Genomic DNA, 72,089 nt, shown 5'->3' with positions numbered 1-72,089 from the left:
CCACAAGCTGAGGTTCTCACACAAGCTGAGATACTCACACAAGCTGAGGTACTCACACAAACTGAGATACTCACACAAGCTGAGATACTCACCCAAGCTGAGGAACTCCCACAAGCTGAGGTTCTCACACAAACTGAGATACTCACACAAGCTGAGGAGCTCCCACAAGCTGAGGTTCTCACACAAGCTGAGGGACTCACACAAGCTGAGATACTCACACAAGCTGAGATACTCACACAAGCTGAGGAACTCACACAAGCTGAGGAACTCACACAAGCTGAGATACTCACACAAGCTGAGATACTCACACAAGCTGAGATACTCACACAAGCTGAGGAACTAACACAAGCCGAGATCCTCACACAAACTGAGGAACTCTACAAGCTGAGGAACTCACACAAGCTGAGATACTCACACAAGATGAGGAACTCACACAAGCTCAGGTACTCACACAAACTGAGGAGCTCACACAAGCTGAGGAACTCACACAAGCTGAGGTACTCACACATACTGAGGAGCTCACACAAGCTGAGATACTCACACAAGCTCAGTTACTCACACAAACTGAGGAGCTCACACAAGCTGAGGAACTCCCACAAGCTGAGGTTCTCACACAAACTGAGATACTCACACAAGCTGAGGAGCTCCCACAAGCTGAGGTTCTCACACAAGCTGAGATACTCACACAAGCTGAGGTACTAACACAAACTGAGATGCTCACACAAGCTGAGGAACTCACACAAGCTGAGATTCTCACACAAACTGAGATACTCACACAAGCTGAGGAGGTCCCACAAGCTGAGGTTCTCACACAAACGGAGGAGCTCACACAAGCTGAGATACTCACACAAGCTGAGATACTCACACAAGCTCAGGTACTCACACAAGCTGAGGTACTCACACAAGCTGAGATACTCCCACAAGCTGAGATACTCACACAAGCTCAGGTACTCACAAAAGCTGAGGTACTCATAGAAGCTGAGGTACTCACAGAAGCTGAGGTACTCACACAAACTGAGGAGCTCACACAAGCTCAGGTACTCACACAAGCTGAGGTACTCACACAAACTGAGATACTCACACAAGCTGAGGAGCTCCCACAAGCTGAGGTTTTCACAAAAGCTGAGGTACTGACAGACGCTGAGGTACTCACAGAAGCTGAGGTACTCACAGAAGCTGAGGTACTCACACAAACTGAGGAGCTCACACAAGCTGAGATACTCACACAAGCTGAGATACTCACAGAAGCTGAGGTACTCACACAAACTGAGGAGCTCACACAAGCTGAGATACTCACACAAGCTGAGATACTCACACAAGCTGCGATACTCAGACAAGCTGAGATACTCACACAAACTGAGATACTCACACAAGCTGAGATACTCACACAAGCTGAGATACTCACACAAATTGAGATACTCACACAAGCTGAGATACTCACACAAACTGAGATACTCACACAAGCTGAGATACTCACCCAAGCTGAGGAGCTCCCACAAGCTGAGGTTCTCACACAAACTGAGATACTCACACAAGCTGAGGAGCTCCCACAAGCTGAGATTCTCACACAAACTGAGATACTCAAACAAGCTGAGGAGCTCCCACAAGCTGAGGTTCTCACACAAGCTGAAATACTCACACAAGCTGAGGTACTCACCCAAGCTGAGGAGCTCCCACAAGCTGAGATTCTCACACAAACTGAGATACTCACACAAGCTGAGGAGCTCCCACAAGCTGAGGTTCTCACACAAGCTGAGATACTCACACAAGCTGAGGTACTCACACAAACTGAGATGCTCACACAAGCTGAGGAACTCACACAAGGTGAGATTCTCACACAAACTGAGATACTCACACAAGCTGAGGAGCTCCCACAAGCTGAGGTTCTCACACAAACTGAGGAGCTCACACAAGCTGAGATACTCACACAAGCTGAGATACTCACACAAGCTCAGGTACTCACACAAGCTGAGGTACTCACACAAGCTGAGATACTCCCACAAGCTGAGATACTCACACAAGCTCAGGTACTCACAAAAGCTGAGGTACTCACAGAAGCTGAGGTACTCACAGAAGCTGAGGTACTCACACAAACTGAGGAGCTCACACAAGCTCAGGTACTCACACAAGCTGAGGTACTCACACAAACTGAGATGCTCACACAAGCTGAGGAGCTCCCACAAGCTGAGGTACTCACAAAAGCTGAGGTACTGACAGAAGCTGAGGTACTCACAGAAGCTGAGGTACTCACAGAAGCTGAGGTACTCACACAAACTGAGGAGCTCACACAAGCTGAGATACTCACACAAGCTGAGGTACTCACAGAAGCTGAGGTACTCACACAAACTGAGGAGCTCACACAAGCTGAGATACTCACACAAGCTGAGATGCTCACAGAAGCTGAGGTACTGACACAAACTGAGGAGCTCACACAAGCTCAGGTACTCAGACAAGCTGAGGTACTCACACAAACTGAGATACTCACACAAGCTGAGGAGGTCCCACAAGCTCAGGTACTCACAAAAGCTGAGGTACTGACAGAAGCTGAGGTACTCACAGAAGCTGAGGTACTCACAGAAGCTGAGGTTCTCACACAAACTGAGGAGCTCACACAAGCTGAGATACTCACACAAGCTGAGATCCTCACAGAAGCTGAGGTACTCACACAAACTGAGGAGCTCACACAAGCTGAGATACTCACACAAGCTGAGGTACTCACAGAAGCTGAGGTACTCACACAAACTGAGGAGCTCACACAAGCTGAGATACTCACACAAGCTGAGATACTCACAGAAGCTGAGGTACTCACACAAACTGAGGAGCTCACACAAGCTGAGGGACTCACACAAGCTGAGATACTCACACAAACTGAGATACTCACACAAGCTGAGGAACTCACACAAGCTGAGGGACTCACACAAGCTGAGATACTCACACAAGCTGAGATAATCACACAAGCTGAGGAACTCACACAAGCTGAGGAACTCACACAAGCTGAGATACTCACACAAGCTGAGATACTCACAAAAGCTGAGGAACTAACACAAGCCGAGATCCTCACACAAACTGAGGAACTCTACAAGCTGAGGAACTCACACAAGCTGAGATACTCACACAAGATGAGGAACTCACACAAGCTCAGGTACTCACACAAACTGAGGAGCTCACACAAGCTGAGGAACTCACACAAGCTGAGGTACTCACACATACTGAGGAGCTCACACAAGCTGAGATACTCACACAAGCTCAGTTACTCACACAAACTGAGGAGCTCACACAAGCTGAGGAACTCACACAAGCTGAGGTACTCACACAAACTGAGGAGCTCACACAAGCTGAGATACTCACACAAGCTCAGTTACTCACACAAACTGAGGAGCTCACACAAGCTGAGGAACTCACACAAACTGAGGTACTCACACAAGCTGAGGAACTCACACAAACTGAGGAGCTCACACATGCTGAGGAACTCACACAAACTGAGGTACTCACACAAGCTGAGGAGCTCACACAAGCTGAGGAACTCACACAAGCTCAGTTACTCACACAAACTGTGGAGCTCACACAAGCTGAGGAACTCACACAAGTTGAGGAACTCACACAAGCTCAGTTACTCACACAAACTGTGGAGCTCACACAAGCTGAGGAACTCACACAATCTGAGGAACTCACACAAAGTGAGGAGCTCACACAAGCTGAGGAACTCACACAATCTGAGATACTCACACAAGCTGCGGAACTCACACAAACTGAGGAGCTCACACAAGCTGAGATACTCACACAAGCTGAGGAACTCACACAAGCTGAGGTACTCACACAAGCTGAGATACTCACACAAACTGAAGAGCTCACACAAGCTGAGGAACTCACACAAACTGAGGTACTCACACAAGCTGAGGTGCTCACACAAGCTGAGGAACTCACACAAGCTGAGGAGCTCACACAAGCTGAGGAACTCACACAAGCTGAGGTACTCACACATACTGAGGAGCTCACACAAACTGAGGAGCTCACACAAACGGAGGAGCTCACACAAGCTGAGGAACTCACACAAGCCTGAGATACTCACACAAACTGAGATACTCACACAAGCTGAAGAGCTCCCACAAGCTGAGGTACTCACAGAAGCTGAGGTACTCACAGAAGCTGAGGTACTCACACAAACTGAGGAGCTCACACAAGCTAAGATACTCACACAAGCTGAGATACTCACAGAAGCTGAGGTACTCACACAAACTGAGGAGTTCACACAAGCTGAGATACTCACACAAGCTGAGGTACTCACACAAGCTGAGATACTCACACAAGCTGAGGAACTCACACAAGCTCAGGTACTCACACAAACTGAGGAGCTCACACAAGCTGAGGAACTCACACAAGCTGAGGTACTCACACAAACTGAGGAGCTCACACAAGCTGAGATACTCACACAAGCTCAGTTACTCACACAAACTGAGGAGCTCACACAAGCTGAGGAACTCACACAAGCTCAGGTACTCACACAACTGAGGAGCTCACACAAGCTGAGGAGCTCACACAAGCTGAGGAACTCACACAAGCTCAGTTACTCACACAAACTGTGGAGCTCACACAAGCTGAGGAACTCACACAAGCTGAGGGACTCACACAAGCTGAGATACTCACACAAACTGAGATACTCACACAAGCTGAGAAACTCACACAAGCTGAGATACTCACACAAACTGAGATACTCACACAAGCTGAGATACTCACACAAACTGAGATACTCACACAAGCTGAGATACTCACCCAAGCTGAGGAACTCCCACAAGCTGAGGTTCTCACACAAACTGAGATACTCACACAAGCTGAGGAGCTCCCACAAGCTGAGGTTCTCACACAAGCTGAGATACTCACACAAGCTGAGGTACTCACACAAACTGAGATACTCACACAAGCTGAGATACTCACCCAAGCTGAGGAACTCCCACAAGCTGAGGTTCTCACACAAACTGAGATACTCACACAAGCTGAGGAGCTCCCACAAGCTGAGGTTCTCACACAAGCTGAGGGACTCACACAAGCTGAGATACTCACACAAGCTGAGATACTCACACAAGCTGAGGAACTCACACAAGCTGAGGAACTCACACAAGCTGAGATACTCACACAAGCTGAGATACTCACACAAGCTGAGATACTCACACAAGCTGAGGAACTAACACAAGCCGAGATCCTCACACAAACTGAGGAACTCTACAAGCTGAGGAACTCACACAAGCTGAGATACTCACACAAGATGAGGAACTCACACAAGCTCAGGTACTCACACAAACTGAGGAGCTCACACAAGCTGAGGAACTCACACAAGCTGAGGTACTCACACATACTGAGGAGCTCACACAAGCTGAGATACTCACACAAGCTCAGTTACTCACACAAACTGAGGAGCTCACACAAGCTGAGGAACTCCCACAAGCTGAGGTTCTCACACAAACTGAGATACTCACACAAGCTGAGGAGCTCCCACAAGCTGAGGTTCTCACACAAGCTGAGATACTCACACAAGCTGAGGTACTAACACAAACTGAGATTCTCACACAAACTGAAGAGCTCACACAAGCTGAGGAACTCACACAAACTGAGGTACTCACACAAGCTGAGGTGCTCACACAAGCTGAGGAACTCACACAAGCTGAGGAGCTCACACAAGCTGAGGAACTCACACAAGCTGAGGTACTCACACATACTGAGGAGCTCACACAAACTGAGGAGCTCACACAAACGGAGGAGCTCACACAAGCTGAGGAACTCACACAAGCCTGAGATACTCACACAAACTGAGATACTCACACAAGCTGAGGAGCTCCCACAAGCTGAGGTACTCACAGAAGCTGAGGTACTCACAGAAGCTGAGGTACTCACACAAACTGAGGAGCTCACACAAGCTAAGATACTCACACAAGCTGAGATACTCACAGAAGCTGAGGTACTCACACAAACTGAGGAGTTCACACAAGCTGAGATACTCACACAAGCTGAGGTACTCACACAAGCTGAGATACTCACACAAGCTGAGGAACTCACACAAGCTCAGGTACTCACACAAACTGAGGAGCTCACACAAGCTGAGGAACTCACACAAGCTGAGGTACTCACACAAACTGAGGAGCTCACACAAGCTGAGATACTCACACAAGCTCAGTTACTCACACAAACTGAGGAGCTCACACAAGCTGAGGAACTCACACAAGCTCAGGTACTCACACAACTGAGGAGCTCACACAAGCTGAGGAGCTCACACAAGCTGAGGAACTCACACAAGCTCAGTTACTCACACAAACTGTGGAGCTCACACAAGCTGAGGAACTCACACAAGCTGAGGGACTCACACAAGCTGAGATACTCACACAAACTGAGATACTCACACAAGCTGAGAAACTCACACAAGCTGAGATACTCACACAAACTGAGATACTCACACAAGCTGAGATACTCACACAAACTGAGATACTCACACAAGCTGAGATACTCACCCAAGCTGAGGAACTCCCACAAGCTGAGGTTCTCACACAAACTGAGATACTCACACAAGCTGAGGAGCTCCCACAAGCTGAGGTTCTCACACAAGCTGAGATACTCACACAAGCTGAGGTACTCACACAAACTGAGATACTCACACAAGCTGAGATACTCACCCAAGCTGAGGAACTCCCACAAGCTGAGGTTCTCACACAAACTGAGATACTCACACAAGCTGAGGAGCTCCCACAAGCTGAGGTTCTCACACAAGCTGAGGGACTCACACAAGCTGAGATACTCACACAAGCTGAGATACTCACACAAGCTGAGGAACTCACACAAGCTGAGGAACTCACACAAGCTGAGATACTCACACAAGCTGAGATACTCACACAAGCTGAGATACTCACACAAGCTGAGGAACTAACACAAGCCGAGATCCTCACACAAACTGAGGAACTCTACAAGCTGAGGAACTCACACAAGCTGAGATACTCACACAAGATGAGGAACTCACACAAGCTCAGGTACTCACACAAACTGAGGAGCTCACACAAGCTGAGGAACTCACACAAGCTGAGGTACTCACACATACTGAGGAGCTCACACAAGCTGAGATACTCACACAAGCTCAGTTACTCACACAAACTGAGGAGCTCACACAAGCTGAGGAACTCCCACAAGCTGAGGTTCTCACACAAACTGAGATACTCACACAAGCTGAGGAGCTCCCACAAGCTGAGGTTCTCACACAAGCTGAGATACTCACACAAGCTGAGGTACTAACACAAACTGAGATTCTCACACAAACTGAAGAGCTCACACAAGCTGAGGAACTCACACAAACTGAGGTACTCACACAAGCTGAGGTGCTCACACAAGCTGAGGAACTCACACAAGCTGAGGAGCTCACACAAGCTGAGGAACTCACACAAGCTGAGGTACTCACACATACTGAGGAGCTCACACAAACTGAGGAGCTCACACAAACGGAGGAGCTCACACAAGCTGAGGAACTCACACAAGCCTGAGATACTCACACAAACTGAGATACTCACACAAGCTGAGGAGCTCCCACAAGCTGAGGTACTCACAGAAGCTGAGGTACTCACAGAAGCTGAGGTACTCACACAAACTGAGGAGCTCACACAAGCTAAGATACTCACACAAGCTGAGATACTCACAGAAGCTGAGGTACTCACACAAACTGAGGAGTTCACACAAGCTGAGATACTCACACAAGCTGAGGTACTCACACAAGCTGAGATACTCACACAAGCTGAGGAACTCACACAAGCTCAGGTACTCACACAAACTGAGGAGCTCACACAAGCTGAGGAACTCACACAAGCTGAGGTACTCACACAAACTGAGGAGCTCACACAAGCTGAGATACTCACACAAGCTCAGTTACTCACACAAACTGAGGAGCTCACACAAGCTGAGGAACTCACACAAGCTCAGGTACTCACACAACTGAGGAGCTCACACAAGCTGAGGAGCTCACACAAGCTGAGGAACTCACACAAGCTCAGTTACTCACACAAACTGTGGAGCTCACACAAGCTGAGGAACTCACACAAGCTGAGGGACTCACACAAGCTGAGATACTCACACAAACTGAGATACTCACACAAGCTGAGAAACTCACACAAGCTGAGATACTCACACAAACTGAGATACTCACACAAGCTGAGATACTCACACAAACTGAGATACTCACACAAGCTGAGATACTCACCCAAGCTGAGGAACTCCCACAAGCTGAGGTTCTCACACAAACTGAGATACTCACACAAGCTGAGGAGCTCCCACAAGCTGAGGTTCTCACACAAGCTGAGATACTCACACAAGCTGAGGTACTCACACAAACTGAGATACTCACACAAGCTGAGATACTCACCCAAGCTGAGGAACTCCCACAAGCTGAGGTTCTCACACAAACTGAGATACTCACACAAGCTGAGGAGCTCCCACAAGCTGAGGTTCTCACACAAGCTGAGGGACTCACACAAGCTGAGATACTCACACAAGCTGAGATACTCACACAAGCTGAGGAACTCACACAAGCTGAGGAACTCACACAAGCTGAGATACTCACACAAGCTGAGATACTCACACAAGCTGAGATACTCACACAAGCTGAGGAACTAACACAAGCCGAGATCCTCACACAAACTGAGGAACTCTACAAGCTGAGGAACTCACACAAGCTGAGATACTCACACAAGATGAGGAACTCACACAAGCTCAGGTACTCACACAAACTGAGGAGCTCACACAAGCTGAGGAACTCACACAAGCTGAGGTACTCACACATACTGAGGAGCTCACACAAGCTGAGATACTCACACAAGCTCAGTTACTCACACAAACTGAGGAGCTCACACAAGCTGAGGAACTCCCACAAGCTGAGGTTCTCACACAAACTGAGATACTCACACAAGCTGAGGAGCTCCCACAAGCTGAGGTTCTCACACAAGCTGAGATACTCACACAAGCTGAGGTACTAACACAAACTGAGATGCTCACACAAGCTGAGGAACTCACACAAGCTGAGATTCTCACACAAACTGAGATACTCACACAAGCTGAGGAGCTCCCACAAGTTAAGGTTCTCACACAAACGGAGGAGCTCACACAAGCTGAGATACTCACACAAGCTGAGATACTCACACAAGCTCAGGTACTCACACAAGCTGAGGTACTCACACAAGCTGAGATACTCCCACAAGCTGAGATACTCACACAAGCTCAGGTACTCACAAAAGCTGAGGTACTCACAGAAGCTGAGGTACTCACAGAAGCTGAGGTACTCACACAAACTGAGGAGCTCACACAAGCTCAGGTACTCACACAAGCTGAGGTACTCACACAAACTGAGATACTCACACAAGCTGAGGAGCTCCCACAAGCTGAGGTTTTCACAAAAGCTGAGGTACTGACAGAAGCTGAGGTACTCACAGAAGCTGAGGTACTCACAGAAGCTGAGGTACTCACACAAACTGAGGAGCTCACACAAGCTGAGATACTCACACAAGCTGAGATACTCACAGAAGCTGAGGTACTCACACAAACTGAGGAGCTCACACAAGCTGAGATACTCACACAAGCTGAGATACTCACACAAGCTGCGATACTCACACAAGCTGAGATACTCACACAAGCTGAGGAACTCACACAAGCCGAGATCCTCACACAAACTGAGGAACTCTACAAGCTGAGGAACTCACACAAGCTGAGATACTCACACAAGCTGAGGAACTCACACAAGCTCAGGTACTCACACAAACTGAGGAGCTCACACAAGCTGAGGAACTCACACAAGCTGAGGTACTCACACATACTGAGGCGCTCACACAAGCTGAGATACTCACACAAGCTCAGTTACTCACACAAACTGAGGAGCTCACACAAGCTGAGGAACTCACACAAGCTGAGGTACTCACACAAACTGAGGAGCTCACACAAGCTGAGATACTCACACAAGCTCAGTTACTCACACAAACTGAGGAGCTCACACAAGCTGAGGAACTCACACAAACTGAGGTACTCACACAAGCTGAGGAACTCACACAAACTGAGGAGCTCACACATGCTGAGGAACTCACACAAACTGAGGTACTCACACAAGCTGAGGAGCTCACACAAGATGAGGAACTCACACAAGCTCAGTTACTCACACAAACTGTGGAGCTCACACAAGCTGAGGAACTCACACAAGCTGAGGAACTCACACAAGCTCAGTTACTCACACAAACTGTGGAGCTCACACAAGCTGAGGAACTCACACAAACTGAGGAACTCACACAAGCTCAGTTACTCACACAAACTGTGGAGCTCACACAAGCTGAGGAACTCACACAATCTGAGGTACTCACACAAGCTGCGGAACTCACACAAACTGAGGAGCTCACACAAACTGAGGAACTCACACAAGCTGAGATACTCACACAAGCTGAGGAACTCACACAAGCTGTGGTACTCACACAAGCTGAGATACTCACACAAACTGAGGAGCTCACACAAGCTGAGGAACTCACACAAGCTGAGGAATTCACACAAGCTGAGGAGCTCACACAAGCTGAGGAACTCACACAAGCTGAGGTACTCACACATAGTGAGGAGCTCACACAAACTGAGGAGCTCACACAAACTGAGGAGCTCACACAATCTGAGGAACTCACACAAGCTCAGTTACTCACACAAACTGTGGAGCTCACACAAGCTGAGGTACTCACACAAGCTGAGATACTCACACAAACTGAGATACTCACACAAGCTGAGGAGCTCCCACAAGCTGAGGTACTCACAAAAGCTGAGATACTGACAGAAGCTGAGGTACTCACAGAAGCTGAGGTACTCACACAAACTGAGGAGCACACACAAGCTGAGATACTCACACAACCTGAGATACTCACAGAAGCTGAGGTACTCACACAAACTGAGGAGCTCACACAAGCTGAGATACTCACACAAGCTGAGATACTCACAGAAGCTGAGGTACTCACACAAACTGAGGAACTCACACAAGCTGAGGAGCTCCCACAAGCTGAGGTTTGCACAAAAGCTGAGGTACTGACAGAAGCTGAGGTACTCACAGAAGCTGAGGTACTCACACAAACTGAGGAGCTCACACAAGCTGAGATACTCACACAAGCTGAGATACTCACAGAAGCTGAGGTACTCACACAAACTGAGGAGCTCACACAAGCTGAGATACTCACACAAGCTGAGATACTCACACAAGCTGCGATACTCACACAAGCTGAGATACTCACACAAGCTGAGGAACTCACACAAGCCGAGATCCTCACACAAACTGAGGAACTCTACAAGCTGAGGAACTCACACAAGCTGAGATACTCACACAAGCTGAGGAACTCACACAAGCTCAGGTACTCACACAAACTGAGGAGCTCACACAAGCTGAGGAACTCACACAAGCTGAGGTACTCACACATACTGAGGCGCTCACACAAGCTGAGATACTCACACAAGCTCAGTTACTCACACAAACTGAGGAGCTCACACAAGCTGAGGAACTCACACAAGCTGAGGTACTCACACAAACTGAGGAGCTCACACAAGCTGAGATACTCACACAAGCTCAGTTACTCACACAAACTGAGGAGCTCACACAAGCTGAGGAACTCACACAAACTGAGGAGCTCACACATGCTGAGGAACTCACACAAACTGAGGTACTCACACAAGCTGAGGAGCTCACACAAGATGAGGAACTCACACAAGCTCAGTTACTCACACAAACTGTGGAGCTCACACAAGCTGAGGAACTCACACAAGCTGAGGAACTCACACAAGCTCAGTTACTCACACAAACTGTGGAGCTCACACAAGCTGAGGAACCCACACAAACTGAGGAACTCACACAAGCTCAGTTACTCACACAAACTGTGGAGCTCACACAAGCTGTGGAACTCACACAATCTGAGGTACTCACACAAGCTGCGGAACTCACACAAACTGAGGAGCTCACACAAACTGAGGAAGTCACACAAGCTGAGATACTCACACAAGCTGAGGAACTCACACAAGCTGTGGTACTCACACAAGCTGAGATACTCACACAAACTGAGGAGCTCACACAAGCTGAGGAACTCACACAAGCTGAGGAATTCACACAAGCTGAGGAGCTCACACAAGCTGAGGAACTCACACAAGCTGAGGTACTCACACATAGTGAGGAGCTCACACAAACTGAGGAGCTCACACAAACTGAGGAGCTCACACAAGCTGAGGAACTCACACAAGCTCAGTTACTCACACAAACTGTGGAGCTCACACAAGCTGAGGTACTCACACAAGCTGAGATACTCACACAAACTGAGATACTCACACAAGCTGAGGAGCTCCCACAAGCTGAGGTACTCACAAAAGCTGAGGTACTGACAGAAGCTGAGGTACTCACAGAAGCTGAGGTACTCACACAAACTGAGGAGCTCACACAAGCTGAGATACTCACACAACCTGAGATACTCACAGAAGCTGAGGTACTCACACAAACTGAGGAGCTCACACAAGCTGAGATACTCACACAAGCTGAGATACTCACACAAGCTGAGGTATTCACACAAACTGAGGAACTCACACAAGCTGAGATACTCACACAAGCTGAGGAACTCACACAAGCTCAGGTACTCACACAAACTGACTAGCTCACACAAGCTGAGGAACTCACACAAGCTGAGGTACTCACACAAACTGAGGAGCTCACACAAGCTGAGATACTCACACAAGCTCAGTTACTCACACAAACTGAGGAGCTCACACAAGCTGAGGAACTCACACAAGCTCAGGTACTCACACAAACTGAGGAGCTCACACAAGCTCAGGTACTCACACAAACTGAGGAACTCACACAAGCTCAGGTACTCACACAAACTGAGGAGCTCACACAAGCTGAGGAACTCACACAAGCTCAGGTACTCACACAAACTGAGGAGCTCACACAAGCTGAGGAACTCACACAAGCTCAGGTATTCACACAAACTGAGGAGCTCACACAAGCTGAGATACTCACACAAGCTCAGTTACTCACACAAACTGAGGAGCTCACACAAGCTGAGGAACTCACACAAACTGAGGTACTCACACAAGCTGAGGAACTCACACAAACTGAGGTACTCACACAAGCTGAGGAGCTCACACAAGCTGGGGAACTCACACAAGCTCAGTTACTCACACAAACTGTAGAGCTCACACAAGCTGAGGAACTCACACAAGCTCAGTTACTCACACAAACTGAGGTACTCACCCAAGCTGAGGAACTCACACAAGCTCAGTTACTCACACAAACTGTGGAGCTCACACAAGCTGAGGAACTCACACAATCTGAGGTACTCACACAAGCTGCGGAACTCACACAAACTGAGGAGCTCACACAAGCTGAGGAACTCACACAATCTGAGATACTCACACAAGCTGCGGAACTCACACAAACTGAGGAGCTCACACAAGCTGAGGAACTCACACAAGCTGAGGTACTCACACAAACTGAGGAGCTCACACAAGCTGAGATACTCACACAAGCTCAGTTACTCACACAAACTGAGGAGCTCACACAAGCTGAGGAACTCACACAAACTGAGGAACTCACACAAACTGAGGAGCTCACACATGCTGAGGAACTCACACAAACTGAGGTACTCACACAAGCTGAGGAGCTCACACAAGCTGAGGAACTGACACAAGCTCAGTTACTCACACAAACTGTGGAGCTCACACAAGCTGAGGAACTCACACAAGCTGAGGAACTCACACAAGCTCAGTTACTGACACAAACTGTGGCGCTCACACAAGCTGAGGAACTCACACAAACTGAGGAACTCACACAAGCTCAGTTACTCACACAAACTGTGGAGCTCACACAAGCTGAGGAACTCACACAATCTGAGGTACTCACACAAGCTGCGGAACTCACACAAACTGAGGAGCTCACACAAGCTGAGGAACTCACACAATCTGAGATACTCACACAAGCTGCGGAACTCACACAAACTGAGGAGCTCACACAAGCTGAGATACTCACACAAGCTGAGGAACTCACACAAGCTGAGGTACTCACACAAGCTGAGATACTCACACAAACTGAGGAGCTCACACAAGCTGAGGAACTCACACAAGCTGAGGAGCTCACACAAGCTGAGGAACTCACACAAGCTGAGGTACTCACACATACTGAGGAGCTCACACAAACTGAGGAGCTCACACAAACTGAGGAGCTCACACAAGCTGAGGAACTCACACAAGCTCAGTTACTCACACAAACTGTGGAGCTCACACAAGCTGAGGTACTCACACAAGCTGAGGAACTCACACAAGCTGAGGTACTCAAACAAGCTGAGATACTCACACAAACTGAGGAGCTCACACAAGCTGAGGAACTCACACAAGCTGAGGAGCTCACACAAGCTGAGGAACTCACACAAGCTGAGGTACTCACACATACTGAGGAGCTCACACAAACTGAGGAGCTCACACAAACTGAGGAGCTCACACAAGCTGAGGAACTCACACAAGCTCAGTTACTCACACAAACTGTGGAGCTCACACAAGCTGAGGTACTCACACAAGCTGAGATACTCACACAAACTGAGATACTCACACAAGCTGAGGAGCTCCCACAAGCTGAGGTACTCACAAAAGCTGAGGTACTGACAGAAGCTGAGGTACTCACAGAAGCTGAGGTACTCACAGAAGCTGAGGTACTCACACAAACTGAGGAGCTCACACAAGCTGAGATACTCACACAAGCTGAGATACTCACAGAAGCTGAGGTACTCACACAAACTGAGGAGCTCACACAAGCTGAGATACTCACACAAGCTGAGATACTCACAGAAGCTGAGGTACTCACACAAACTGAGGAACTCACACAAGCTGAGATACTCACACAAGCTCAGATACTCACACAAGCTGAGGAGCTCACACAAGCTGAGGAACTCACACAAGCTGAGGTACTCACACAAACTGAGGAGCTCACACAAGCTGAGATACTCACACAAGCTCAGTTACTCACACAAACTGTGGAGCTCACACAAGCTGAGGAACTCACACAATCTGAGGTACTCACACAAGCTGCGGAACTCACACAAACTGAGGAGCTCACACAAGCTGAGGAACTCACACAATCTGAGATACTCACACAAGCTGCGGAACTCACACAAACTGAGGAGCTCACACAAGCTGAGGAACTCACACAAGCTGAGGTACTCACACAAACTGAGGAGCTCACACAAGCTGAGGAACTCACACAAGCTCAGTTACTCACACAAACTGTGGAGCTCACACAAGCTGAGGTACTCACACAAGCTGAGATACTCACACAAACTGAGATACTCACACAAGCTGAGGAGCTCCCACAAGCTGAGGTACTCACAAATGCTGAGGTACTGACAGAAGCTGAGGTACTCACAGAAGCTGAGGTACTCACAGAAGCTGAGGTACTCACAAAAACTGAGGAACTCACACAAGCTGAGATACTCACACAAGCTGAGATACTCACAGAAGCTGAGGTACTCAGACAAACTGAGGAGCTCACACAAGCTGAGATACTCACACAAGCTGAGATACTCACAGAAGCTGAGGTACTCACACAAACTGAGGAACTCACACAAGCTGAGATACTCACACAAGCTCAGATACTCACACAAGCTGAGGAGCTCACACAAGCTGAGGAACTCACACAAGCTGAGGTACTCACACAAACTGAGGAACTCACACAAGCTGAGATACTCACACAAGCTCAGTTACTCACACAAACTGTGGAGCTCACACAAGCTGAGGTACTCACACAAGCTGAGATACTCACACAAACTGAGATACTCACACAAGCTGAGGAGCTCCCACAAGCTGAGGTACTCACAAAAGCTGAGGTACTGACAGAAGCTGAGGTACTCACAGAAGCTGAGGTACTCACACAAACTGAGGAGCTCACACAAGCTGAGATACTCACACAAGCTGAGATACTCACAGAAGCTGAGGTACTCACACAAACTGAGGAGCTCACACAAGCTGAGATACTCACACAAGCTGAGATACTCACAGAAGCTGAGGTACTCACACAAACTGAGGAGCTCACACAAGCTGAGATACTCACACAAGCTGAGATACTCACAGAAGCTGAGGTAATCACACAAACTGAGGAACTCACACAAGCTGAGATACTCACACAAGCTGAGGAACTCACACAAGCTCAGGTACTCACACAAACCGAGGAGCTCACACAAGCTGAGGAACTCACACAAGCTGAGGTACTCACACAAACTGAGGAGCTCACACAAGCTGAGATACTCACACAAGCTCAGTTACTCACACAAACTGAGGAGCTCACACAAGCTGAGGAACTCACACAAGCTGAGGTACTCACACAAACTGAGGAGCTCACACAAGCTGAGGAACTCACACAAGCTCAGGTACTCACACAAACTGAGGAGCTCACACAGGCTCAGGTACTCACACAAACTGAGGAACTCACACAAGCTCAGGTACTCACACAAACTGAGGAGCTCACACAAGCTGAGGAACTCACACAAGCTCAGGTACTCACACAAACTGAGGAGCTCACACAAGCTGAGGAACTCACACAAGCTCAGTTACTCACACAAACTGAGGAGCTCACACAAGCTGAGGAACTCACACAAGCTCAGGTATTCACACAAACTGAGGAGCTCACACAAGCTGAGATACTCACACAAGCTCAGTTACTCACACAAACTGAGGAGCTCACACAAGCTGAGGAACTCACACAAACTGAGGTACTCACACAAGCTGAGGAACTCACACAAACTGAGGTACTCACACAAGCTGAGGAGCTCACACAAGCTGAGGAACTCACACAAGCTCAGTTACTCACACAAACTGTAGAGCTCACACAAGCTGAGGAACTCACACAAGCTCAGTTACTCACACAAACTGAGGTACTCACCCAAGCTGAGGAACTCACACAAGCTCAGTTACTCACACAAACTGTGGAGCTCACACAAGCTGAGGAACTCACACAATCTGAGGTACTCACACAAGCTGCGGAACTCACACAAACTGAGGAGCTCACACAAGCTGAGGAACTCACACAATCTGAGATACTCACACAAGCTGCGGAACTCACACAAACTGAGGAGCTCACACAAGCTGAGGAACTCACACAAGCTGAGGTACTCACACAAACTGAGGAGCTCACACAAGCTGAGATACTCACACAAGCTCAGTTACTCACACAAACTGAGGAGCTCACACAAGCTGAGGAACTCACACAAACTGAGGAACTCACACAAACTGAGGAGCTCACACATGCTGAGGAACTCACACAAACTGAGGTACTCACACAAGCTGAGGAGCTCACACAAGCTGAGGAACTCACACAAGCTCAGTTACTCACACAAACTGTGGAGCTCACACAAGCTGAGGAACTCACACAAACTGAGGAACTCACACAAGCTCAGTTACTCACACAAACTGTGGAGCTCACACAAGCTGAGGAACTCACACAAACTGAGGAACTCACACAAGCTCAGTTACTCACACAAACTGTGGAGCTCACACAAGCTGAGGAACTCACACAATCTGAGGTACTCACACAAGCTGCGGAACTCACACAAACTGAGGAGCTCACACAAGCTGAGGAACTCACACAATCTGAGATACTCACACAAGCTGCGGAACTCACACAAACTGAGGAGCTCACACAAGCTGAGATACTCACACAAGCTGAGGAACTCACACAAGCTGAGGTACTCACACAAGCTGAGATACTCACACAAACTGAGGAGCTCACACAAGCTGAGGAACTCACACAAACTGAGGTACTCACACAAGCTGAGGAGCTCACACAAGCTGAGGAACTCACACAAGCTGAGGAGCTCACACAAGCTGAGGAACTCACACAAGCTGAGGTACTCACACATACTGAGGAGCTCACACAAACTGAGGAGCTCACACAAACTGAGGAGCTCACACAAGCTGAGGAACTCACACAAGCTCAGTTACTCACACAAACTGTGGAGCTCACACAAGCTGAGGTACTCACCCAAGCTGAGATACTCACACAAACTGAGATACTCACACAAGCTGAGGAGCTCCCACAAGCTGAGGTACTCACAAAAGCTGAGGTACTGACAGAAGCTGAGGTACTCACAGAAGCTGAGGTACTCACAGAAGCTGAGGTACTCACACAAACTGAGGAGCTCACACAAGCTGAGATACTCACACAAGCTGAGATACTCACAGAAGCTGAGGTACTCACACAAACTGAGGAGCTCACACAAGCTGTGATACTCACACAACCTGAGATACTCACAGAAGCTGAGGTACTCACACAAACTGAGGAACTCACACAAGCTGAGATACTCACACAAGCTCAGATACTCACACAAGCTGAGGAGCTCACACAAGCTGAGGAACTCACACAAGCTGAGGTACTCACACAAACTGAGGAGCTCACACAAGCTGAGATACTCACACAAGCTCAGTTACTCACACAAACTGTGGAGCTCACACAAGCTGAGGAACTCACACAATCTGAGGTACTCACACAAGCTGCGGAACTCACACAAACTGAGGAGCTCACACAAGCTGAGGAACTCACACAATCTGAGATACTCACACAAGCTGCGGAACTCACACAAACTGAGGAGCTCACACAAGCTGAGGAACTCACACAAGCTGAGGTACTCACACAAACTGAGGTACTCACACAAGCTGAGGAGCTCACACAAGCTGAGGAACTCACACAAGCTCAGTTACTCACACAAACTGTAGAGCTCACACAAGCTGAGGAACTCACACAAGCTCAGTTACTCACACAAACTGAGGTACTCACCCAAGCTGAGGAACTCACACAAGCTCAGTTACTCACACAAACTGTGGAGCTCACACAAGCTGAGGAACTCACACAATCTGAGGTACTCACACAAGCTGCGGAACTCACACAAACTGAGGAGCTCACACAAGCTGAGGAACTCACACAATCTGAGATACTCACACAAGCTGCGGAACTCACACAAACTGAGGAGCTCACACAAGCTGAGGAACTCACACAAGCTGAGGTACTCACACAAACTGAGGAGCTCACACAAGCTGAGATACTCACACAAGCTCAGTTACTCACACAAACTGAGGAGCTCACACAAGCTGAGGAACTCACACAAACTGAGGAACTCACACAAACTGAGGAGCTCACACATGCTGAGGAACTCACACAAACTGAGGTACTCACACAAGCTGAGGAGCTCACACAAGCTGAGGAACTCACACAAGCTCATTTACTCACACAAACTGTGGAGCTCACACAAGCTGAGGAACTCACACAAGCTGAGGAACTCACACAAGCTCAGTTACTCACACAAACTGTGGAGCTCACACAAGCTGAGGAACTCACACAAACTGAGGAACTCACACAAGCTCAGTTACTCACACAAACTGTGGAGCTCACACAAGCTGAGGAACTCACACAATCTGAGGTACTCACACAAGCTGCGGAACTCACACAAACTGAGGAGCTCACACAAGCTGAGGAACTCACACAATCTGAGATACTCACACAAGCTGCGGAACTCACACAAACTGAGGAGCTCACACAAGCTGAGATACTCACACAAGCTGAGGAACTCACACAAGCTGAGGTACTCACACAAGCTGAGATACTCACACAAACTGAGGAGCTCACACAAGCTGAGGAACTCACACAAACTGAGGTACTCACACAAGCTGAGGAGCTCACACAAGCTGAGGAACTCACACAAGCTGAGGAGCTCACACAAGCTGAGGAACTCACACAAGCTGAGGTACTCACACATACTGAGGAGCTCACACAAACTGAGGAGCTCACACAAACTGAGGAGCTCACACAAGCTGAGGAACTCACACAAGCTCAGTTACTCACACAAACTGTGGAGCTCACACAAGCTGAGGTACTCACCCAAGCTGAGATACTCACACAAACTGAGATACTCACACAAGCTGAGGAGCTCCCACAAGCTGAGGTACTCACAAAAGCTGAGGTACTGACAGAAGCTGAGGTACTCACAGAAGCTGAGGTACTCACAGAAGCTGAGGTACTCACACAAACTGAGGAGCTCACACAAGCTGAGATACTCACACAAGCTGAGATACTCACAGAAGCTGAGGTACTCACACAAACTGAGGAGCTCACACAAGCTGAGATACTCACACAACCTGAGATACTCACAGAAGCTGAGGTACTCACACAAACTGAGGAACTCACACAAGCTGAGATACTCACACAAGCTCAGATACTCACACAAGCTGAGGAGCTCACACAAGCTGAGGAACTCACACAAGCTGAGGTACTCACACAAACTGAGGAGCTCACACAAGCTGAGATACTCACACAAGCTCAGTTACTCACACAAACTGTGGAGCTCACACAAGCTGAGGAACTCACACAATCTGAGGTACTCACACAAGCTGCGGAACTCACACAAACTGAGGAGCTCACACAAGCTGAGGAACTCACACAATCTGAGATACTCACACAAGCTGCGGAACTCACACAAACTGAGGAGCTCACACAAGCTGAGGAACTCACACAAGCTGAGGTACTCACACAAACTGAGGAGCTCACACAAGCTGAGATACTCACACAAGCTCAGTTACTCACACAAACTGAGGAGCTCACACAAGCTGAGGAACTCACACAAACTGAGGAACTCACACAAACTGAGGAGCTCACACATGCTGAGGAACTCACACAAACTGAGGTACTCACACAAGCTGAGGAGCTCACACAAGCTGAGGAACTCACACAAGCTCAGTTACTCACAAACTGTGGAGCTCACACAAGCTGAGGAACTCACACAAGCTGAGGAACTCACACAAGCTCAGTTACTCACACAAACTGTGGAGCTCACACAAGCTGAGGAACTCACACAAACTGAGGAACTCACACAAGCTCAGTTACTCACACAAACTGTGGAGCTCACACAAGCTGAGGAACTCACACAATCTGAGGTACTCACACAAGCTGCGGAACTCACACAAACTGAGGAGCTCACACAAGCTGAGGAACTCACACAATCTGAGATACTCACACAAGCTGCGGAACTCACACAAACTGAGGAGCTCACACAAGCTGAGATACTCACACAAGCTGAGGAACTCACACAAGCTGAGGTACTCACACAAGCTGAGATACTCACACAAACTGAGGAGCTCACACAAGCTGAGGAACTCACACAAACTGAGGTACTCACACAAGCTGAGGAGCTCACACAAGCTGAGGAACTCACACAAGCTGAGGAGCTCACACAAGCTGAGGAACTCACACAAGCTGAGGTACTCACACATACTGAGGAGCTCACACAAACTGAGGAGCTCACACAAACTGAGGAGCTCACACAAGCTGAGGAACTCACACAAGCTCAGTTACTCACACAAACTGTGGAGCTCACACAAGCTGAGGTACTCACACAAGCTGAGATACTAACACAAACTGAGTTACTCACACAAGCTGAGGAGCTCCCACAAGCTGAGGTACTCACAAAAGCTGAGGTACTGACAGAAGCTGAGGTACTCACAGAAGCTGAGGTACTCACAGAAGCTGAGGTACTCACACAAACTGAGGAGCTCACACAAGCTGAGATACTCACACAAGCTGAGATACTCACAGAAGCTGAGGTACTCACAAAAACTGAGGAGCTCACACAAGCTGAGATACTCACACAAGCTGAGATACTCACAGAAGCTGAGGTACTCACACAAACTGAGGAACTCACACAAGCTGAGATACTCACTCAAGCTGAGATACTCACACAAGCTGAGGAGCTCACACAAGCTGAGGAACTCACACAAGCTGAGGAACTCACACAAACTGAGGAGCTCACACAAGCTGAGGAACTCACACAAGCTCAGGTACTCACACAAACTGAGGAACTCACACAAGCTGAGGAGCTCACACAAGCTGAGGAACTCACACAAGCTGAGGTACTCACACAAACTGAGGAGCTCAGACAAGCTGAGATACTCACACAAGCTCAGTTACTCACACAAACTGAGGAGCTCACACAAGCTCAGGTACTCACACAAACTGAGGAACTCACACAAGCTCAGGTACTCACACAAACTGAGGAGCTCACACAAGCTGAGGAACTCACACAAGCTCAGGTACTCACACAAACTGAGGAGCTCACACAAGCTGAGATACTCACACAAGCTCAGTTACTCACACAAACTGAGGAGCTCACACAAGCTGAGGAACTCACACAAACTGTGGAGCTCACACAAGCTGAGGAACTCACACAAACTGAGGTACTCACACAAGCTGAGGAGCTCACACAAGCTGAGGAACTCACACAAGCTCAGTTACTCACACAAACTGAGGTACTCACACAAACTGAGGAACTCACACAAGCTGAGGAACTCACACAAGCTGAGGAACTCACACAAGCTCAGTTACTCACACAAACTGTGGAGCTCACACAAGCTGAGGAACTCACACAATCTGAGGTACTCACACAAGCTGCGGAACTCACACAAACTGAGGAGCTCACACAAGCTGAGGAACTCACACAATCTGAGATACTCACACAAGCTGCGGAACTCACACAAACTGAGGAGCTCACACAAGCTGAGATACTCACACAAACTGAGGAGCTCACACAAGCTGAGGAGCTCACACAAGCTGAGGAACTCAAACAGCTGAGGTACTCACACAAACTGAGGAGCTCACACAAGCTGAGGAACTCACACAAGCTGAGGTACTCACACAAACTGAGGATCTCACACAAGCTGAGATACTCACACAAGCTGAGGAGCTCACACAAGCTGAGGAACTCACACAAGCTGAGGAGCTCACACAAGCTGAGGAACTCACACAAGCTGAGGTACTCACACAAACTGAGGAGCTCACACAAACTGAGGAGCTCACACAAGCTCAGTTACTCACACAAACTGTGGAGCTCACACAAGCTGAGGAACTCACACAAGCTGAGGAACTCACACAAGCTCAGTTACTCACACAAACTGAGGAACTCACACAAGCTGCGGAACTCACACAAGCTGAGGAACTCACACAAGCTCAGTTACTCACACAAACTGTGGAGCTCACACAAGCTGAGGAACTCACACAAACTGAGGAACTCACACAAGCTCAGTTACTCACACAAACTGTGGAGCTCACACAAGCTGAGGAACTCACACAATCTGAGGTACTCACACAAGCTGCGGAACTCACACAAACTGAGGAGCTCACACAAGCTGAGATACTCACACAAGCTGAGGAACTCACACAAGCTGAGGTACTCACACAAACTGAGGAGCTCACACAAGCTGAGGAACTCACACAAACTGAGGTACTCACACAAGCTGAGGAGCTCACACAAGCTGAGGAACTCACACAAACTGAGGTACTCACACAAGCTGAGGAGCTCACACAAGCTGAGGAACTCACACAAGCTGAGGAGCTCACACAAGCTGAGGAACTCACACAAGCTGAGGTACTCACACAAACTGAGGAGCTCACACAAACTGAGGAGCTCACACAAGCTGAGGAACTCACACAAACTGAGGTACTCACACAAGCTGAGGTACTCACACAAGCTGAGGAACTCACACAAGCTGAGGAGCTCACACAAGCTGAGGAACTCACACAAGCTGAGGAGCTCACACAAGCTGAGGAACTCACACAAGCTGAGGTACTCACACAAACTGAGGAGCTCACACAAACTGAGGAGCTCACACAAGCTGAGGAACTCACACAAGCTGAGGTACTCACACAAGCTGAGGAGCTCACACAAGCTGAGGAACTCACACAAGCTGAGGTACTCACACAAGCTGAGGAGCTCACACAAGCTGAGGTACTCACACAAGCTGAGATCCTCACACAAGATGAGGTACTCACACAAGCTGAGATCCTCACACAAGATGAGGTACTCACACAAGCTGAGGAACACACACAAGCTCAGGTACTCACACAAGCTGAGGAACTCACACAAGCTGAGTTACTCACACAAGCTGAGGACCTCACACAAGCTGAGATCCTCACACAAGATGAGGTACTCATTAGAAGGGTCAAGTGCTTCTCCTGTGAGATGTGGAATGTCCGTGACGTTTCCAGCTCCTCACAGACCGCATAGATCGGTTGGAGCGGCAACTGGATGCACTTAGGAGCATGCAGGTGGCAGCGAGCGTCATAGACAGGAGTTTTAGAGAAGTGGTTACATCCAAGGTGCAGGCAGATAGATGGGTGACTGCTGGAAGGGGAAGGCAGTCAGTGCAGGAATCCCCTGTGGCTATCCCCCTCTCTAACAAGTATACCGTTTTGGATTCTGTTGGGGGGGATGGCCTATCAGGGGAAAACATCAGCAGCCAGAGCAGTGGCACCACGGCTGGCACTGTTGTTCAGCAGGGAGGGACAAAGCACAGAAGAGCAATAGTTATAGGGGGCTCTATAGTCAGGGGCACAGATAGGCGCTTCTGTGGACGTGAAAGAGACTCCAGGATGGTATGTTGCCTCCCTGGTGCCAGGGTCAAGGATGTCTCTGAACGGACAGGGGGCATTCTGAAGGGGGAGGGTGAACAGCCAGAGGTTGTGGTACACATCGGTACCAACGACACAGGCAGGAAGAGTGATGAGGTCCTGCAGGGGGAGTTTAGGGAATTAGGTAGAAAGTTAAAAGACACGACCTCTAGGGTTGTAACCTCTGGATTACTCCACGTGCCAGTGAGGCTAGAAATAGGAAGATAGTGCAGCTGAACACATGGCTGAACAGCTGGTGTAGTGGGGAGGGTTTCAGATATCTGGATCATTGGGATCTCTACAGGGACATATGGGACCTGTACAAGAAGGACGGGTTGCATCTAAACTGGAGGGGCACAAATATCCTGGCTGCGAGGTTTGCTAGTGTCACTCGGGAGGGTTGAAACTAGTGTGGCAGTGGGGTGGGAACCAGAGCAGTAGGACAGCAAGTGAAATAAATGAGGGGGAACTAGTAAATAAGGCCAGTAAGACTAAGAGGAAGAGCAGGCAGGGAGATGTTGCTGAGCACAGCGGGACTGGTGGTCTGAAGTGCATTTGTTTCAATGCAAGAAGGATAACAGGTAAGGCAGATGAACCTAGAGCTTGGATTAGTACTTGGAACTATGATGTTGTTGCTATTACAGAGACTTGGTTGAGGGAAGGACAGGATTGGCAGCTAAATGTTCCAGGATTTAGAAGCTTCAGGCGGGATAGAGGGGGATGTAAAAGGGGTGGGGGAGTTGCATCACTGGTTAAGGAGAATATCACAGCTGTACTGCGGGAGGACACCTCAGAGGGGTCGTGCATCGAGGCAATATGGGTGGAGCTCAGGAATAGGAAGGGTGCAGTCACTATGTTGGGGGTTTACTACAGGCCTCCCAACAGCCAGCGGGAGGTAGAGGAGCAGATATGTAGACAGATTTTGGAAAGATGTAAAGGTAACAGGGTTGTGGTGGTGGGTGATTTTAACTTCCCCAATATTGACTGGGACTCACTTAGTGCTAGGGGCTTGGATGGGGCAGAATTTGTAAGAAACATCCAGGAGGGCTTCTTGAAACAGTATGTAGATAGTCCAACTAGGGATGGGGCCGCACTGGAGCTGGTATTGGGGAATGAGCCCGGCCAGGTGGTCGAAGTTTCAGTAGGGGAGCATTTCTGGAACTGTGACCATAATTCCATAAGTTTTAAGGTTCTTGTGGATAAGGATAAGAATAGTCCTCGGGTGAAGGTGCTAAATTGGGGGAAGGCTAATTATCACAATATTAGGTAGGAACTGAAGAATTTAGATTGGGGGCGGCTGTTTGAGGGTAAGTCAACATCTGACATGTGGGAGTCTTTCAAACGTCAGTTGATTAGAATCCAGGACCAGCATGTTCCTGTGAGGGTGAAGGATAAATTTGGCAAGTTTCGGGAACCTCGGATAACGCGGGATATTGTGAGCCTCGTCAAAAAGAAAAAGGAAGCATTTGTAAGGGCTGGAAGGCTAGGAACAGACGAATCCCTTGAGGAATATAAAGACAGTAGAAAGGAACTTAAGCAAGGAGTCAGGAGGGCTAAAAGGGGTTATGAAAAGTCATTGGCAAACAGGATGAAGGAAAATCACAAGCCTTTTTATACATATATAAAGAGCAAGAGGGTAACCAGGGAAAGGGTTGGCCCGCTCAAGGACAGAGAAGGGAATCTATGTGTGGAGCCAGAGGAAATGGGCGAGGTACTAAATGAGTACTTTGCATCAGTATTCACCAAAGAGAAATACTTGGTGGATGATGAGCCAAGGGAAGGGAGTGTAGATAGTCTCAGTCATCTCATTATCAAAAAGGAGGAGGTGTTGGGTGTCTTGCAAAGCATTAAAGTAGATAAGTCCTCAGGGCCTGATGGGATCTACCCCAGAATGCTAAGGGAGGCAAGGGAAGCAATTGCTGGGGCCTTGACAGAAATCTTTGCATCCTCATTGGCTACAGGTGAGGTCCCAGAGGACTGGAGAATAGCCAATGTTGTTCCTTTGTTTAAGAAGGGTAGCAAGGATAATCCAGGAAATTATAGGCCGGTGAGCCTTACGTCAGTGGTTGGGAAACTATTAGAGAGGATTCTTTGGGACAGGATTTACTCCCATTTGGAAACAAACAAACTTATTAGCGAGAGGCAGCATGGTTTTGTGAAGGGGAGGTCGTGTCTTACTAATTTGATTGAGTTTTTTGAGGAAGTGACGAAGATGATTGATGAAGGAAGGGCAGTGGATGTTGTCTATATGGACTTCAGTAAAGCGTTTGACAAGGTCCCTCATGGCAGACTGGTGCAAAAGGTGAAGTCACACGGGATCAGAAGTGAGTTGGCAAGATGGATACAGAACTGGCTCTTTCATAGAAGACAGAGGGTAGCAGTGGAAGGGTGCTTTTCTGAATGGAGGGATGTGACTAGTGGTGTTCCGCAGGGATCAGTGCTGGGACCTTTGCTCTTTTCAGTATATATAAATGATTTGGAGGAAAATGTAGTTGGTCTGATTCTTAAGTTTGTGGACGACACAAAGGTTGGTGGAGTTGCGGACAGTGATGAGGATTGTCAGAGGATACAGCAGGATATAGATCGGTTGGAGACTTGGGCGGAGAAATGGCAGATGGAGTTTAATCCGGACAAATGTGAGGTAATGCATTTTGGAAGATCTAATGCAGGTGGGAAGTATACAGTAAATGGCAGAACCCTTAGGAGTATTGACAGGCAGAGAGATCTGGACGTACAGGTCCACAGGTCACTGAAAGTAGCAACGCAGGTGGATAAGGTAGTCAAGAAGGCATCCGGCATGCTTGCCTTCATCGGTCGGGACATAGAGTATAAAAATTGGCAAGTCATGCTGCAGCTGTACAGAACCTTAGTTAGGCCACACTTAGAATATTGCGTGCAATTTTGGTCACCACACTCCCAGAAGGACGTGGAGGCTTTGGAGCGGGTACAGAAGAGGTTTACCAGGATGTTGCCTGGTCTGGAGGGCATTAGCTGTGAGGAGAGGTTGGATAAACTCGGATTGTTTTCACTGGAACGACGGAGGTGGAGGGGCGACATGATAGAGGTTTACAAAGTTATGAGCGGCATGGACAGAGTGGATAGTCAGAAGCTTTTTCCCAGGGTGGAAGAGTCAGTTACTAGGGGACATAGGTTTAAGGTGAGAGGGGCAAAGTTTAGAGGGGATGTGCGAGGCAAGTTCTTTACACAGAGGGTGGTGAGTGCCAGGAACTTGCTGCCGGGGGAGGTGGTGGAAGCAGGTACGATAGCGACGTTTAAGAGGCATCTTGACAAATACATGAATAGGATGGGAATAGAGGGATACGGTCCCCGGAAGTGCAGAAGGTTTTAGTTTAGACAGGCATCAGGATCGGCGCAGGCTTGGAGGGCCGAATGGTCTGTTCCTGTGCTGTACTGGTCTTTGTTCTTTGTACTCAACTTCAGGGGACCCAGCTCACAAAGTCAAAGACAAGCACAATCGCAGATGTCACATGCAGACCTCCAGTGATATCTCCAAGCTGAGTTGGCATCCTCATGGTATGGGAAATGGGATATGCTCTGCTGGTATATGCTCTGCTGTGTTATGCTCTGCTGTGTTATACACTGATGGATCAGCTCTGCTGGGATCTGCACTGATGGGACTTGCTCTGCTGGGGTATGCTCTGCTGGGATATTGTAAGATTTGATAAGATAGGAGATAGACACAGTAACTTTCTTTCACTCACATTAAAGTTGACTAAAGGCAACTTAAATTGTCCTGTTCCTCATTCTGATAACTCTCATTTTCCCACTCCAGTTCTCCCTGATCTACATTCGAACCACCGTCCGGGTAGGAGGCTGGGACAGTGTCTCCCACGGTTACTGAAGACACAATTGCCCGTTGTTTCCCCAATCTTCTCTGCAGTTCCAAATCTTCTTTTGACGCATTCATTTTCCTCCTCCTGCTGTCTTAGCTGACTTTTATTTTCCTGAGTGTCAATCACAGCTGTACCAGTGTTCAGGTTAGACACATGTTGTTGCTCTAACAGAGCTTGTGGACCAGCTCTAAATCTCGAACCTGCTGGTTCAGTCATTCAACCTCTTTATCTTTCTGAGTGCTGTAAGCCAGGAGGTTTTTTTTGCCTTCTCTATCTTTAACTTCTTCTGGCCTATCCTATCTTGAATGAATTTCTGGTTGAAGACCCATTTAACATCGTTAGACAACATGACTTTATTATTCTCTTTATATATTCTTGTTTAAGTGCCTTTGGATCACTCCCCAAAAGGGTGTTCCCTCCCAAGATGCGTGTTGGCCGGTCGATCAAACTCGAGATCGCAATGCGCCAAGTCCCATCTGGGGTGCTAGATGTAGGATTTGATAAGATAGGGGTGTTTTATGTCCCCTTCTACAGTGGGAACAGACTTGGCATCACAACAGCTTTTTGTCAATCGATTTTATTGAGGTAAAGGTAAGGACAAGTTTATTAAGTTTCCAGATAAACCATCGTCACCAACTCATGCAGTAATTAATAGTCTAACACAGATACTACCTGAATTAGAGACTGGACAGCAAAGCACAGAACTCTTTCTCTTGCAGCTTTGGGTCCTCAAGCTTTTGGCTCTCTCTCTCTCATAGTTTCTCTTGTTCAAAATTCTCTGCCGTACACTAGCAAGGACAGGACTTGTTTTATCCTGGCAGCTTTCCAGTTAACCCTTCCCTCTCCCAATCAGTGATGAATCTTGTATTAAAGGATGCCTTTCTTAACCAACCAAGGATTGTTTTGTGATGGTTACTAACCTTTCAGATTTATGCAAATAGTACTCAAAGGGGGTCTTTGTGTTTATCACTTTATCTCAATGCTTTTACTTTTTGAAGATGCCTCATCATCTACACAGAAGCTGTTTTCACTGTGCTCGCAAGGTCTGACACTTTTGCTGCAAGTATTTTAAAACTTGACGTAATCTCCCAAAAGCCCTCTGCCTTGACATCTTGTCCATACTGTGCCTATTTCCTACATTTTCCCACTTTACCATACTGCAAAGAAGGCTTCTAATAAATCTAACTGTTAGTTTTTGATAAGTCATTTGTTAGTTTATAATAGCTAGATTTTGATAATTAGTGTGCTGGTTAGTAACTTTTAGCAACCTACTAATCTTACAATATTCTCTGCTAGGATATGCTCTGCGGGATTATGTTCTGCTGGGATATGCTTTGATGGGTTATGCTCTGCTAGGATATGCTCTGATGGATTATGTTCTGCTGGGATATGCTTTGATGTGATATGCTCTGCTGGGATATACACTGATGGGATATGCTCTGATGGGATCATGGTCTGCTGGGATTATGCTCTGCCAGTATATGCTTTTACTTGTGCTCCACTGGGATTTGCTCTGATGGGTGATGCTCTGCTGGGATATGCACCTATGGGTTTTGCACTGATGGGTGATGCTCTGCTGGGATATGCACCTATGGGGTTTGCACTGATGGGATATGCCCTGATGGGTTATGCTGTGCTGGGATATGCACTGTTGGGTTTTGCTGTACTGGGAGATGCTCTGATGGGATTATGCTCTTCTGGGTTTTGCACTGCTGGGATATGCTCTGATAGGTTATGCTGATGGGTTTTGTACTGATGGGATATGCTCTGCTAGGAAATGCTCTGATGGGTTTTGCACTGCTGATATGAATGCTGTTCTGAAGCTGCCATGGCAGAGAAAAGGGAGCTTTACAACATATGCTGTGGGGCCTGCTGGATAAATCACCACTGAGCACCCCCCCACCCCCCCCCAACTAATGCACAGAGTTACCATGGCCCAGATTTTGCGGTCCCAATAGTCGTGAATGCTGAGACATTCACTGCTATTGAGCAATGGAACAGCACCATAACTTCCAGGGATCGCTCATGGGCTCCGGAGCAGAATGCAATGATGGTCAGGCCCGGCTGCTTTGCAATGTGGCAGGGACCTTAATTCATCGGTTTGGGCTGATTGGCCACAGCTAACTCTGGATTTAATACTGCTTTATTTAGAGCTGGTGTCAAGAGCACATTCCCCTCTATAAACACCATTAAAAGGAATACACTGCTTCTGTTTAACTTTTACTTGGTGTCTTGCTTTAATCCTGTCTCCAAGTGAGAATTTTAGTGGTAACAATTCAGTAATATTTGACCTTTTTTTGAAGAAATTATTCTTCTGCTGCAATCACAGCAGTTTTTTTTTATAAAACCATCAATAAATCCCCAGTGCTATAAATCATCAATTTACACATCTTCCTTTACATATCTATAAACCAACATTTTAAAGTTAGAGAAAGGTTAGAAATATGATAGGTTTTCAGCAAGTGAAAGGAGGGAGAATGAGAAAATGAAGAAAAGGGAAAGTCTGTGATTGGATGGAGGGCAGGAGGGATTAAATGACAGTGCTGGAGAAAAAGGTTGTCCCAAAGGGGTCGAGGACAGAATCAATTTGGCTTGAGCTAAGGAACAAAAAAGTTGCAGTTACATTGCTCGGTGTTGTCTAGGGAAGGACTTGGAGGAGCAAATTTGCAAGGAAATTACAAAGAGGTGCAAAAATTATAGTTATAATGGGGGACTTTAATTATCCAAACACAGACTGGGATAATAGTGGTATAAAGGACAGTGAGGGGCAAGAGATCCTAGAGTGTGTTCAGGAAAATTTTCTACAACAGTATGTTGCTAGTCCAATGAGAAAGGAGGACTGCAAGACCTGGTTCTTGGGAATGAGGTGGGCCAAGTGGATCAAGTATCAGTCGGAGAGCATTTCAGGGACAGTGATCATTGCATCATAAGGTTTAGGCTGACTATGGAAAAGGACAAAGAGCAATCCAGGGTAAGAATAATTAACTGAGGAAAGCCAACTTCAATGGGGTAAGAATGGAGCTGGGGCAAATAAATTGGAGTCAAATGTTGGCAGGAAAACCAGTAGCTGAACAATGTGCTACCTTCAAAGAAGAGATAGTTCAAAGAAGAAAAAGAAGAGAAGAAACAAACTTATTAGCGAGAGACAGCATGGTTTTGTGAAGGGGAGGTCGTGTCTCACTAATTTGATTGAGTTTTTTGAGGAAGTGACGAAGATGATTGATGAGGGAAGGGCGGTGGATGTTGTCTATATGGACTTCAGTAAAGCCTTTGAAAACGTCCCTCATGGCAGACTGGTACAAAAGGTGAAGTCACACGGGATCAGAGGTGAGCTGGCAAGATGGATACAGAACTGGCTCGGTCATAGAAGACAGAGGGTAACAGTGGAAGGGTGTTTTTCTGAATGGAGGGATGTGACTAGTGGTGTTCGGCAGGGATCAGTGCTGGGACCTTTGCTGTTTGTAGTATATATAAATGATTGGGAGGAAAATGTAGCTGGTCTGATTAGTAAGTTTGCGGACGACACAAAGGTAGGTGGAGTTGCGGATAATGATGAGGATTGTCAGAGGATACAGCAGGATATAGATCGGTTGGAGACTTGGGCGGAGAAATGGCAGATGGAGTTTAATCCGGACAAATGTGAGGTAATGCATTTTGGAAGGTCTAATGCAGTTGGGAAGCATACAGTAAATGGCAGAACCCTTAGGAGTATTGACAGGCAGAGAGATCTGGGCGTACAGGTCCACAGGTCACTGAAAGTGGCAACGCAGGTGGATAAGGTAGTCAAGAAGGCATACGGCATGCTTGTCTTCATCGGTCGGGGCATAGGGTATAAAAATTGGCAAGTCATGCTGCAGCTGTACAGAACTTCAGTTAGGCCATACTTAGAATATTGCGTGCAATTCTGGTCGACACACTACCAGAAGGACGTGGAGGCTTTGGAGAGGGTACAGAGGAGGTTTACCAGGATGTTGCCTGGTCTGGAGGGCATTAGCTATGAGGAGAGGTTGGATAAACTCGGATTGTTTTCACTGGAACGACAGAGGTGGAGGAGCGACATGATAGAGGTTTACAAAGTTATGAGCGGCATGGACAGAGTGGATAGTCAGAAGCTTTTTCCCAGGGTGGAAGAGTCAGTTACTAGGGGACATAGGTTTAAGGTGAGAGGGGAAAAGTTTAGAGGGGATGTGCGAGGCAAGTTCTTTACACAGAGGGTGGTGAGTGCCTGGAACTTGCTGCCAGGGGAGGTGGTGGAAGCAGGTACGATAGCGACGTTTAAGAGGCATCTTGACAAATACATGAATAGGATGGGAACAGAGGGATATGGGCCCCGGGAGTGCAGAAGGTTTCAGTTTAGGCAGCATCAAGATCGGCGCAGGCTTGGAGGGCCGAATGGCCTGTTCCTGTGCTGTACTGTTCTTTGTAGTTCGGGAAGAGTCAAGGTATGTTCCCTCGAAGGGGAAAGGTAAGGCAAATAAATCCAGAGCTGCCTGGATGACAAAAGAGGTAGAGATTAAGATAAAGAAGAAAAAGTGTGCTTATGACAGATGCCAGGTAGAAAATACTACTGAGAACCAGGCTGAATATAGAAGGTCCAGAGGGGAAGTGAAAAAACAAATAATTGAAGCAAAGAGAGAGCATGAAAAGAGACTGGCAGCTAGCATTAAAGGAAATCCTAAAGTTTTCTATAGACATATAAATAGTAAAAGGGGGTAAGGGACTGATTAGGGACCAGAAAGGGGATTTACATATGGGGGCAGAGGGTGTAGCTGAAGTATTAAATGAATACTTTGCATCTGTCTTTACCAAGGAAGAAGATGCAACCCAGGCAATGTTGAACGAGGAGGTAAGTCAGACACGAGAGGGGTTTAAAATTGATAAAGAGGAAGTATTAGATAGACTGTCTGTACTTAAAGTGAATAAAGCGCCAGGACCGGATGAGATGCATCCAAGGATACTGAGGGAAGTGAGGGTGGAAATTGCGGAGGCACTGGCCATAATTTATCAGTCTTCTTTAGACCCGGGGGTGGTGCCAGAGGACTGCAGAATTACAAAAGTTACACCCTTGTTCAAAAGAGGGTGTAAAGACAAGCCCAGCAACTACAGGCCAGTCAGTTTAACTTCGGCGGTGGGAAAACTTCTAGAAAAACTAATTTGGGGCAAAATTAATAGTCACATGGACAAATGCGAGTTAATTAAGGAAAGCCAGCAGGGATCTCTTAAAGAAAAATCATGTTTGACGAACTTGCTGGAGTTTTTTGAGGAGGTAACAGAGAGGGTTGATGAGGGCAATGCTGTTGATGTGGTGTACATGGATTTTCAAAATGTGTTTGAGACAGTGTCACACAACAGACTTGTGAACAAACTTGTAGCTCATGGAATAAAAGGGACAGTAGCAACATGGATATGAAATTGGCTGAGTGACAGGAAACAAAGAGTAGTGGTTAATGGATGTTTTTCGGGCTGGAGGAAGGTTTGTAGTGGAGTTCCCCAGGATCAGTGTTGGGACTCTTGCTTTTCCTGATATATATTAATGACCTAGACCTTGGTGTACAGGGCACAATTTCAAAGTTTGCAGATGATAGGAAACATGGATGCATTGTGAACTGTGAGGAGGATAGTGTAGAACTTCAAAAGGACATAGACAAGTTGGTGGAATGGGCAGACAAGTGGCAGATGAAGTTCAATGCAGAGAAATCTGAGGTGATTGCTTTTGGTAGGAAGAACATGGAGAGACAATATGAAATAAAGGGTACAATTTTAAAGGGGGAGCAGAGGGATCTGGCTGTATATGTGCATAAGTCATTGAAGGTGGCAGGACAGGTTGAGAGAGCAGTTAATAAAGCATCCTGGGCTTTATTAATGGGGGCATAGAGTACAAGAGCAAGGAAGTTATGTTGAACTTGTAGAAGACACTAGCTCGGCCTCAGCTGGAGTATTGCGTCCAGTTGTGGGCGTCGCACTGTAGGAAAGACGTGAGGGCATTGGAGAGAGTACAGAAAAGATTCATGAGAATGGTTCCAGGGATGAAGAACTTCAGTTATTTGGATAGATTGTAGAAGTTAGGACTGTTTTCCTTGGGGAAGAGAAGACTGAAAGGTGATTTGATAGAGGTATTCAAAATCATGAGGGGTCTGAACAGAGTAGATGGAGAGAAACTGTTCCCATTGTAAAAGGATCGAGAATGAGAGGGCACAGATTTAAAGTATTTGGTAAGAGAAGCAAAAGTGACATGAGGAAAAACTTTTTCACACAGCGAGTGGTTAAGGTCTGGAATGCGCTGCCTGAGAACGTGATGGAGGCAGGTTCAATTGAAGCATTCAGAAGGGAATTAGACAGTTATATGAAAAGGAAGAATGTGCAGGGTTATGGGTAGAAGGCAGGGGAATAGAAATGAGGGAATTGCTCTTTTAGAGAGCTGGTGCAGCCATGATGGGCTGAATGGCCTCCTTCTGCACAAACAATTGTGATTCTGTGACAAAAAGTTTGGTGGTGCAGTGCTAAAGGCAGTGGTAATGGGACAAATAAATAAACAAAAGATGTGTCCAGAGCAGGTGTGAATGGCAGAATGAAGATGTGTCCAGAGCAGGTGTGAATGGCAGAATGAAGATGTGTCCAGAGCAGGTGTGAATGGCAGAATTAAGATGTGTCCAGAGCAGGTGTGAATGGCAGAATGAAGATGTGTCCAGAGCAGGTGTGAATGGCAGAATGAAGAACAATTGCCAACTGAAAGCAAAAACAAGAAAATAAAGAGTAAAACCAAAACTTGCAAAAAGGAAACAAAACAGGGGCAAAGATTACATCTGAAATCGCTGAACTCAATATCGACTCCGGACGGTTGTAAACCGTCAAATCAAAAGAGTAGGTTTTTATTTTCCAAGAGTTTAGCATACTTATTGAGCTGGTGTTCTGATGGTCATTATCTAGGCCCATGGGTGAGATAGTAGAGTTCACTGTACAGACATGCCCCAGCAAGGGGTCAACACCTTCACTGAGTTAGGAGAGACTTGGCAAATAAAAGCAAAGGAGAATCCTATTTATTTTAGCAATGGCCTTCTCTGTCATGTGCCATCCCCTGCTGTAGATTGCTCTCACAGGCACTGGTCATTTCCAATAAAGACAACAGACTTACATTTCCAAAGCACTTTACAACCAATGAAGTAGTTCAGAAGTGTAGTCACAGCTGCTGAGATCCCATAAACAGCAGTTTATATTTTAGTGACGTTGGTTGAGAGATAAATATCTCCAGGATGCTGGAGAGAACTCCCTTGCTTTTCTCTAAAATGATGCTGTGGGATCTTTTATATCCACTTGAGTGCAGCTGGGGCCTCAGTTTAACATCTCATCCAACTGTACTGTACCCAAATGTCTATTCTCATACGAGAGTCAACCATTAAAGAATAAGCTACTTGACCATGAAGGGCATCATCATTCCATTCTCAGCTGATACCCACACAGGTTCACAATGCATTGAGATACCACTGAACACCACTCAGGTGTTTCATTTGGCTGTGGTGGGGAAGAGACGGTTGCCCACCTCCTCCTGGAATGTGTCTTTGCAAAGCAGGTGTGGAAAGAGATGCAGTGGTTTTTGTCGAGGTTCATCCCAAGCAGCTCTGTAACACAGGAGTCTGTGCTCTACGGGCTGTTCCCAGGGACGCACACCGAGACAAACATCAACTGCTGCTGGAGGACTATCAATTCGGTGAAAGACGCCCTTTGGTCTGCCCGAAACCTGCTGGTCTTCCAGCGCAAAGAGTTGTCCACCACCGAATGTTGCAGACTGGCACATTCCAAGGTCCAGGACTACGTGCTGAGGGACGCACTAAAGCTTGGGGCAGCCGCAGCAAAGGCTCAATGGGGAAAGACCACAGTGTAAGGTCCCCCCACCAAGCTGAACTGAGGGGCTGGATCCATGGGAAACCCCTCGAACTGTATCGTTGATATTTTCTTTTGCTGTAAATGTAAAACTATTGGCATGACAATAGTGAAATGGAAGGGTTGTGAAGAAACTCACGATAGTATTGAAGGAAACTGATGTCCCTTGCAATGTTTGTATTTTTTGAAACTGTTTGGCAATGTAATTTTTACAGATTTTTATGAATAAAGTAAATTTTGGGGAAAAAAAAAGAAAAAAAATGTGTGCCCTTCCTTCCCCTCACTGTTATCAGCTAACTCATCACATACCAGTAACTGAACCATTGGCCTTTCTCCTTCATACTGGCTCAATATTTGTGGAGAGAGAGAGAGATACAGACACATTATCCAATGAAGGGCCAAGGAAAAAGGCAATCAGTAAAGAGGAAGGTAATGAATAGAAGTGTACTGTATCTGCAGTACTTCACCGAGGAGTTCATTCCTCATGTGTGAATTGGACAGTATCAGCAGACTATTTGACTGTAGGAGTATCACAGCTGAATCTAGTTCCAAGCCCACCATGTGAGTACAGTGTGCAGTCACAATGTTGGGGGTTTACTACAGGCCTCCCAACAGCCAGCGGGAGATAGAGGAGCAGATATGTAGACAGATTTTGGAAAGATGCAAAGGTTACAGGGTTGTTGTGGTGGGTGATTTTAACTTCCCCAATATTGACTGGGACTCACTTAGTGCTAGGGGCTTGGATGGGGCAGAATTTGTAAGGAGCATCCAGGAGGGCTTCTTGAAACAGTATGTAGATAGTCCAACTAGGGATGGGGCCATACTGGACCTGGTATTGGGGAATGAGCCCGGCCAGGTGGTCAAAGTTTCAGTAGGGGGCATTTTGGGAACAGTGACCATAATTCCATAAGTTTTAAGGTACTTGTGGATAAGGATAAGAGTAGTCCTCGGGTGAAGGTGCTAAATTGGGGGAAGGCTAATTATAACAATATTAGGCAGGAACTGAAGAATTTAGATTGGGGGCGGCTGTTTGAGGGTAAATCAACATCTGATATGTGGGAGTCTTTCAAACGTCAGTTGATTCGAATCCAGGACCGACATGTTCCTGTGAGGGTGAAGGATAAATTTGGCAAGTTTCGGGATCCTTGGATAACGCGGGATATTGTGAGCCTCGTCAAAAAGAAAAAGGAAGCATTCGTAAGGGCTGGAAGGCTAGGAACAGAGGAATCCCTTGGGGAATATAAAGACAGTAGGAAGGAACTTAAGCAAGGAGTCAGGAGGGCTAAAAGGGGTCATGAAAAGTCATTGGCAAACAGGATTAAGGATAATCCCAAGGCTTTTTATACATATATAAAGAGCAAGAGGGTAACCAGGGAAAGGGTTGGCCCACTCAAGGACAGAGGAGGGAATCTATGTGTGGAGCCAGAGGAAATGGGCGAGGTACTAAATGAGTACTTTGAATCAGTATTCACCAAAGAGAAGGACTTGGTGGATGATGAGTCGAGGGAAGGGAGTGTAGATAGTCTCAGTCATCTCATTATCAAAAAGGAGCAGGTGTTGGGCGTCTTGAAAAACATTAAGATAGATAAGTCCCCAGGGCCTGATGGGATCTACCCCAGAATACTGAGGGAGGCAAGGGAGGAAATTGCTGGGGTCTTGACAGAAATCTTTGTATCCTCATTGGCTACAGGTGAGGTCCCAGAGGACTGGAGAATAGCCAATGTTGTTCCTTTGTTTAAGGAGGGTAGCAAGGATAATCCAGGAAATTATAGGCCGGTGGGCCTTACATCAGTGGTTGGGAAACTATTAGAGAGGATTCTTCGGGACAGGATTTACTCCCATGTGGAAACAAATGGACTTATTAGCGAGAGGAGGCATGGTTTTGTGAAGGGGAGGTCGTGTCTCACTAACTTGATTGAGTTTTTTGAGGAAGTGACGAAGATGATTGATGAAGGAAGGGCGGTGGATGTTGTCTATATGGACTTCAGTAAAGCCTTTAACAAGGTCCCTCATGGCAGACTGGTACAAAAGGTGAAGTCACACGGGATCAGGGGTGAGCTGGCAAGATGGATACAGAACTGGCTCGGTCATAGAAGACAGAGGGTAGCAGTGGAAGGGTGCTTTTCTGAATGGAGGGCGGTGACTAGTGGTGTCCCGCAGGGATCAGTGTTGGGACCTTTGCTGTTTGTAGTATATATAAATGATTTGGAGGAAAATGTAGCTGGTCTGATTAGTAAGTTTGCGGATGACACAAAGGTTGGTGGAGTTGCGGACAGTGATGAGGATTGTCAGAGGATACAGCAGGATATAGATCGGTTGGAGACTTGGGCGGAGAAATGGCAGATGGAGTTTAATCCGGACAAATGTGAGGTAATGCATTTTGGAAGGTCTAATGCAGGTGGGAGGTATACAGTAAATGGCAGAACCCTTAGGAGTATTGACAGGCAGAGAGATCTGGGCGTACAGGTCCACAGGTCACTGAAAGTGGCAACGCAGGTGGATAAGGTAGTCAAGAAGGCATATGGCATGCTTGCCTTCATCGGTCAGGGCATAGAGTATAAAAATTGGCAAGTCATGCTGCAGCTGTGCAGAACCTTAGTTAGGCCACACTTGGAATATTGTGTGCAATTCTGGTCGCCTCACTACCAGAAGGACGTGGAGGCTTTGGAGAGGGTACAGAGGAGGTTTACCAGGATGTTGCCTGGTCTGGAGGGCATTAGCAATGAGGAGAGGTTGGAAAAACTCGGATTGTTTTCACTGGAACGACGGAGGTGGAGGGGTGACATGATAGAGGTTTACAAAGTTATGAGCGGCATGGACAGAGTGGATAGTCAGAAGCTTTTTCCCAGAGTGGAAGAGTCAGTTACTAGGGGACATAGGTTTAAGGTGCGAGGGGCAAAGTTTAGAGGGGATGTGCGGGGCAAGTTCTTTACACAGAGGGTGGTGAGTGCCAGGAACTTGCTGCCGGGGGAGGTGGTGGAAGCAGGTACGATAGCGATGTTTAAGAGGCATCTTGACAAATACATGAATAGGATGGGAATAGAGGGATACGGTCCCCGGAAGTGCAGAAGGTTTTAGACTAGACAGGCATCAAGATTTGCACAGGCTTGGAGGGCCGAATGGCCTGTTCCTGTGCTGTACTGTTCTTTGTACACACGCACTATTTGAAGAGGAGGGCTGCATTTGACAGGAGTAAGTTACAGTACAGCTACAACACTGGCATCTACCCTGCAATGTGGAAAATTGCCCAGGTATGTCCTGTACACAAAAAGTAGGACAAGTCCAACCCGGCCAATTACCGCCCCATCAGTCTACTCTCAATCATCAGTAAAGTGATGGAAGGTGTCATCAACAGTGCCATCAAGCGGCACTTGCTGAGCAATAACCTACTCAGTGACTCTCAGTTTGGGTTCCACCAGGGCCACTCAGCTCCTGACCTCATTACAGCCTTGGTTCAAACATGGACAAAAGGGCTGAACTTGAGGTGAGGTGAGAGTGACTGCCCTTGACATCAAGGCAGCATTTGACCGAGTATGGCATCAAGGAGCCCTCGCAAAACTGAGGGCAATGGGAATCGGGGAAAACCCTCCACTGGCTGGAATCATACCTAGCGCAAAGGAAGATGGTTGTGGTTGTTGGAGGTCAATCATCTGAGCTCCAGGACATCACTACAGAAGTTCCTCAGGGTAGTGTCCTAGGCCCAACCATCTTCAACTGCTTCATCAATGACCTTCCTTCAATCATAAGGTCAGAAGTGGGGATGTTCGCTGATGATTGCACAATGTTCAGCGCCATTCGTGACCATCGCTGAATCCCCCACTATCAACATCCTAGGGGGTACCATTGACCAGAAACTGAACTGGAGTAGCCATATAAATACCGTGGCTACAAGAGCAGGTCAGAGGCGAGGAATCCTGAGGCGAGTAACTCACCTCCTGACTCCCCAAAGCCTGTCCATCATCTGCAAGGCACAAGTCAGGAGTGTGATGGAATACTCTCCAGTTGCCTGGATGGCTGCAGCTCCAACAACACTCAAGAAGCTCAACACCATCCAGGACAAAACAGCCCACTTGATTGGCACCCCATCTACAAACATCCACCGACGCACAGTGGCAGCAGTGTGTACCATCTACAAGATGCACTGCAGCAACGCACCAAGGCTCCTTAGACAGCTCCTTCCAAACCAACCACCTCTACCAACTAGAAGGAAAAGGGCAGCAAATACACGGGAACACCACCACCTGCAAGTTCCCCTCCAAGTCACACACCATCCTGACTAGGAACTATATCGCCGTTCTTTCACTGTCGCTGGGTCAAAATCCTGGAACTCCCTTCCGAACAGCATTGTGGGTATACCTACCCCAAATGGACTGCAGCAGTTCAAGAAGGCAGCTCACCACCACCTTCTCAAGGGCAAATAGGGATGGGTAATAAATGCTGGCCTAGCCAGCGACGCCCACATCTCATGAATGAATAATAAAAAAAGTTGAAGCAGTGATCTTGTCATATTCTTAACTCTGGCCCAGCTAACTCAGCACAAACCAGGGTCTGAATCTGGGACCTTCCGAGTCTGAATGGAGGAGCCATCAGGAAGCCCTTTCTACTTGGGGTTCACTACATCCTGTGGGTTTTCAGGGTGTTGGGGGATTGGGGCAGAAACTACTTCTGATTCCTTTTCCATCCAGCAACAGACATCTTTGTTTGCCCCTCTCAGGTCAGTTAATTGAGCACAGAGCTGCCCCTCTCAGGTCAGTTAGCTGAGCACAGAGCTGCCCCTCTCAGGTCAGTGAACTGAGCACAGAGCTGCCCCTCTCAGGTCAGTTAGCTGAGCACAGAGCTGCCCCTCTCAGGTCAGTTAGCTGAGCACAGAGCTGCCCCTCTCAGGTCAGTGAACTGAGCACAGAGCTGCCCCTCTCAGGTCAGTTAACTGAGCACAGAGCTGCCCCTCTCAGGTCAGTTAGCTGAGCACAGAGCTGCCCCTCTCAGGTCAGTTAGCTGAGCACAGAGCTGCCCCTCTCAGGTCAGCTAACTGAGCACAGAGCTGCCCCTCTCAGGTCAGTGAACTGAGCACAGAGCTGCCCCTCTCAGGTCAGCTAACTGAGCACAGAGCTGCCCCTCTCAGGTCAGTGAACTGAGCACAGAGCTGCCCCTCTCAGGTCAGTTAGCTGAGCACAGAGCTGCCCCTCTCAGGTCAGTTAGCTGAGCACAGAGCTGCCCCTCTCAGGTCAGTGAACTGAGCACAGAGCTGCCCCTCTCAGGTCAGTGAACTGAGCACAGAGCTGCCCCTCTCAGGTCAGTGAACTGAGCACAGAGCTGCCCATCTCAGGTCAGTTAACTGAGCACAGAGCTGCCCCTCTCAGGTCAGTTAGCTGAGCACAGAGCTGCCCCTCTCAGGTCAGTTAGCTGAGCACAGAGCTGCCCCTCTCAGGTCAGTTAACTGAGCACAGAGCTGCCCCTCTCAGGTCAGTTAGCTGAGCACAGAGCTGCCCCTCTCAGGTCAGCTAACTGAGCACAGAGCTGCCCCTCTCAGGTCAGCTAACTGAGCACAGAGCTGCCCCTCTCAGGTCAGTGAACTGAGCACAGAGCTGCCCCTCTCAGGTCAGTGAACTGAGCACAGAGCCGCCCCGGTCAGGTCAGTTAGCTGAGCACAGAGCTGCCCCTCTCAGGTCAGTGAACTGAGCACAGAGCTGCCCTTCTCAGGTCAGTTAGCTGAGCACAGAGCTGCCCTTCTCAGGTCAGTGAACTGAGCACAGAGCTGCCCCTCTCAGGTCAGTGAACTGAGCACAGAGCTGCCCCTCTCAGGTCAGTGAACTGAGCACAGAGCCGCCCCGGTCAGGTCAGTTAGCTGAGCACAGAGCTGCCCCTCTCAGGTCAGTGAACTGAGCACAGAGCTGCCCTTCTCAGGTCAGTTAGCTGAGCACAGAGCTGCCCTTCTCAGGTCAGTTAACTGAGCACAGAGCTGCCCCTCTCAGGTCAGTTAACTGAGCACAGAGCTGCCCCTCTCAGGTCAGTTAACTGAGCACAGAGCTGCCCCTCTCAGGTCAGTTAGCTGAGCACAGAGCTGCCCCTCTCAGGTCAGTGAACTGAGCACAGAGCTGCCCCTCTCAGGTCAGTTAGCTGAGCACAGAGCTGCCCCTCTCAGGTCAGTGAACTGAGCACAGAGCTGCCCTTCTCAGGTCAGTTAACTGAGCACAGAGCTGCCCTTCTCAGGTCAGTTAACTGAGCACAGAGCTGCCCCTCTCAGGTCAGTGAACTGAGCACAGAGCTGCCCCTCTCAGGTCAGCTAACTGAGCACAGAGCTGCCCCTCTCAGGTCAGCTAACTGAGCACAGAGCTGCCCCTCTCAGGTCAGTGAACTGAGCACAGAGCTGCCCCTCTCAGGTCAGTGAACTGAGCACAGAGCCGCCCCGGTCAGGTCAGTTAGCTGAGCACAGAGCTGCCCCTCTCAGGTCAGTGAACTGAGCACAGAGCTGCCCTTCTCAGGTCAGTTAGCTGAGCACAGAGCTGCCCTTCTCAGGTCAGTGAACTGAGCACAGAGCTGCCCCTCTCAGGTCAGTGAACTGAGCACAGAGCTGCCCCTCTCAGGTCAGTGAACTGAGCACAGAGCCGCCCCGGTCAGGTCAGTTAGCTGAGCACAGAGCTGCCCCTCTCAGGTCAGTGAACTGAGCACAGAGCTGCCCTTCTCAGGTCAGTTAGCTGAGCACAGAGCTGCCCTTCTCAGGTCAGTTAACTGAGCACAGAGCTGCCCCTCTCAGGTCAGTTAACTGAGCACAGAGCTGCCCCTCTCAGGTCAGTTAACTGAGCACAGAGCTGCCCCTCTCAGGTCAGTTAGCTGAGCACAGAGCTGCCCCTCTCAGGTCAGTGAACTGAGCACAGAGCTGCCCCTCTCAGGTCAGTTAGCTGAGCACAGAGCTGCCCCTCTCAGGTCAGTGAACTGAGCACAGAGCTGCCCTTCTCAGGTCAGTTAACTGAGCACAGAGCTGCCCTTCTCAGGTCAGTTAACTGAGCACAGAGCTGCCCCTCTCAGGTCAGTTAACTGAGCACAGAGCTGCCCCTCTCAGGTCAGTTAGCTGAGCACAGAGCTGCCCCTCTCAGGTCAGTTAACTGAGCACAGAGCTGCCCCTCTCAGGTCAGTTAGCTGAGCACAGAGCTGCCCCTCTCAGGTCAGTGAACTGAGCACAGAGCTGCCCTTCTCAGGTCAGTTAACTGAGCACAGAGCTGCCCCTCTCAGGTCAGTGAACTGAGCACAGAGCTGCCCCTCTCAGGTCAGTTAGCTGAGCACAGAGCTGCCCCTCTCAGGTCAGTGAACTGAGCACAGAGCTGCCCCTCTCAGGTCAGTGAACTGAGCACAGAGCTGCCCCTCTCAGGTCAGTTAACTGAGCACAGAGCTGCCCCTCTCAGGTCAGTTAACTGAGCACAGAGCTGCCCCTCTCAGGTCAGTGAACTGAGCACAGAGCTGCCCCTCTCAGGTCAGTGAACTGAGCACAGAGCTGCCCCTCTCAGGTCAGTTAGCTGAGCACAGAGCTGCCCCTCTCAGGTCAGTTAGCTGAGCACAGAGCTGCCCCTCTCAGGTCAGTTAACTGAGCACAGAGCTGCCCCTCTCAGGTCAGTTAACTGAGCACAGAGCTGCCCCTCTCAGGTCAGTTAGCTGAGCACAGAGCTGCCCCTCTCAGGTCAGTTAGCTGAGCACAGAGCTGCCCCTCTCAGGTCAGTTAACTGAGCACAGAGCTGCCCCTCTCAGGTCAGTTAACTGAGCACAGAGCTGCCCCTCTCAGGTCAGTTAACTGAGCACAGAGCTGCCCCTCTCAGGTCAGTTAACTGAGCACAGAGCTGCCCCTCTCAGGTCAGTTAGCTGAGCACAGAGCTGCCCCTCTCAGGTCAGTTAGCTGAGCACAGAGCTGCCCCTCTCTTTTTTTCTTTAAGGTGACCTTTATACCCCAGGCCCCTTTTATATTTTCACGTTGAGGTGACCTTTATTCCTCAGGCCCCCTTTATATACATATTTACATTCTTTTTTTAAATAACTTTATTTAAAACCAGATAAATCAACAAAAACTCAAATTAAAATGCCATTTTTGGAGTCAATGATGCACTCCAGTCCCTGCAGTGCCCACCGGTTGCAGAAGGCCCCAAGCGTACCGGCGGACACCGCATGCTCCTTCTCCAGGGACACCCGGGCGCGAACGTAACCGCGGAAGAGGGGCAGACAATCGGGGAGGACGGACCCCCCGATCGCCCGCAACCTGGACCTGTGAATTGCCACCTTGGCCAGGCCCAGGAGCAGACCGACGAGGAGATCCTCCTCCCGGCCCAAGCCCCTCCGCACCGGGTGCCCAAAGATCAGGAGCGTGGGACTGAAGTGCAGACAGAACCTGAGGAGCAGCCCCTTCAAATACTCAAATAGGGGCTGCAACCTCGCACACTCCGTATAAATGTGGAACACGGACTCGTCCAGGCCGCAGAAAGTACAGGTGGCCTGGGAGTCCGTGAACCTACTTTAAAGTCTATTGCACGGGACTGCTCTGTCCAGCACCCTCCATCCCAAGTCCCTGATGTAAAGGGGGAACACTCCCGCGTAGAGAGACCTCCATCGGGGTTTCCCCTCGCTGCCAGATGGCAACGCGGACCGCCAGGGTGTGTCCGGCCGGCGAGCGCGAGGAAGTGGAGAGTGTGCAGGAGCAGCCCGTGCAGGAAACCCCTCCGCACCGATTGGAATGGCACGGAGGGCATTTCCGAGAGGCGGCTCGGGTTGTGCGGGACCGGCATCCGAGGAGGGTTTCGGGGCCTGGGTCCGATGAGCAGTTCCGGCCGAGCGGGGGTCAGCTCGGCCGGGAGCGCCCCGCACTCCCGAGCGCCCTCGCCACCCACAGTGAGGGGCGTCCCGGGGGTTTCGGCTACTCCTCCGCCCGCCGGACCGTCCCCGGAGTCGGCCGCCCCAGGTCAGTTAACTGAGCACAGAGCTGCCCCTCTCAGGTCAGTTAACTGAGCACAGAGCTGCCCCTCTCAGGTCAGTTAACTGAGCACAGAGCTGCCCCTCTCAGGTCAGTTAACTGAGCACAGAGCTGCCCCTCTCAGGTCAGTTAACTGAGCACAGAGCTGCCCCTCTCAGGTCAGTTAACTGAGCACAGAGCTGCCCCTCTCAGCTTGATAAGTTCACAAAGCAAGCAGCTTTTTTTTTGCTTAGTGAAAGAGATACATTTTAAGGAGCATCTTTTAAGGAGAGGTAGAAAGGGATTTACAGAGCTTGGGACCTATGCAGCTGAGGGCACAGCCACCAATGGTGGAGCCATGAAATCAGCAAAGAGGCCAGACCGGAGGAGCACAGAGATCCAAGAGCTAGAGGAGATTACAGAGAAAGGGAGGGAGAGACCAGAGGGATTTGAGCACAAGGATGAGGATTTTAAAATTGAGATGCTGCTGGAATGGGAGCCAGCTAGCACAGGGGTGATGGGTGAGCGGGACTTCATGCAAGATGGAGGCAGCAGAGTTTTGGATGAATTCAAGTTTACAAAGAGCAAAGAGGCCAATAAAGTGAGTATGGGAATAAGTCAAATCTGGAGGTAACAAAGGCACAGCTGAGGATTTTTAAGCTGCATATGGGGTGAGACAGGCAGGGCGAGATGGCCAATGTTACACAGATGGAAGTAGGCAGCCTTGATGAGGGCTTGAAGTTCATGCCAGGGTCAAATTGGACGCCAAGGTTCAGCTTGTGACACTGTATCACTTGCACAGTCGGCACTGCTGGATCACTCTCAGTTTAAACACAAGTTATGTATAACCATGTAAAATCTCAAATAAGTGAACCTGGTACAGCTCACATAACTCATCCATGTCTGTTACCTCTAAATGACTATTCCAATGCAGTCCTGAATGGAAAAGCAGAATTTGAATTCAGAACGCCGTGTGCTCCCGGAACTGAAGCAAGAATTACCTCCTCTCCTGCTCATCTCTCAGGGAACTGAATCTTGTGAAGACATTTGAACCTCAAAGAGAAAAGTTTCCTATGTCAACGAGGTTTAAGCAGAATACTGGGCCCCAACGAAAAGCGAGAATTACCTATAAAAGGACTATACCGTGAGCGAAGCACAGTAACAAGATAGTGCCTCAAATTGTTCCACTTCATCTTTTCTGTCCCGAGCTGCATGTGTATATCGTGTGTGCAGGCTAGCATGGGCACGTCATATATCCGCAGGCTTGAGTATTAGAGTTTAAGTAAGTTTAATAAATTTCACTTTTCTTCTTTAAACCAAAGAAAGCCTATTTGTGCTCATTTCTTTGCCTTATAATTGGAAAGCTATGAACAAGAATTTACAAAGGGGGAGCTCAAAACACAGTGTGTTTAAAATTAAACCCTGTTACAATAAGACCAGGTGAAGATAGTAACAGACGCCTAGAGACCTTTATCACCTGGTCATACCAGAAATTGGGTGCGAGTGTCCGGGATTTTACCCACAGACGATCGAGTGAAATTGGAAGTGGGGAACCAAATTGTTCCCAATCAAAAAGAGCTAAATTTCAATCCAGGTTTTCTTGTGGTTGTGTGTGATTGAATACTAACATAGCTGCAACTGAAGAGAGTAGCTCTCCAAGCCAGGGTGAAGTAACTTGGGATAAGTTAAAAGCACTGTCTATGGAGGAGTTGAGGAAAATGGCTGAGCAGTGTGGGATCACTGTATATGGCAAGGCTAGGAAGAATGAACTCTTAAGGCTAGTGGCCAACCATTTTTCCCTTGAATCTGAAGAAGCAGAAGCAGTGTAAGAAACAGAAGGCAACAAGGTATTGTTAGCAAAGATACAATTGGAACAAAGGAAACTTGAATTCGAGCAAAGAGAGAGGGAGAAAAAGAGTGCCTTTCAGAAGGAACGGGAAGAAAATGGAAGACAGGAGAAGGAAAGAGAGAGAGAGGAGAGAGAGAGAGAAAGAATATTCCAGAAAGAATCAGAAGAGAGAAAGCTAAAGCGGCTTGAGTTAACTAGAGGGCGACAGAGTAACCCCAGTGAAAGCATGGCCAATATGGAGGAGCAGAATTCAGGGCTGGCTACAGTATTGCTAAAACTCACTCAATTAGTTCCAAAATTCAGTGAGGGAAGTGTGGAAGCGCTTTTTGTGTCTTTTGAGAAAATGGCAAGACAGCTAAAATGGCTAGTCTCTTTTACTGCAAAGTAAACTAACCGGATAAGCCCATGAGGTTTATTCCTTGTTGCCAGATAAAAGTTCATCACATTATGAACTGACCAAAAATGCTATCCTCAGGGCATATGAATTAGTACCCGAAGCTTATCGCCAAAAGTTCAGAACCCTCAGAAAGCAAGCTAATCAAACTTATCTGGAGTTTGAAAGAAGTAAGCAGCTGGCTTTTGACCAGTGGCTGAGGGCTTTAAAAAATACAACTCAGCTAGGAGACTCTCAGAGAAGTAATTCTGTTAGAGGAATTAAAAAACTCTCTCCAACTCCCATGTCGAGGAGCAATGGGTTCAGGGTGCCCGGCAAGCAGCCGTTCTGGCCAATGAATTTGCTTTAATTTATAAGTCGGTTTCCCAGGGGAGAACCTTTCCTAATCACCCTCACAAATCCGAAAAGGACAAAGGGTGGGAAGGTGATATCTGCCCAGGCAGTCCTGGAAGAGAAAGGAAAGCAGGAGACATGGGGGCCCTCCTCCAGTCAAAAAGGAAGGTGCTGTGAGCAAGAGTGAGACCAGTGTGCTTCCATTGTAATAAAGCAGGGCATTTAAAAACTGACTGCTAGAAACTAGAGGGGAAACCGGTAGGGTTAATCAGGGCACACCTGCTCTGTGCAGACGGGACCCTGATGGAAAACACAGAACAATCTGTGGCTTTGACTGCAGTAAGAGTGCAACTCAGGAAGCTTACTACAGCCACTGCAGGAAAAGTTAATAGGATTCCTGAAGGTTATCGGGGTTTTGTGTTTGAAGGGAAAGTAACCCCATATCCATCGAGTGGGGCAAGTAATTCTCAGGGACACAGGGGCCTCCAGATCACTTTTACTGGGAAAATGCCTGACCTTTCCCCAGAGAGTGCCGTGAACACCAAAATGGTGGTGAATGGCACTGGAGAGCAGTGTATGCCTATCCCTGTACACCGGGTACACCTGCAGTGTGACCTAGTTTTGGGATCGGTGACTGTCGGGATTGTCCCTAGCTTACCTGTGGACGGGGTTGACCTGCTCCTAGATAATGATCTGGCAGGGGTGAAGGTGGTAGCCCCCCCCAGTAGTGAAAGAAAAACTGCAGGAGGTCAGAGAGACAGGGTGGTGGTAGGAGAGTCTCCTGCAGTTTCCCTGAATGTGTAATGGATCAGGCCATGATGAAACCAGCTCGCCCAGAGGAGACTGCATTGGCACTGCAGACAAATGACCATGAGGTCTGTCTGTCCGAGACTTTCTTTGGAAAGTTAGGAGACCCAGGGAATGAATTAAATGGATTTTCCCTAGCTGAGGCTCAGCGAGCTGACCCAGTATTGAGAGTTAGTACAGGCTGCCCAGTCTGAAAGTGAAGCAGTGGGAGTCCCTGATTGCTACTACTTAAAGAATGAGGTACTGATGAGGAAATGGAGTTCTCTTCACAGACTTGAGAGCAAGGAGTGGACAGTAGTTCACCAGTTAGTGGTGCAACAGAGGTACCGGAGAGAAATATTAAGAAGGGCCCACGAGACTACAGTGGCTGTACATGCTGGTATACGACAGACTAAAGCCCACACAAGACAGTAGTTTGACGGGCCAAAACACCACAAAGATGTGGTAGAGTACTGCGGGAGTTGCCACATGTGCCAGGTTGAGGGGAAACCCCAACCTACGATGAAACCTGCACCCCTAAGTCCTGTACCGGTGTTCGGAGGATCCTCCAAGAGGGCTGGTGGACTATAAGGGACCCCCGCCGAGAACCAAAGGGGACAGGCAGGCTCACGGCTGGCAAAAGTTTAGAAAGAGGGGTGGAAAAAGTGACCAAGTGGGCAGGTTAAAGGAGAAAAGTGAATTTTTTTTAAATCCTGGATGAAAACCCCTATTGTCCGGTCAACCAACCCTGAAAAATGTGAAAAGCTAGATCCCACATCCTCCTATGTAAATGCAGACTCTAGAAGCACCCCACCAGAGATGCTAACAGCATTTACAGGAACCTGCAGAGACAAAGAGAGATCGTGAGGGTGATGCCTTATCTAGTTGAAGTGTAAAAGGAGAATGTAGTTATGTCTGCACAAATACCTGCAGGTAAGTGTGTCCCAGAGAACAAAGGGAAGAATCCACCCCACAGTCAGAGGAAAAGGGAACCAAACATCCCCTAAAGCCAAAATTCTTTGCATGACTCAGAATTCAGGATAGACCTGCCTGCCTGCCCCCTAATTCACCTGAGGAAAAAACAGAAAATTAAAGCAGCCCTGGCATCCAGAACAGACCAGTTTTGATAAGCTTTAAGATTGGTGAATGAATGGAAATTAATGAAATGCATGGTTTTCTTTCTGTATATTTCTCACAAACTCTGTAATGAAATGTTCCGTTTTTCTTCAAATCACATTTCATTCCCCGGGTGTGGGTGTATCAGGCAAACCCCTCCACCTGCCAAGAGTGAGGCACACATCATTTCGACACATGAACATTAAAATTTAAAATTGCAAGCCCCTGGCTGGCTGGAAGGACATTTGCATAGTACCTGTGTTGAAACAAAGGAACCAGTCCCCGCCCTGATATACAGAAGAGACCTGGTCAAACTCGTCGGTCACATAACCACCTGCTGGCCAACTAGGGGAGTTTTAAACTGGAAAAACAGAATTTGAACTCAGAACGCCATGTGCTCCTGGAACTGAGGCAAGAATTACCTCCCCTTCTGTCTGCATTCTCATCTCTCAGGGAACTGAATCTTGTGAAGACCTGTGAACCGCAAAGAGAGAAAGGTTTCCTATGTGAACAAGGTTTAAGCAGAATACTGGGCCCCAACGAAACGCAAGAATTACCTACAAAAGGACTATACCGTGAGCGACGCACAGTAACAGATATTGCCTCAAATTGTTCCACTTTATCTTTTCTTTTCTGTCCCTATCTGCATGCGTATATCATGTGTGCATGCTAGCGTGGGGATGTCATACGGGCGTGAACCGTATGAGTGTTTAAGTTTAATAAATTTCACTTTTCTTCTTTAAAACAAAGAAAGCCTGTTTGTACTCATTTTTTTGCCTTATAATTGGAAAGCTATGAACAAGAATTCACAAAGGGGGAGCTCAAAACCCTGTTACAATAAGACCAGGTGAAGACAGTAACAGACCCCTAGACATCTTTCTCACCTGGTCGTAACAAAAGCTCATCCATGTCTGTTACCTCTAAACAACTATTCCAATGCAGTCCTGCTGGCCTCCCACGTTCTACCCTCCGTCAACTTGAAGTCATCCAAAACTGTGCTGCCCGTGTCCTAACTTGCACCAACCCCCATTCACCCATCATTCTTATGCTCTCTGACCTCCACTGGCTTCTGGTTAAACAATGCCTCAATTTTAAAGTTCTCATCTTTGTTTTTAAATCCTTCCTTGGCCTGGGCCCTCTCTAGCTCTGTAATCGCCTCCAGTCCTGCAACCCCTCAGTTCTGGTCTCTTCAGTATTCCTGGTTTTAATTGTTCTACCATTAGTGGCTGTGCCTTCAGCTGCCAAGGCCCCAAGCTCTGGAATTCCCTCCCTAAAGCTCTCTGCTTCTCTTTCCTCCTTTAAGATGCTCCATTTGGCTACCACTTTGACCAAGTTTTTGGTCATCTGCCCTAATATCTCACATGGCTCAGTGTCAAATTTTGTCTGATAATGTCCCTATAAATTATGTTTACTATTTTGAAGGTGCAACATAAATACAAATTGTTGGACAATGACACTGACTGAACAATAGTTACATAATACGTGTCTGTGAGGAGACTGAGTAGAATGGGCTTATATTCCCTGAAGTTTAGAAGAATGAGAAATGATCTCATTGAAATGTATAAAATTCTTAAAGGTCTTGATGGATAGATGCCGAAAGGCTGGAGAGCTCAGTCCCAGGATAAGGATATGTCCATTTAGGACTGAGATGAGGAGAATTGTAAATCTTTGGAATTCTCTACCCCAGAGAGCTGTGGATGATCAGTTAATGAGTATATTCAAGACTAAGAACAATAGATTTTTGGGAATTGAGGAATATGGGGATCAGGTAGGCAAGTGGAGTTGATGGAAATGATCAGACATGATCTTACTGAATGAAAGAGCAGACTTGATGGGCTGTATGACCTATTCCTACTTCCTATGTTCTCAGGACGTGTTCAGTTGAGATCTGTTGACAGTGCCCATTATTAAATTAATTTGGTGTCTCCTGGATCAGCATCTTTCAAATGGAACCTAAACAAGCGACACCACATTGGATCAGAGACAGTGAAACCAGCGGTCCCTACCAAAGCAAGCAGCCAGTGAATGAGACGGTGAACAGTCTGGGTGTAATTGTAAACAAAAAGATAAGGGCTCCAGCCGTCACCGACGAAGTAAAGTTTTTTAAAAAATAAACTTTGTTTTTTAACTCCCCACAATCCATGAATGGTTTAAGCTTTGCTGCTCATTACAACAATCAGTACAGTCTCAACTTAAGAAACAGCCTTTCCCCAGACATAGAGTATCTTTAATCAGCAAAAGAAACATTTCAAACAAATAGAAATGTGCTTTTTCTCTTTTCATAAAGCAAGGTGTGTTTAACCCTTTTGAGTATTCCAGTGCCCTTTCACACAACTTTAAGGACACAAAGGTGCAGACATCATGCCATAACTGAACTTTTGGTGCATTTGGCCACTCATCTGTGTTGAACTTTAAAAAAAAAACTCACACTGAACATTTATTTTATTCTCTCCCTCTCCCCTCCAAAGCTAATTCCACGCTTGGGTACAGGTCCACAGGCACTGACAGCACCCTGGTAGGACAGTGATCATCCCTTTCTTGCAGGTCAATCAACTGGAGGGCATCACAGACAGGTCCAACACTGCCTTCCAGTAGATACATCCTCCCCAGTCACAGTCACTGGATCACAATCATCACAGCTAAGACCAACACTGCCTTCCAGTGGATATACCCTCCCCAATCACAGTCACTGGATCACAATCACAGCTAAGACCAACACTGCCTTCCAGTGGATATAGCCTCCCAAATCAGTCACTGGATCACAATCATCACAGCCAAGTCCAACACTGCTTTCCAGTGGATATACCCTCTCCAATCACTGCCACTGGATCACAATCACAGCTAAGACCAACACTGCCTTCCAGTGGATATAGCCTCCCAAATCAGTCACTGGATCACAATCACAGCCAAGTCCAACACTGCCTTCCAGTGGACATACCCTCCCCAATCACAGTCACTGGATCACAATCATCACAGCCAAGTCCAACACTGCTTTCCAGTGGATATACCCTCTCCAATCACTGTCACTGGATCACAATCATCACAGCCAAGTCCAACACTGCTTTCCAGTGGATATACCCTCCCCAATCACAGTCACTGGATCACAATCATCACAGCCAAGTCCAACACTGCTTTCCAGTGGATATACCCTCCCCAATCACAGTCACTGGATCACAATCATCACAGCCAAGTCCAACACTGCTTTCCAGTGGATATACCCACCCCCCCCCAAATCAGTCACTGGATCACAAACATCACAGTCAAGACCAACACTGCCTTCCAGTGGATATACCCTCCCCAATCACAGTCACTGGATCACAGCCATCACAGTCAGGTCCAACACTGCCTTCCAGTGGATATACTCTCCATTATCAGTCACTGGATCACATTCACAGCCAAGTCCAACACTGCCTTCCAGTGGATATACCCTGCCAATCACAGTCACTGGATCACAACTATCACAGTCAGGTCCAACACTGCCTTCCAGTGGATATACGCTCTCCAATCAGTTACTGGATCACAATCACTGGCAAGTCCAACACTGCCTTCCAGTGGATATACCCTCTCCAATCAGTCACTGGATCACAATCATCAGAGCCAAGTCCAACACTGCTTTCCAGTGGATATACCCTCCCCAATCACAGTCACTGGATCACAATCACTGGCAAGTCCAACACTGCCTTCCAGTGAATATACCCTCCCCAATCACAGTCACTGGATCACAATCACTGGCAAGTCCAACACTGCCTTCCAGTGGATATACCCTCCCCAATCACAGTCACTGGATCACAATCACTGGCAAGTCCAACACTGCCTTCCAGTGGATATACCCTCCCCAATCACAGTCACTGGATCACAATCACTGGCAAGTCCAACACTGCCTTCCAGTGGATATACCCTCCCCAATCACAGTCACTGGATCACAATCAACTGACTGAAATTTTCCTTCCTGGCCAAGGGCACTGACGCTACCCCATTCGAATGAGTTATTCAACTTATGGGAACCTCACCTATAAGTCTCCCTCAACAGGATGGGCTGTAAACCCAGCCAGCCATTCAGTCTGTAGGTGGGCTTGCACATGGTTGGGGGTGATGTATCTGTAAACCAGGTCCTTTCCTGCTACAATCCTGGACAACACAATAAGCAGGACTATGGTTGGTCCTTGGGATCCTCAATATGGCGTAAAGTGTCTTTAGAAACTTCTCTGAACCAGAGTCCCACCCCACACTGACTGCTACATTAAGGCTTTTCTTCTCGGGTCAGTGATGTATTCCCCTCCCAGTAAACAGATCCCCATTGGTAGATCCTGCAGAGTTTGACAGGGACCGTGCAAGAGTCAAACTCAGGACACCTCAAAACCCAAACTATTGATGGTGCAATCAGTGAACAGATCAAAGGCACACACACAGAGCAGAGAGGGCAGCGAGAATTAAATTCAAATTCAAATTGAGCATTAACCCAAACCCCTTTTGCTAAACATTGAGGGAAAGGACGGAGAGGAATGGGAACATAGGAGCAAATTACCATTGCAATCATTTAAGCAGAAAACTTCATCAGTATACAAATGGTACAGGATGAGACTAGCAGCTGTCCGTGACAGTCACACAATGATCAGAGACTGCTTTAACACCGATTTTTTTTTTTGAAGAACCTGGGACTGTCACTCCCTAAAACACAGGCAACAGCACCATCTGCTTTAAGAGGCTATAAAGTGTTTTTTTTTGTGCTGGGGTGAGGCGGGGGGTGGTTTCTGGTGGGAATCAAGTTCTCACTCTGGTGTATTAATGTGCCATGTGGAGTACACACAGCCAGTTCCAATTTGGCTGCAATGTTCTGAGGGGAAAAAACCAGCAGATTTCCATGACCCTTCCAGCAGCTTGGAGAGTGCCTTTGTGAACATTGGGTGAATTAAAGGGCAGAGGCAGGATCGGGATCAGCAGTGATGCAACTTGTGGTCTAATAGGTGCTGACACTTGAATGGCTGTTTGCACCCCAGGCCCCCAAAGATAGAAGGTGAGGAAGAAAAGAAGTTGAGGAAAAGGAACCAGGCAGAAACAGAGAGACAGTGCGTGGCGAGTGACATCGCTGTGAGTAGCGCAGCCTCGGGGTGGCGAGTGACATTGCGGTGAGTGGCGCAGCCTCTGGGTGGCGAGTGACATTGCGGTGAGTGGCGCAGCCTCGGGGTGGCGAGTGACATTGCGGTGAGTGGCGCAGCCTCGGGGTGGCGAGTGACATTGCGGTGAGTGGCGCAGCCTCGGGGTGGCGAGTGACATTGCGGTGAGTGGCACCGCCTCGGGGTGGCGAGTGATATTGCGGTGAGTGGCGCCGCCTCAGGGTGGCGAGTGATATTGCGGTGAGTGGCGCCGCCTCAGGGTGGCGAGTGACATTGCGGTGAGTGGCACTGCCTCGGGGTGGCGAGTGACATTGCGGTGAGTGGCGCCGCCTCAGGGTGGCGAGTGACATTGCGGTGAGTGGCACTGCCTCGGGGTGGCGAGTGACATTGCGGTGAGTGGCGCAGCCTCGGGGTGGCGAGTGACATTGCGGTGAGTGGCGCCGCCTCGGGGTGGCGAGTGACATTGCGGTGAGTGGCACTGCCTCGGGGTGGCGAGTGGCATCGGGGTGAGTGGCGCAGCCTCGGGGTGGCGAGTGACATTGCGGTGAGTGGCGCCGCCTCGGGGTGGCGAGTGACATTGCGGTGAGTGGCGCCGCCTCGGGGTGGCGAGTGACATTGCGGTGAGTGGCGCCGCCTCGGGGTGGCGAGTGACATCGGGGTGAGTGGCGCCGCCTCGGGGTGGCGAGTGTCATTACCGCGAGTGACATCACTGCGAGTGACATCACTGCGAGTGACATCACTGCGAGTGACATCACTGCGAGTGACATCACTGCGAGTGACACTGCTTCCGAGTGCCGAGTGACATTACTGCCCCTCGAGGCAACGTTTTGAGTGACGAGGTAAATTCAGTTTTTGAGGTATTTGATTAATCCTGGTCATTTATATCACATTGACCTTGAGATACGAACAAGGATGGACTGTGTCCAGCACTGGCTGAGCTCCAGGCAGTTACTCGGGCATCCTGTTCACTTTTCCTACAGCATTAGCTGGATTCCTGATTTCCTGTCACTCTAACTCCCGTCAGAACCAATTAATGATAATCTTGGACTGGTGGTAGCAGTAGAACTCTCCACTCTTCACAGCCAATACTGGGTCAGAATCAGGACCATGCCTTTGAGAATTAAGATTTTCTGGCTATACTGCTACAGACCCAAAGCCAATTGTCAAACGCACAGCCCATCTGTACAGCACCAGTGGGAGGACTGACTGATGCAGGGATTTACAGCGTCCTGTGACGCTGTTGCCTCTTCAACACAACAGCAGCTCCTCGTGTGCGGTTTCAGTTATAGTTAGTTTCTGGAATAAAGATTTCTCCTGGTTTCAATCTTCCTCCAGTACTGGTTAAGCCAGAGGGATTCTGGACTCACAGGCTTTATTCTTCACAACTCTCTGCATCATGTAAACCCACCCTACCATAAAACCTGCGCCCAACATGATTGGGACACCAGGGTGGGGGAGGAGTTAATTATATCCCAAAAATCCAACGCTCACAGGACGATAAAAGGAAACATAAGCTGGCCCAAGTGTCTCCATTCATCATACTGTCAAAGTCAGGCTGCCCTCCTCCACTGAATGCTCCAACTCCGGCGGGACTACATCCCCATGGGCATTAGCCAAACTGCTTCAAGGTGGCCAGCAAGCTATTTGGCCATAGGGCCATCACAGCTAAGCCCGAACTGGTCCCCACTTATAGTGTATATACGAGTATTTCCAGAGGAGCATTGGGCTGCGCAGGAGAAGGAACCACACTATACTCTGGGAAAGGGGAAGAGTTTAACCCACTCCATCACCCAGTACTGGGGAAAGGGGCAAAGTTTAACCCACTCCATCACCCAGTACTGGGGAAATGAGCAGAGTTTAACCCACTCAGTCACCCAGTACCGGGGAAAGGAGCAGAGTTTAACCCACTCCATCACCCAGTACCGGGGAAAGGAGCAGAGTTTAACCCACTCCATCACCCAGTACTGGGGAAAGGAGCAGAGTTTAACCCACTCCATCACCCAGTACCGGGGAAAGGAGCAGAGTTTAACCCACTCCATCACCCAGTACCGGGGAAAGGAGCAGAGTTTAACCCACTCCATCACCCAGTACCGGGGAAAGGAGCAGAGTTTAACCCACTCCATCACCCAGTACCGGGGAAAGGAGCAGAGTTTAACCCACTCCATCACCCAGTACTGGGGAAAAGAGCAGAGTTTAACCCACTCCATCACCCAGTACTGGGGAAAGGGGCAGAGTTTAACCCAATCCATCACCCAGTACTGGGGAAAGGAGCAGAGTTTAACCCACTCAGTCACCCAGTACTGGGGAAAGGGGCAGAGTTTAACCCACTCCATCACCCAGTACTGGGGAAAGGAGCAGAGTTTAACCCACTTCATCACCCAGTACTGGGGAAAGGGGCAGAGTTTAACCCACTCCATCACCCAGTACTGGGGAAAGGAGCAGAGTTTAACCCAATCCATCACCCAGTACTGGGGAAAGGGACAGAGTTTAACCCACTAAGTCACCAGCTGCTCTGGTCACGTTCCCCTGTGGCGCTTTCCCTCTCGCTCCCTCCGCATTCCCGCTAAGTCCAACCAATCTCATTACTGGAGCTTGCTGCAAACCAATACCCTGCCTGTTCTCCTGACTTGTGTAGCCCCACACCTTATATACAGTGTAATCTGGTGCATGTACACAGAGTGACACAATAACAATTAAACCTCCCTCTGCCCCCTCCAGCTCACTTCCGGCTCCGAAGACGCTTGGCGTTGGAGGGTAAGTCCGAGGCAGTGTCCTCAGGCAGTGCCTTCTTGCGTTTTTTCTGCCCGCCTGCAGCCCCTGTCTCAATGACCCGCTCCAACAGCTCCTGCAGGTCCTTGATCTTCTGTTCATTCTGCTGGTGTTTCAGGGCATGCTCGGCCAGCTTTCGGTCCAGTTCAGCCAGGCGGGCGTTCTGCTCACCGATGATCTGGTTCTGCTCCAGGATCTTCTGGTCCTGGTCCTGCAGCTGCTTGAGCTGCTCCTGGAACTTGATGCGAAACTCTGAGACTTCGCGCCTGGTGGCTGTTACGTTCAGTCCCTGTGCCTTCATCTGTTGCTGGAGTTTGCAGAGCTCTTGCCGGGACGGGTTCTGCTTGGAGAACAGCTGCACAGCCGTCAGTGTGGTGGACGGCCCAGGAACTACACATAGAAAACAAGGAACAAAAAACTGTTAAAAATGCAATCCTTTCCCCACACTTCTTTGTTCCTCACTCACTCTCCACTTCTAATCTACAGGCCCTCCAATATTCCACCCGACTGGCCATTGTGTGAGAGATGGGGAAAGGCCCATTTCGATGACAGGCTAGTCAGCCTTCATGGGTTTCATATCCAGGTCACTCCAATGTCCACGTGTACTTCATTTCCAATATGAGGGTGAGGGCCATGGATCGGCAGCCAGAACCCTGCCTGAATCTCCCCACAGACCACAAGGGGCCTTGACACCTTCCTAACCCCCAACCACCTCACTGGCAATGCCACTGGGTTTGAGTAAAGGAGCATTGTGGTTATGTTTTTGGCCAAGTAATCCAGAGGCCTAGACTAATGATCCAGAGACGCAAGTTCAAATTCCACCATGACAGCTGGGGGATTTTAAATTCAGTTCATTAAATAAATCTGGAATAAAACAATAATCTCAGTAATGGTAAAGATGAAATGACCAGATTGTCGTTAAAAACCCATCTGGTTCACTAATGTCCTTCAGGGAAGGAAATCTGCCATCCTTATCAGGTCTGGCCTATATGTGACTCCAGACCCACAGCAATGTGGTTGACACATAACAACCCAATGAAATGGCCTAGCAAGCCACTCAGTTGCATCAAAACTGTTACGATAAACTATAATACACAAGGATTGCAGCAGTTCAAGAAAGCGGCTCACCAGTCCTTTCTCGAGGCTAAGATTGGCGATGCTTAGGGTAGATAGGTCACCTGGTCCGGATGCAACCTTGCATTCCAGGTTGCTAAAGTAAGTGGGGATGGAGATGGAGTGGAAAAAGGTGGTGGTGTTGGGTGTCTTGCAAAGCATTAAGGTAGATAAGTCCCCAGGGCCTGATGGGATCTACCCTAGAATACTGAGGGAGGCAAGGGAAGAAATTGCTGGGGCCTTGACAGAAATCTTTGCATCCTCATTGGCAACAGGTGAGGTCCCAGAGGACTGGAGAATAGCCAATGTTGTTCCTTTGTTTAAGAAGGGTAGCAAGGATAATCCAGGAAATTATAGGCCGGTGAGCCTCACGTCAGTGGTAGGGAAACTATTAGAGAGGATTCTTCGGGACAGGATTTACTCCCATTTGGAAACAAACAAACTTAATAGCGAGAGGCAGCATGGTTTTGTGAAGGGGAGGTCGTGTCTCACTAACTTGATTGAGTCTTTTGAGGAAGTGACGAAGATGACTGATGAAGGAAGGGCAGTGGATGTTGTCTATATGGACTTTAGTGAAGCCTTTGACAAGGTCCCTCATGGTAGAATGGTACAAGGTGAAGTCACATGGGATCAGAGGTGAGCAGGCAAGATGGATACAAAACTGGCTCGGTCATAGAAGACAGAGGGTAGCAGTGGAAGGGTGCTTTTCTGAATGGAGGGCTGTGACTAGTGGTGTTCCGCAGGGATCAGTGCTGGGACCTTTGCTGTTTGTAGTATATATAAATGATTTGGAGGAAAATGTAGCTGGTCTGATTAGTAAGTTTGCAGACGACACAAAGGTTGGTGGAGTTGCGGATAGTAATGAGGACTGTCAGAGGATACAGCAGGATATAGATCGGTTGGAGACTTGGGCGGAGAAATGGCAGATGGAGTTTAATCCGGACAAATGTGAGGTAATGCATTTTGGAAGATATAATACAGGTGGGAAGTATACAGTAAATGGCAGAACCCTTAGGAGTATTGACAGGCAGAGAGATCTGGGCGTACAGGTCCACAGGTCACTGAAAGTGGCAACGCAGGTGGATAAGGTAGTCAAGAAGGCATACGGCATGCTTGCCTTCATCGGTCGGGGCATAGAGTATAAAAATTGGCAAGTCATGCTGCAGCTGTACAGAACCTTAGTTAGGCCACACTTAGAATGCTGCGTGCAATTCTGGTCGACACACTACCAGAAGGACAAGGAGGCTTTGGAGAGGGTACAGAAGAGGTTTACCAGGATGTTGCCTGGTCTGGAGGGTATTAGCTATGAGGAGCGGTTGGATAAACTCGGATTGTTTTCACTGGAACGACGGAGGTGGAGGGGCGACATGATAGAGGTTTACAAAGTTATGAGCGGCATGGACAGAGTGGATAGTCAGAAGCTTTTTCCCAGGGTGGAAGAGTCAGTTACTAGGGGACATAGGTTTAAGGTGCGAGGGGCAAAGTTTAGAGGGGATGTGCGAGGCAAGTTCTTTACACAGAGGGTGGTGAGTGCCTGGAACTTGCTGCCGGGGGAGGTGTTGGAAGCAGCTACGATAGCGACGTTTAAGAGGCATCTTGACAAATACATGAATAGGATGGGAATAGAGGGATACGGTCCCCAGAAGTGCAGAAGGATTTAGTTTAGACAGGCATCAAGATTGGCGCAGGCTTGGAGGGCCGAATGGCCTGTTCCTGTGCTGTACTGTTCTTTGTGATAGTGGAAGAGCTTGTCATAATCTTCCAATCTTCCCTGGATACAGGAAAGGTGCCGGAGGATTGGAGAGTGGCAAATATGACACCCTTATTCGTGAAAGGGTGTAAGGACAGTCCTAGAAACTACAGGCCAGTTAGTTTAACATCAGTAAAATAAAAGAAAAATACTGCAGATGCTGGAAATCTGAAATAAAAACAGGAAGTGCTGGAAATACTTAACAGGTCTGGCAGCATCTGTGGAGAGAGAAGGAGAGTTAACATTTCAGGTCTGTGACTGTTCATCAGTTTAGTTTATCAGTGGTGAGTAAGGTTTTAGAAACTATAATCAGGGAAAATAATAAACAAACACGGAGAGGTTTGAGTTAATTAAGGATAGCCAGCATGGATTTGTAAAAGGCAGATCATGCTTGACTAATATAATTGAATTTTTTGATGAGGCAACAGAGAAGGTTGATGAAGTGAATTGCTGACGACACCAAACTTGGAGGAGTGGCAAACAATGAGGATGATATAAACCATCTGCAACAGGACATAGATAGGCTCGCAGAATGGGAAGAGAGATGGCAGATGGAATTTAATATTGGCAAGTGTGAAGTGATGCATTTTAGAGTGTACAGGGACAGAGGGACCTGGGGTGCATGTGGATAGATCTTTGAAAGTGGCAGGACATATTGAGAGTGGTTAGTAAAGCATATGAGTTCTTGGGATTCACAAATAGAGGCACTGAGTGCAAAAGAAGGGAAGTTATGCTAAACCTTTATAAAGCTCTGGTTAGGCCTCAACTGGAGTATTGTGTCCAGTTCTGGTCACCACACTTTAGGAAGGTGTGAGAGTCCTTGAGAGGGTACAGAGGAGATTTACCAGAATGGTTCCAGGGATGGAGGATTTTAGTTACAAGGTTAGGTTGGAAAAGTTGGGTTTCTTCTCCTTAAAACAAAGGCGATTGAATGGAGATTTAATAGAAGTGTACAAGATTATGATAGGCTTAGGTAAGTTCGACAAAGAAAAACTGTTTCTGAAGGGGGAGGGGGAGCAGCCAGAAGTCGTGGTACACATCGGTACCAATGACATAGCTAGGAAAAGGGATGAGGACCTGAAAAGCGAATATAGGGAGTTAGGTTGGAAGCTAAAAGGCAGGACGAGCAGAGTAGTAATCTCAGGATTGATACCAGTGTCACGTGCTAGTGAGGCTAGAAACAGAGAGCGAGTGCAGCTGAACACGTGGCTACAGAGCTGGTGTAGGAGGGAGGGCTTCAGATATGTGGATCATTGGGATACCTTCTGGGGAAGGTGGGACCTGTACAAGAAGGACGGGTTGCATCTGAACTGGAGGGGCACCAATATCCGGGGCGGGAGGTTTGCTAGAGCTCTTCGGGAGGGTTTAAACTAGTTTGGCAGGGGGATGGGAACCGGAGCTACGGATCAGTGGATGGGGTAGCTGTTGAACAGGCAGATACCGAGTGCAGAGAGTCTGTGAGGAAGGTTAGACAATTGACAGGGCAAAGTTGCAGCCAGTATGATGGGTTGAAGTGTGTCTATTTTAACACAAGAAGTGTCAGGAATAAGGGTGATTAACTTAGAGCATGGATCAGTACTTGGAGCTACGATGTTGTGGCCATTACGGAGACGTGGATATCACAGGGGCAGGAATGGATGTTGGATGTTCCGGGGTTTAGATGTTTCAAAAGGAATAGGGAGGGAGGTAAAAGAGGTGGGAGAGTGGCATTGTTAATCAGGGATAGTATCACAGCTGTAGAAAGGGAGGTCGTCGAGGAGGGTTTGTCTACTGAGTCAGTATGGGTGGAAGTCAGAAACAGGAAAGGAGCAGTCACTTTATTGGGAGTTTTCTATAGACCCCCCCAATAGCAACAGAGACACGGAGGAACAGATTGGGAGGCAGATTTTGGAAAGGTGCAGAAGTAACAGGGCTGTTGTCATGGGTGACTTCAACTTCCCTAATATTGATTGGAACCTCCTTAGTGCAAATAGTTTGGATGGAGCAGTTTTTGTCAGGTGTGTCCAGGAAGGTTTCCTGACTCAATATGTAGATAGGCCGACTAGAGGGGAGGCTATGTTGGATTTGGTGCTTGGCAACGAACCAGGCCAGGTGGCAGATCTCTCGGTGGGAGAGCATTTCGGTGATAGTGATCACAACTCCCTGACCTTTACTATAGTCATGGAGAGGGACAGGAGCAGACGGGATGGGAAAATATTTAATTGGGGGAGGGGGAATTACAATGCTATTAGGCAGGAACTGGGGAGCATAAATTGGGAACAGATGTTCTCAGGGAAATGCACGACAGAAATGTGGAGGTTGTTTAGGGAGCACTTGCTGCGACTGCTGGATTGGTTTGTCCCGATGAGGCAGGGAAGGGATGGTAGGGTGAAGGAACCTTGGATGACAAGAGATGTGGAACAGCTAGTCAAGAGGAAGAAGGAAGCTTACTTAAGGTTGAGGAAGCAAGGATCAGACAGGGCTCTAGAGGGTTACAAGGTAGCCAGGAAGGAACTGAAGAATGGACTTAGGAGAGCTAGAAGGGGACATGAAAAAGTCTTGGCGGGTAGGATTAAGGAAAATCCCAAGGCGTTCTACACTTATGTGGGGAACAAGAGTGAGGGTAGGGCCGATCAGGGATAGTGGAGGGAACTTGTGCCTGGAGTCGGAGGAGGTAGGGGAGGTCCTTAATGAATACTTTGCTTCAGTATTCACTAGTGAGAGGGACCTTGTCGTTTGTGAGGACTGCGTGAAACAGGCTGATATGCTCGAACAGGTTGATGTTAGGAAGGAGGATGTGCTGGAAATTTTGAAAGACATGAGGATAGATAAGTCCCCGGGGCCAGATGGGATATACCCAAGGTTATTACGGGAAGCGAGGAAAGAGATTGCCGCGCCTTTGGCGATGATCTTTGCGTCCACACTGTCCACTGGAGTAGTACCAGATGATTGGAGGGTGGCAAATGTTATTCCCTTGTTCAAGAAAGGGAATAGGGATAACCCTGGGAATTATAGACCAGTCAGTCTTACGTCGGTGGTGGGCAAATTATTGGAGAGGATTCTGAGAGACAGGACTTATGATTATTTGGAAAAGCATAGTTTGATTAGAGATAGTCAGCATGGCTTTGTGAGGGGCAGGTCATGCCTCACAAGCCTTATTGAATTCTTTGAAGATGTGACAAAACACATTGATGAAGGAAGAGCAGTGGATGTGGTGTATATGGATTTTAGCAAGGCGTTTGATAAGGTTCCCCATGGTAGGCTCATTCAGAAAGTAAGGAGGCATGGGATACAGGGAAATTTGGCTGTCTGGATACAGAATTGGCTGGCCCATAGAAGACAGAGGGTGGTAGTAGATGGAAAGTATTCAGCCTGGAGCTCGGTGACCAGTGGTGTTCTGCAGGGATCTGTTCTGGGACCTCTTCTCTTTGTGATTTTTATAAATGACTTGGACGAGCAAGTGGAATTAGAATTAGAATACAAGCTTAAAGACAGGATTCTTGGTAGTGTGGAGGAACTGAGGGATCTTGGGGTCCACGTCCATAGATCCCTCAAAGTTGCCACCCAAGTTGATAGGGTTGTTAAGAAGGCTTTTGGGGTGTTGGCTTTCATTAACAGGGGGATTGAGTTTAAGAGCCGCGAGGTTATGCTGCAGCTCTATAAGGCCCTGGTTAGACCACACTTGGAATATTGTGTTCAGTTCTGGTCGCCTCATTATAGGAAGGATGTGGAAGCTTTAGAGAGGGTGCAGAGGAGATTTACCAGGATGCTGCCTGGACTGGAGGGCATGTCCTACGAAGAAAGGTTGAGGGAGCTAGGGCTTTTCTCATTGGAGCGAAGAAGGATGAAAGGTGACTTGATAGAGGGGTACAAGATGATGAGAGGCATAGATAGAGTGGATAGCCAGAGACTTTTCCCCAGGGCGGAAAGGGCTATCACCAGAGGGCATAATTTTAAGGTGATTGGAGGAAGGTTTAGGGGAGATGTCAGAGGTCGGTTCTTTACACAGAGAGTGGTGGGTGCGTGGAATGCACTGCCAGCGATGGTAGTAGAAGCAGATACATTAGGGACATTTAAGCGACTCTTGGATAGGTACATGGATGATAGTAGAATGAAGGGTATGTAGGTAGTTTGATCTTAGAGTAGGTTAAAGGGTCGGCACAACATTGTGGGCCGAAGGGCCTGTACTGTGCTGTACTGTTCTATGTTCTATGAACAAATGGTACAAGGACTGGGGGACATCGATTGAAGGTTTTGGGCAAAAGATGCAGGGGGAATATGAGGAAACAGTTTTTTTTACACAGCGGTGGTAATGACCTGGAACTCGCTGCCTACAAGGGTGGTGGAAGCAGAGACAAATCACAGATTCAAGAGGAAGTTGGATGGTCACCTGAGAGAAATAGACTTACAGGGATACGGGGATTGAGCCAGGGAGTGGGACTGACAGCGTAGCTTCATGGAGAGCTGGCATGGACTCATGGGCCGAATGGCCTCCTTCTTTACCGTAAATGACTATGACTATAATTGGGGATGGGCAATAAACGTTGGTCTTGCCAGGGATGCCCACATCATGTGGATGAATTTTTAAAAAGTACAATTCCACCTCTGGGTTTAGTCTTGGGGTGTCTGTGGGACAGGTGAGGGGAACTTTGCAATTCATGCTGGGTCTGTCCAATAGTGAATTTGTTCTTGTAAATGGGATGTGAGTGTCACTGGCTAGACCAGCATTTATTGCCCATCCCTAATTGCCCTCGAGAAGGTGGTGGTGAGCTGCCTTCTTGAACCGCTGCAGTCTTTGGGGTGTAGGGACACCCACAGTGCTGTTAGGAAGGGAGTTCCAGGATTTTGACCCAGCGACAGTGCAGGAACGACGATATAGTTCCAAGTCAGGATGGTGTGTGACTTGGAGGGGAACTTGCAGGTGGTGGTGTTCCCATGCACATGCTGCCCTTGTCCTTCTAGGTGTTAGAGATCGTGGGTTTGGAAGGTGCTGTCGAAGGAGCCTTGGTGAGTTGCTGCAGTGAATCTTGTAGATGGTACACACTGCTGCCACTGTGCATCAGTGGTGGAGGGAGTGAATGTTGAGTGTGCTGAATAGGATGCCAATTAAGCGGGCTGCTTTGTCCTGGATGGTAATAAAAACAAGAAATGCAGGAAATACTCAGCAGGTCTGGCAGCATCTGGAGAGAGTAGTAGAGTTAACGTTTCCAATCAGTGACCCTTCATCAGAGTTCTCATGCATTGCAGTATTTTGCTTTTATCTTATTGTCCTTGATGGTGTCAAACTTCTTGAGTGTTGTTGGAGCAAGTGGAGAGTATTCCATCACACTCCTGACTTGTGCCTTGTAGATGGTGGATAGGCTTTGGGGAGTCAGGAGGTGAGTTACTTGCTGCAGCATTTTCAGCCTCTGACCTGCTCTTGTGGCCACAGTATTTATGTGGCTACACCAGTTCAGTTTCTCGTCAATGGTAACCCCTAGGATGTTGATAGTGGGGGATTCAGCGATCGTAATGTGATTATAAGTGGAATGACACAATGTTCACCCCATGTTTGCAGTACCGGGAGTTTTACGTGTGTGTCTGCATATATATATATATGTCTATATAAATAAAATTTACATATGTGTGTGATTGCATATGCTGAGCATGTCCGTGTATGAATATGCACATGTATATATGTGTGTGCAGTCTAATGCTCCAAGACAACCATGCACACCGCACCCACCCCAGGAGCAAGATCCCTCTACATTTGCCCGGGCAGATTTCCAGGGCCTCAAAGACTGAGCGATGAAGCGATTGTCAGCATTTGGGGGAAGTACCTGGTGGGACTCCGAGCAGACGACCCGACATGTCTGAACCGCTTAGTTTCTTCTTCAGGATGGGAACAATCTTCTCATCGAAGTATTCCATGGCCATGGAGGAGATGTCCCGCAGCTCCTGCAGGACCTCGTGGGCTCTCTGAGGGGACCGGGTGGAGTTGACATACCTCAGGATCCGGTAAATCTCATCGATTACCTGCATGACAGATCACAGCAAACCAGACAAGTGGGTAACAGCAAGGGAGTAGGCAAGTGAGAGAGAATCTCTGGGATACCGCTAAACTGTCCCATCAAACACTCCCAGGACAGGTACAGCACGGTGTTAGATACAGAGTAAAGCTCCCTCTACACTGTCCCCATCAAACACTCCCAGGACAGGTACAGCACGGGGTTAGATACAGAGTAAAGCTCCCTCAAAAAAAAAAAATTGGGGGTTAGATACAGAGAAAAGCTCCCTCTACACAGTCCCATCAAACACTTCCAGGACAGGTACAGGATTGGGGGTTAGATACAGAGTAAAGCTCCCTCTAAACTGACCCATCAAACACTTCCAGGACAGGTACAGCATTGGGGGTTAGATACAGAGTAAAGCTCCCTCTACACTGTCCCATCAAACACTTCCAGGACAGGTACAGCATTGGGGGTTAGATACAGAGTAAAGCTCCCTCTACACTGTCCCCATCAAACACTTCCAGGACAGGTACAGCACTGGGGGTTAGATACAGAGTAAAGCTATTCTACACTGTCCCATCAAACACTTCCAGGACAGGTACAGCATTGGGGGTTACAGAGAAAAGCTCCCTCTACACTGTCCCCATCAAACACTCCCAGGACAGGTACAGCACGGGGTTAGATACAGAGTAAAGCTCCCTCAAAAAAAAAAAATTGGGGGTTAGATACAGAGAAAAGCTCCCTCTACACAGTCCCATCAAACACTTCCAGGACAGGTACAGGATTGGGGGTTAGATACAGAGTAAAGCTCCCTCTAAACTGACCCATCAAACACTTCCAGGACAGGTACAGCATTGGGGGTTAGATACAGAGTAAAGCTCCCTCTACACTGTCCCATCAAACACTTCCAGGACAGGTACAGCATTGGGGGTTAGATACAGAGTAAAGCTCCCTCTACACTGTCCCCATCAAACACTTCCAGGACAGGTACAGCACTGGGGGTTAGATACAGAGTAAAGCTATTCTACACTGTCCCATCAAACACTTCCAGGACAGGTACAGCATTGGGGGTTACAGAGAAAAGCTCCCTCTACACTGTCCCATCAAACACTTCCAGGACAGGTACAGCACTGGGGGTTAGATACAGAGTAAAGCTATTCTACACTGTCCCATCAAACACTTCCAGGACAGGTACAGCATTGGGGGTTACAGAGAAAAGCTCCCTCTACACTGTCCCATCAAACACTTCCAGGACAGGTACATCATTGGGGGTTAGATACAGAGTAAAGCTATTCTACACTGTCCCATCAAACACTTCCAGGGCAGGTACAGCATTGGGGGTTAGATACAGAGTCAAGCTCCCTATACACTGTCCCATCAAACACTTCCAGGGCAGGTGCAGCATTGGGGGTTAGATACAGAGTGAAGCTCCCTCTACACTGTCCCATCAAACACTTCCAGGACAGGTACAGCATTGGGGGTTAGATACAGAGTGAAGCTCCCTCTACACTGTCCCATCAAACACTTCCAGGACAGGTACAGCATTGGGGGTTAGATACAGAGTGAAGCTCCCTCTACACTGTCCCATCAAACACTTCCAGGACAGGAACAGCACAGGTTAGATACAGAGTAAAGCTCCCTCTACACTGTCCCATCAAACACTTCCAGGACAACACTTCCAGGACAGGTACAGCATTGGGGGTTACAGAGAAAAGCTCCCTCTACACTGTCCCATCAAACACTTCCAGGACAGGTACAGCATTGGGGGTTACAGAGAAAAGCTCCCTCTACACTGTCCCATCAAACACTTCCAGGACAGGTACATCATTGGGGGTTAGATACAGAGTAAAGCTATTCTACACTGTCCCATCAAACACTTCCAGGGCAGGTACAGCATTGGGGGTTAGATACAGAGTCAAGCTCCCTATACACTGTCCCATCAAACACTTCCAGGACAGGTACATCATTGGGGGTTAGATACAGAGTAAAGCTATTCTACACTGTCCCATCAAACACTTCCAGGGCAGGTACAGCATTGGGGGTTAGATACAGAGTGAAGCTCCCTCTACACTGTCCCATCAAACACTTCCAGGACAGGTACAGCATTGGGGGTTAGATACAGAGTGAAGCTCCCTCTACACTGTCCCATCAAACACTTCCAGGACAGGTACAGCATTGGGGGTTAGATACAGAGTGAAGCTCCCTCTACACTGTCCCATCAAACACTTCCAGGACAGGAACAGCACAGGTTAGATACAGAGAAAAGCTCCCTCTACACTGTCCCATCAAACACTTCCAGGACAGGAACAGCACAGGTTAGATACAGAGAAAAGCTCCCTCTACACTGTCCCATCAAACACTTCCAGGACAGGAACAGCACAGGTTAGATACAGAGAAAAGCTCCCTCTACACTGTCCCATCAAACACTTCCAGGACAGGAACAGCACAGGTTAGATACAGAGAAAAGCTCCCTCTACACTGTCCCATCAAACACTTCCAGGACAGGAACAGCACAGGTTAGATACAGAGAAAAGCTCCCTCTACACTGTCCCATCATACACTTCCAGGACAGGTACAGGATTGGGGGTTAGATACAGAGTAAAGCTCCCTCTACACTGTCCCATCAAAGACTCCCAGAGCAGGTACAGCACGGGATTGGCTGGAGAGTTTTGAGCACTTCCTGTGTGCAATCAGGCAAAAAGTTTTGTTTGAGCTGTTGGGGGAGGGAGCATTCGCTGGAAGATCCAGGGGTGGGGCTAAATTCTATAGGGAACCCCTGTATTCACTCGTGCTCTTCTTCCATCCTGCACAAAGGGAGCTGGAACCGCCCGGCTGAAGAAAGTCTTCATGCAACAGCAGGAAGAGAAAAGAACCGGGTGGCACCAGCCAACCCGGGTGAAGAACCCTCCCCTAATTGGAAGACTGGGCTTTGTCCTCTTGCAGTAAGGTGCTCCAACAACCTATTCAAGACCAACATCCTCAAAGCCTTTCTCTCCCTTCCACTGCTCAGCCACCTATCCTCTTCTTTTCACCCCTATCCTCCTCTAATCCCACCCCCCCATCATATCGGTTAAAGTTTAAGAAAATGTTATTTGCTTTATTTGTTAGGGGTGGGCTTGGCTCTTTGACCCCCTGGCAAGCCCTTCTTTGCCGGCGGCGGGCCCTCTTGTACATCTGCTGCTGCAGCTGTTCCTGTTGCCCCGTCACCTTTTGCACTAGTAACATCTAAGCATGGGGTCAAGAGATATGTCCACCCGAACATGATGATTGAGGCATGCGTAAAAGCAATGGCGGAGGTTATGGTCGAGGCATTGTTGCTGCCTCTAAAATGTATGGGAAGGCAGTGTTTTTCCTCAACACCGAGTGGGCGGTGTCCTTGGTCCTGAGCAAGGGGCTCACCGTTGGTGGGACCTTCCTGCCAGTGGACCCCCTGGGCCCTGCGCAGTGGGTCATTCTGTCCAATATCCCGCCCTTTATTCCTGGTGAGTTCTTTCTCCCACACCATCTGGTGGAGATGAGGTCGGGGATCATCCCAGTCCCGCTCGGTCTTTGAGAAAGCAGCCTCCGTTATGTGTACTCCTTCCACCGCCAGTTATTCATGCAGCTGGTGCGGGAGGAGGTTTCAGAAGGCCACTTCAATGTGGAATTCTGGGGGCAGCCTAACGCGTTTTCTGGATCTCGGACCGGGAGCGGTGCCATGCCTGCAACGGGGTGGGGCATGTTCAGAAGAGCTGTCCCAACCTCCGGGATGCCAACTCCACCTCGGCGACCCAGGGTGGTTTTCACGGCCTCCGGCGGGGAGGTGGGGCCCATCCGAGTGGATGGAAGGCACAGAGAAAGAACAAACACTGAGAGGCACGTCCCCTGGATACCGTGGCACAACCTGAGCCTGAGCTCAGCCCAAGGCCCGATCCTGGGGATCCCACCTGCCCCAGGGCTGGGTTCAGGCCTAGGGTAACCAAGCAAAAGGAGGGCGCGGAGGCCGAGGCCTCTGATGTCATGGAGGTTTCTGAGTCTCTGCGCCCTAGTGGGAAAAAGAGGAAAGGCACCCCTCCACAGAGGTAACAGTGCCCTGAGATGCAGGGCCCATCTGGTGGAGGGGAGCTGTCTCCTGGTTCGGGTCCCCAGGTTCCCCCTGCCACCACCACCAAAGCCATAAGGCCTGGGCAGGAGCTCCCTACCCTCTCAGGGCGGAGGGGAGGGGGAAAGCCCTGTACATGCAGCCCCTCCTGAAGGAGCAAGTGGAGCTCTGCTTGTGGTGGGGGAGCCTGGTAACGGTCCTGGTGAAGCCTCCCCATCTGCCACTGGGTGCCCTGGGTGGAGGGGAGGGCGTGGCCCTGAAGGGTCGGCCCTCCCAGCTAAAATCCATTCCCGACCAGGATGTACCCAACCCAACCCAGCTGCAATAGAAAATGCTGCACCATCTGCTGAGCCTGTGGGCGCTGGTGGGACGCGAGATGGCCTCTCTCCACCTCTGGTCCCGGCTCTGGCTGGATTTCTGGAGTCGGAAATTACCCACCCCCCAGGACCACTCACTGGCCTGGGGACGTAGGTGAAGGGGGGTCCTGTACCACTGGCACCCGTAGGCTCCAGTTCCAAAGAAGAACCCAGAGAGGACTCCTCCATCGTTGATCCTGGCGGTGAGATTGCGACGGAGGTGGGACCAGGCTGGTGCGGCCGGGATGTCCGTCCCACAGTGTGTGGTGGGTGTGTCAGCCACTGGTGGTGACGACTCGAAGGAGGATGGGGACTCAGTGTGGGGTACGGAGGATGATCTTGAATGCATCGCCAGTGAGGCAGTGGATTCCCTCCTGCCGAGTCTCCTCGCATCCCCACTGTGGAACTCTGGGACTTCCTTGCGAACTGCAGGGGTTGCCGTAATAAATAAATAATGTCACTGAGTGGCTGCAGAGCATCCTGAAAAGGGAGGGTGAACAGCCAGCAGTCGTGGTCCACATTGGAACCAACAAAATAGTTAGAAAGAGGAATGTGGTCCTGCAGTCAGAATTTAGAGAGCTAGGTAAGAAATTAGCAAGCAGGACCTCAAAAGTAGTCATCTCAGGATTACTCTCAGTGCCACGCACAAGTGAGTACAGAAATAGAAGAATAAGACAGATGAATGCGTGGCTAGAAAGATGGTGCAGGAAGGAGGGCTTTAGACTCCTGGGACATTGGCACCGGCTCTGCGGGAGATGGGACTGGTACAGGTCGGATGGGTTGCACCTGAACAGAGCCGGAACTGTGTTCCTTGCGGGACGTTTTGCTAGTGCTGTTGGGGAGGGTTTAAACTAGTTTGGCAGGGGGGTGGGGACCCGAAGGTAGACTCAGTTGGGACAAAATCAGAATTGAAAATGGAAGGCAGAAAATTAATGGATGAGTCTGGAAAACAGAGGAAACAAAGGTTAGGAAATAAAAGAGTTTGGCAGTGCTCAAGGGTATCTACTTAAATGCAAGGAGTAGAGCAAATAAAGCAGTTGAGCTGATAAACACGTGGCAGTATGATATCATAGCTATTACAGAAACATGTCTTCAGGAGGGACAGGAATGGCAGCTCAACGTTCCTGGTTACAGGGTTTTCAGACGCGATAGGGAGGGGGATAAGAAAGGAGGGGGAGTGGCAACTTTGGTTAAGGAAATTATTACAGCTGTGAGGAGGGATGATATGTTGGAAGGTTCATCAAATGAGTCCATATGGATTGAGCTAAGGAACAAAAAAGGGGCAATCACACTGCTGGGAGTGTACTATATGCCCCCAAA

At 48.5% G+C, this 72,089-nt stretch overlaps 1 protein-coding gene across 1 annotated transcript; it reads right to left on the bottom strand.

Moving 5' to 3' along the window:
* Positions 1-53,925: 53,925 nt before the first annotated feature.
* On the bottom strand, positions 53,926-66,378 carry LOC137361410 (F-box only protein 28-like). Its single transcript, XM_068026278.1, has 2 exons — positions 66,162-66,378; positions 53,926-57,890 (listed from the first exon to the last, which is right to left on the bottom strand). Exons 1-2 carry the CDS (start codon positions 66,361-66,363, stop codon positions 57,451-57,453), a joined length of 642 nt encoding a protein of 213 aa, XP_067882379.1. The 5' UTR covers positions 66,364-66,378; the 3' UTR covers positions 53,926-57,450.
* Positions 66,379-72,089: the final 5,711 nt, after the last annotated feature.

The sequence above is a fragment of the Heterodontus francisci genome, unplaced genomic scaffold (genome assembly GCF_036365525.1).
Source record: "Heterodontus francisci isolate sHetFra1 unplaced genomic scaffold, sHetFra1.hap1 HAP1_SCAFFOLD_1238, whole genome shotgun sequence".
Lineage (NCBI taxonomy): Eukaryota > Metazoa > Chordata > Chondrichthyes > Heterodontiformes > Heterodontidae > Heterodontus > Heterodontus francisci.
This window is presented reverse-complemented; position numbering and strand designations above follow the sequence as displayed.

What these genes read in the sequence shown, in the direction of transcription:
- LOC137361410 (XM_068026278.1), bottom strand. Translation starts at nt 66,363, where the DNA reads ATGCAGGTAATCGATGAGATTTACCGGATCCTGAGGTATGTCAACTCC. An exon ending in TCTGCTCGGAGTCCCACCAG is followed by an intron (nt 57,891 to 66,161) that starts GTACTTCCCCCA and finishes TTCTATGTGTAG; the next exon opens with TTCCTGGGCCGTCCACCACA.